This window comes from Tinamus guttatus, unplaced genomic scaffold, assembly GCF_059628265.1.
Source record: "Tinamus guttatus ecotype Peru unplaced genomic scaffold, ASM5962826v1 Tinamus_guttatus_pri_ptg000415l, whole genome shotgun sequence".
Taxonomy (NCBI): Eukaryota; Metazoa; Chordata; class Aves; order Tinamiformes; family Tinamidae; genus Tinamus; species Tinamus guttatus.
Window position 1 is genome coordinate 183,125 of NW_028288949.1, and position 72,089 is coordinate 255,213.

Here is a 72,089-nt window from a genome sequence, read left to right on the forward strand (position 1 = left end):
CTGTAGCCCTGGGAATTAACACCAATGAATCTGTGCCTTACCTGCCCCCCCCCCGACCACTGAATGTGGGTAAGGGTGTCTGATAAAACATGGCACTTGGTAGATCTAGAAGCCTGTATTTTAAAACAAGGGCTGAGGTTCATATGTGAAGATGATGCCCTTAAGGCAATCAATGTTTCCTTTGATACCAAAAAGGGTGTGTGCCATTTTGAGATCAATCTGCAGAGTAATAATAAAAACTGCATTACCTTATGTAGGGAAAGGATGCGTGTGTTTTAGAACAATGTGTAAATATGTGCTAATTAAAGTTATAACCTCCCATATGTGTGCTTGCAATGTAGTTATTATTAGAGGCTGTGATTTTGTGTATGTTACCCAGGTTTAATGAGAATCTGTGTGTGTGTTGCCACAAGTGAGACACTACCTTGATGACCAGCTGACAAGTCTAAGCGCCTTCTACCATGGTGGTCAAGGGCAAGACTGGTTGGCCTCTGTGTTTGCCAGCAAGAAGAACCTCAAGCTCTGCTGTTGGCTGCAACCCATTAGGTGTTGAGCGGTGGGGACACATGCCATGCCTGACCTTGATGTGAGTGATGGCCACCTCTCTCTGAGGGCCGTCTAGGAAGCGAGAGTAGGCCACACGGCCTGCTGTTGACATGAGTAACTTGTGATTAAACATCTCACCCCCAAATCATCATAAGGAGATGCTGCTCTCGTGTGATTTAAGATTCCTTGAGCAGAGCAGAAAGGGCCTAAGAAAAGCCAAGGACCGTGTCTCTGGAAGGAAATAGGAAGGAATTTAACACCATCTTGATGATGAAACCCGAGCAAGAACATGTCCCCACAACGAAATGTTATTAGTGAGAATAACTAGCTGTGTGGGGAAAACACAAACAAAACAAAACACAACACCATACAAAGTACATTATTGAATGCTTAGCCATGGTATTAAGATTTTTGTCTTGCAGATCTACCTGTTTACTGCCACGACTCCTTCAGAAAAGGATATTATCCACTACACCTGGTCTGACAAATCAACTTTTGTGAATGGACTTTATCTTTGTTTTTAGACTGTTGGACCCTCACTTATCCTCCTTATGATTGTTGTTCCTTGTGATATACAATTAATTAAGAGTGCAATACAGGGAATGCAGGTGGCAGTCATGTCTGAAGAAACGGATCAGCCAACAATATATGCCACACTTGTGGAACAGCCGTGATTCACCTGTCAGTCAAAGGAAGAGTTGACTTACAGCTGAATACAGCTCTGCTTTTGTAGCTATTCTTAATCATTTTTGGGATTATGCTTTGCATTCCATACTTATTACAGCTAATGCAATTCGTATTACAGCTAATGCAATTCCTCTAGGACGGCAGTGCAGGTGTTCTTCAGCACACAAGGAGAAGAAGCAACTGTACGGCTGCTGCTCAAGGCTGCTGCTCATAAAAAGCTTGCAAAACTAGGATGTTGGCTTGCTAAACAAACAAACATGACAACACTTGCTTTAGCAGGCTTACTAGTTGATGTAGATTTGGTTCTACATGCCACACTACAAAATAGGGCTGCCATAGACTTTTTGCTGTTAGTGTAAGGACATGGGTGCGAAGACTTTGATGGGATGTGCTGTATGAATCTCAGTGAGCATTCCGTATCTATACATAGGAGGCTTCAGCAAATAAGGGACCGGATGGCTCAACAATTGGCTGGGTAATTGGGGGGTTCCAGGATGGATGATGGCAAGGATTAAAATAGGAATGCCTGTGACGGGAATGGTGTTAGTGCTATTAGCAATGTTGCCTTGTTTGCTATTCTGTCTGCAAAGAGCCCTGCAGCATATGGTAAACGCGGCATTCATCGTAGAAAAAAGGGGGAGATGTGGGGACTGAGAGCTGGTCGGATGGCCTGCAGCTGGTCTGATAGCCGGGATCTTCTCAAGTTACCATGTCCTTGAACAAGATCGGAAAAAACCCAGACTGCAACAAGTAAACAACTTAAGGAAGTGAAGATGTGGAAGTTGCCAATGAAGAGGAACTAAGTGGAATGGTCAATCATGAACCAACATGCAGCCATGATCAGGATGAAGAGTATAAAAGAAGGACTCGGGGGGGGGAGGGGGGCGGGGGGAAAGCACGTGAGAGAATCAGGTCTGAAGTACTGTACCTGCTTGATCAATAAAAGCTTACGTATAGCATGCATCCCTGGCCGTCTGGGTACATGCTCTGGATACATGCTCTGAGATGCTGTTACTGTTCTGGAACATTGATGTACTGGCTAAACAGCATATCAGCCTCCTCTCTTGCTCAGCTGCATCATCATGCAAATGGTTACCAGTACTAGGTGCATCCATCAATTTAACTGATGCTCTACCTTCAAAATGCCCTCTAAGACATATCTATTCAATGTAACTAATGCCTGAAGGTGGGATTTAAGGACCAATTCTAGTACAGGAAGGAAAGCTACAGAGTGTTTAAATGTCAGCAGCTAAAAACATAAAAGTAAAGTTATTTTGTCTCCTTATTTCTGTAGAATTGTCTCTCAAATCTCCAGGAGGAGTAATTATTGAAGGCTCAGTCTATTAGAGATACAAGCTCCTGGAGAAGTAGAAAAGAAAAAACAAACAAACAAATGCACCAATTTAAATCATTCTTACTTAAGTACCAAATCTGCACCTGCAAGAGAGTTATCAACAAATTAATATGACAGCTTAGGTACTTCATTAGGATAAAGCCAAAGAATGTATTTTATGGCAAGGGAAGAACAAAGCTCACAGTTTCCTTTTAATCAGTGTAAATATAGTGACTTCATTAGGCAAATGCAGTCCTGCTCACAAATTATAAATAACAAAGCAGAACAAAATATTCTGAAGTGCTTTCTCCTCTAAAGGCCCTCTGTTAGAAGCAGAAATACAGACTGGCACTGGAACTATTCATTGTGCCTCTCCTGTTACCCACTGCCTAGCCCACAGCATACAGAGAGGTATGGAAACTTCACAAGCTCCATGGGTTACCGAGACACCTCACACTTGCAGAAGAGGTTGGAAATAAAACACAGCTCTCCTAAATAAAACAGTAGTGATGCAATCACTACAATAATTTTTGATTCTCACTTGAATGGACATTGTTTATATCCCATAGATCCATTGCTCAAAAATTTCCAGACAGAAATGTAAATAAAAATGGATGCAAACAAAGATTACAACTACATTTCTAATAAGATATGGCTAGTATTGTTACATGGTTTACTAGCTTTGAATAGATCCCTCAAAAACACCAACAGCAATCACAAACTTCACTTTCTCAACTCTGTGGGTGTGTGGGTGTGGGCCGAGCACCTGCAGGAAGGGCCCCTTTCCGGAGCCTTGGCCAAGGCCCACTGAGGTCCAAGGGCCACAGCAAGGAGAGGGGACTTGGCCCTTGAACCTCAGTTTTAATCTTGCATGAGGAACCCTACACCTGTGACTATGATGAAGACAAATAATTAGAACGATAGAAAGATTTTGAAATTTTCTCCTTTTCTACATTCAAATTCATAGCACAGATACCTGCTGATTTAAGAACAAACTGAATAGTAAAACACTTGCTACTTAGCTTGACACAAATTGTCTGAATTATTCCAACCAAACCACTTAATGAAAGTTTGCAACTAAATGGCTAGGAGTGTGATAGTTAATTCATAGCCCCTGAAATATGGTTAAGTTTAACACTCATAATAAAAATCTTGAAGTGTTTTGCAAGTATCAATCTAAACTTCATGCAAACAATACAGAACATAATACACAGGATACTACTTGGCTCATTAGCACGAAGCAAGTAGATGATAATGATGGAAACATATGTCTTGATTTCCGTCTATCAACTTCTAAAGGGATATTGTGAAAGTTGACACTCTCCAGAAGACCTATAGAATGCGTATATGCACAGGGGAATCTACAAATAAAGAGCATGCTGGATGTCATTTTAAAGTTTTTACTGTGTGTCACGTTCAATTAAAACCATCCCTTTAAGCTGTCAAAGATGGATGCTTAAGTAACTCCATATAAATGTTTAAACATTTATATGTTATATATTAATTAATGAATATATAAGGCCATTTAATTTTGAAGCACTATGTGCAACTGCCACAAATCTAGATATTAAGCTATTTTATAGAGGGGTTATATCTACATTAGAGAAAAATAAAGTTTTAGCATCTGCTTTGAGTGTAAGTAATCCACCTTATGTCAAGTACACTTCTATCACCCTAAGAATGAAAACTGTAATTGAAAATATTTTGAGTTCATTGGGAAGCAGTAAATATGCAAAATTTTCAGTCAATTGCATTAAGGTTCTGACATGTCTGACTTGCATATCATCTTGTTCCTTCTATTCATTTATGAAAAAAGGACAATGAAATGGACTTCTGATATCTAAAACATGCAAGGAAATAAATGATATCACTTTGTCGTCCCTCCTCCCTTTTTTTTTTTTTGAATAAATGATACATAAACCATCACCTATTTTTTTTTTCCTTTGGAGAACACTGCATTTCTAAGAAACTCAGAAACTCTGTATTTAAGAAGCTCTCTTAATTTAACCTAGCAATCACCTAAATCAAAGTAAAAAGTCCCAAACAAGCCAAAAGCACACACCCAAACACATTCAAACACAAACAGCTCACACTTACCGAACTTGCCGATGTCCACCATCGTGAGACGGAATGAACGACACTTCAATGTGAAGCAGGTTCGATTTGCTTTACTATTGTCTGCTACGTAGCTTTATACAATTCCAACATCTGTACACGTGGACACGCGCTAAGCAACAGCACTCCCATTGGTTGGACTATAGTGTCCATGCATAACTACCTTGCAGCTGACTGGTGTTCTTCTCGATGCTCTGTTGCTGGGCCCCCCGGACGCTTATCTGGTTGTGGCTGCCTTAGTTCATTAAAAGTTGCTAACAAGCGTTATCTTCTCCTCCAGGTGACCTTGAATCCTATTACTTCAGTTCCTCATATTCTTGCAAAATCGCCAAGGCCCCAACATTTCCCCCTCTTTTTTCAAAAACAGAATTAGCAATATCATGCATCAAGCGTTGCAAGCATTGGCAAAAGCAAGGCAACATAGTTACAAGCACGAGTATAACCATCCTGATCACGCACAAGTGGTACAAAATTCCTGTAATCCATGGTCCTAAGCCTAGCGATCTGAGCCAATCTTCTAATCCTCAACTTTCTTCTTTTAACCTATGCAGTCCTTCCCTCAAGTTCACAATCTTTTTATGGATGGACTCTGAATGATCGGACAAGTTTAAACAACACATACCCTCAAAATCCTCACACCCATGCCCATGTGCTAATAGCAGAAAATCTATTCCGGCTCTATTCTGCAGAACAGCATGATTAACACTAGCTACATCCTGCGATAGCTGGTCTAAAATGTCTGACGTTAAATTTAACTCATTCCTTGTCCAGCATGCTAGCTGCTTTAAGGAAGTCATTGTTCGGGCGGCGATGCCCCCTGGGAGAAGTAGGGACACAAAGCTAGTTTTAACCCTTGACCAAAACTTTGGATCTCCGACTTCTGTACAATCTAACTCATGTATCGATCATCTTTTCCTTTTGGATATAAAGGTCATCACTTGGGATATATTAGGATGAAACAAGCTCAGTTTCCCCAGGTAGCATGGACCTCCTTGTGGATCGGACAGTACTCCGTTCCACGCCCGATCTCCGCATATTAAAAACACTCCTGGTGGTAGCTGTTTTGCAGAGAAGCTCGTTAAATTACATTGGGTATATGTGTGAAGATAAACATCATTAATTTTCAGTCCCGAGTTGACCGTCGCCCATTGCGATGTACTTTCTTCAAGTGCGCCTTCGCTATGCGGTTCAAAACTAACCCATCCACCGTTTCGGGTGGTATTTGTGGCGTTTAGACTTCCCAACAAGTCTAATTCCTCCGGCGGGGAAGTCAGAGTGTCTTTCAGACTTTTGATGATTTCACACTGCCAACACCCATCTAACCATTCTGCCGTTTGCCCTGGTTGGTAAGGGCACATAGTTTTATTTAACAAAGCATCATTAAGCACAGTAAAGTTAGCTACGTACCCACTGAATTCCTGGGGTTGCCAAACAGGAACACCGATCAAGCAGGTGCGGAAAGGGTCCCCTGGACGTTGCAAGCTAAGACAGAAGGCATCTTGGCCTGTCTGATTAGCTATGGTGACCCAAACGTTCTCCCTCGGCTGAATTTCCGTCCGCCATTTCCCCTGCACTATCCCTGTCACCATTACCAAGATGGTTACCAGCCAGCTGAGCCCGGTCCATTCTGACATCCTGGTCCGTCAACTGTTCATGTCTCTTCCGCAACCACAGCCGTACCCCCTTGGCCGGTACCCAGGTCGCTCCGTCTCCTGTAAGTACACAAGCATAACCCCGTCCCCACGTAACTAACTCAACTGGACCTTCCCAGATCTGTTTCTGCGGCCAGAAAACTTCTACCTGCACCTCTTTTCCTGAAAGATCAGCTGAGCTTTTAGAAAAATGGGTGAAAATAGGTATGTTATCATCATTTCGAGGATTGAGCCAATTCAAGACATAGCATGCTTTGCTGATTAATTCGTAGGGGCCCTTCTCCCCCTCTCTTTTCAAAGCAGCCAATAATCGTTTTAAATTTTGATGGTGACGCTCGATAATGGCCTGACCACCGGAATTATAAGGGATACCCATCTGATGGGTTATTCCCCATTGCTGGAAAAAGGTTTTACAGGTGTTACTCTTATATGCGGGTGCATTGTCTGTCTTTATGAAGTCAGGCTTTCCTAGGACGGCAATCGCCTGAGCCCAATGTTTGCAGGCTGACTTGGCGTTTGTGGAAGTGGCGGGGGTCGCCCAGAGAGCCTTCGAGCAGGTATCCACAGTAACATGTAAATGCTTTAGTCGCCCAAAGGACGCAAATTCTGTAACATCCGACTGCCATATCTGCCTTGGTTGTAACCCTCTCGGGTTGGTACCCATTTGCTGTAAAGGGGTCAATCTTGCACAATCAGGACAGGCAGCAATAATAGCGCGAGCTGCCGCTCCTGATACAAAAGGAGACGTAAAGAAAGCCTCCCACCAATTCCATAGTTTTACGGTGTCGTCGTACTATTCTGTCAATACTGCACTACCTGCTTCTCGTCGGGTCCTCACCCGCTGTGTTGCATTTGGGTGAACCCAAGGCATAGCCATACTGACCTGTCCAACTGTACATGGCCCTCCAATTGTTTTGGTGGGGACCCCATTCCAAGCTCGGTTACCACAGATGAGGAAATAGCCCAGACATTCTGTTGTTGCACATAGTGACGGTTGTACAGTCTTGGATCTTTTCAGGACCCTCCGTCAGTCATCTTGATCATTATTAGAAGGAAGGTTATCATCACTCCAGCGCGCACCTGCACCTTTGGCAGTGGTCTTTTATCTTTTTCTCCTTGTCCGAAATGAGCGCTTATAGGTGTTACTGATTCTTCCCCACGGCAATGGTGATTTATCACATAAAGGGCTCGACTTAAGCTGTTCTTTCTGAGGTATGCCACCTGTATATCCTTCCCCCTCCCCAAGCCGAGTTAACTGCTGTTTAAGAGTGCGATGCGCGCGTTCAACAATAGCCTGTCCCTGACTATTGTAAGGGATTCCGTGTTTCAATCGGATGCCCCATTTTTCCGCCCATGCTTGTGTTTGTCTAGTTCGAAAGCAAGGGCCGTTATCTGTTTTAATGTGCTCGGGCGAGCCCATGATCGCAAAACATGTGGTTAGATGCCTGCAGACATGTAGGGCTCTTTCGCCGGTCTGCGCTGTGGCCCACACAAACTTGGAGTAGGTGTCTATGGACACGTGGACATACTTGAGGCGTCCAAATTCAGGTACATGTGTGATGTCCATTTGCCACATATCTAATGCCTTTTTGATTGCTTCACCGAGCGCTTCCATTCGAGTTTGAACACTCTTTTTTGGTTGCATTGCTAAAAATACCCATTCCAGAATGATAAAGCGATGAGTGTAATGATAATTGTCTTCTCCCCCTTTTTTCTTTTGCCACTGCATGATGAGGGCAAACACAGAGATTGGGTTGGAGACAACCATGAGGCGTATCGGAAGCTCAGAGCATCGCCATCCTGCCCACCGGGTGGAGATGAGCTGTCTTAGGTGATGGATGCATTGTTCCTGGATATCGGGGCACATGTTTACATGATTGGCCCGCACACAGTCGCTATCCTGCACTGATAAGCTTGTTTACAGGTTCTTCCTCTCCTACTTCTGTGTTCTTGCAGCTGGTGACTTTCCCACAATCTTTTCGCCTTGGTCTTAGTCCGGCTCATTGCATCCATCTTCTATCGGGAAGTCTCCGTTACTTAGATATGCTCCCACAATTTCCCTTTTTTTCACTGATATGATGTATTGAGTAGGCTATATGGCTTCAGGTCTGGCCAGTTGCTTAGAGGAATACCTAATACCAGTGCATCAAATTGATCTGCTGTCCCACAAAGCCAACAACTCTTAATTTGGGTATAATTAACAATATGTCGAAGAAGCATGACATATCCATTAAAAGCAGCATCAGCTCCTATAAGAGCAATAAAAGCAACATTACCTCCTAAAAGCCACAATATACAGCTAATAATAACAGTAACATTTCTTCCTCCCATGTTGTTGTTCTGCAGGCTCACACTTTCCACAGTTAGGGTACCAGCTGCTTGCCTGCTACATCTGATGTCTGCTTCCAGCCAAGGTCTCACCCATTTTGCTGGCACCCATCTGGTTCCAGTATCTGTAACAACACAGGCATACCCTTTTCCCCAGGTTATCAAGTCCAAAGGTCCCGTCCATTTTCCCGTGTTCCAGTCTCTCAGCATCACCTTACACGGACCTGACTTTACTTCTGTCAGGGCTCCCCTTAGCCCAGCCCTGTGTTTGACCATCAGAGGGACTAGACCGTCCTGGGGTAATCTCAAAAATTTAAAACATATACTGCTCTTGCCGATTTTTTGTTTTTTGTAGCTGGCATTTCAGCGTTTGGTTCATATGTTCCACTATGTCATGGTCCTCAGGATGCAATGGTATGGTGAAAAAACAATTTTTTAAATCACTTATTAAGATGTCCCAATCATTTTGGAAGGTTCTCTATTTCCATTTCTATTTATGTTTGCATAGCTTCAATTTGGTTTCCTCTCTGTCCAAGGATACAAGCCAGAGTACGGCTCCCAGTCCTCCACTGGTGGACCCGGGGGGGGGTGGGGGGTGGACGGGGGAGGTACTCCGAGTTATTCCTGGCTTTCCTGCTTTCGAATTCTGCAATTACTTGTTGTGCTTAGTCAGCCCTTTCTGCTGATACATATTACACAATAAAGATCTAAAGACCACACACACAAACAGCACAAACACAATTTCCATCCAGTGGCACGACCTCACGTAGCTGTGCACTCCACTAGTGAGTTCCACTGGTTGTCGGCAGGACACTGAGACTGAACATTCTCTCGAGTTGGCAGATTAGAGGGTTGCTGACAGGCTCCTAACTCGGCGGGCGTCCCCGCAGAGACAACGTAGGCCTCAGTGTTAGGAGTCTTGCCCCCCCTCTCTCTCTGCACTGTCTGTTTATGCCCGGTGCATCCTGCCACGTAGGGCCAGTACGTGCCAGCAGGCAGACCCGGGGGGCGGACAAACTCCACCTTCAGTCACATAACCTTCCCTCCTGGGTGCGCAGGTGCGCATACCAGTAAGTGGTCCCAGCCGTCAGTCTGAGGGTCCTGCCTTTCTCATCTCCCTCCCTCTCGAGTGCTTGACCTTCAAATTAATTTAGAGGATGTTTGCAGTTAAGTTGGCTACAAGCCCGGTCGAGCAGCCGCCTTCAACTGCTTTTGGGGGGGCAGTCCGGAAGCGGGGGCACAGACGGTGTAGGCGCCGCAGGTGCCAGCACAGAGGCAGGCACGGGCGGGGGGGTTGGCGATGGATCTCCAAACACCAGCAGTTTTCAGTGGCGTGGTGGTCCTGGTCCTGAAGTGCTCGCAAGGGCGGACGTGGCTCCAACAGCCACTTTCCTTTTGGCTTTCACATCGGATTTGAATACTAGGTGGGCCTCGGCTTTGAACCCATTCTCTCTGCACCAGATGAAAAGCTTGCAGAGGGTCTGTTCATCAGTAGCTTGCTCCAGGGATTGCACGAGCCTATTCACCAAATTTCCATAGGACTCCCGCAATCCCTGCTTCACCATCGTAAATGATGGGGTCTTTCGTTCTGATGGCACTAAAAACAGCGTCTGCTTCGCAGCATCCACGGCTGCGTTACGCTCACTGCCGCTATTCTCCAACTTCCCCGAACTTTTTGCCGACTTTCTCACCACTCCGGCCCTTTCCTCAGCCCCTGCCGGTGGTCCTGTCTCCTCCCCTTTCCCTCCGTGGATTGCTTCCCGCAGAGCAGCAGCGACTTGGGCCTCCCCATGCAATTGTTCAAGCATTAGCCGCACGGGACGATATATTTTCGCAAGTCGCCGAGCTTCCTTTGAACTTACTTGCATACCATCCCACAGTTCCTTTCCTACTCGCTCCCATGACTCGAGCTTGTATACCTGAGGAGCTTCCGCCATGAGCCCTCTCCTTCTACAGAACAGCAGTAAGTCAATTAAATCGGCCTTTGAGATCACAGTCTCAGTCTTTTGAGCGAGCTTTAACAAACTTTCTATAGTTGCACGCTCCGTTGCTGATGCAGCAATTCCCACCCTGCTTCCTGACTCACCGTTCAGCCATGGCACAATCCGCCTTTCTTCGGGCGCCCAGCTACTTCTCCGTTGGCTTCAGGATCCTTGCGTTTTCGGCTCCCATCTACCCAGTATCACGTCAGGGTCACCAGATGCCGATGTCCACCATCGTGAGACGGAATGAACGACACTTCAATGTGAAGCAGGTTCGATTTGCTTTACTATTGTCTGCTACGTAGCTTTATACAATTCCAACATCTGTACACGTGGACACGCGCTAAGCAACAGCACTCCCATTGGTTGGACTATAGTATCCATGCATAACTAGCTTGCAGCTGACTGGTGTTCTTCTCGATGCTCTGTTGCTGGGCCTCCCGGACGCTTATCTGGTTGTGGCTGGCTTAGTTCATTAAAAGTTGCTAACAAGCGTTATCTTCTCCTCCGGGTGACCTTGAATCCTATTACTTCAGTTCCTCATATTCTTGCAAAATCGCCAAGGCCCCAACAAGAACTTTCTGAAGTACATCTTTTCTCCCATCTGTGTAACTTACTGCACAAACTAAGCTGAAAGAAAAAGATTTTAAAATATTTTTTGAACTAGATTGCATATCTCTATCAAAGTAGAAACAGTTTAGCATTCATATGCTGCAGCTTAATTTAAGCTTGATTGTATGTAATGATCTAAAAAATTCATAGAAAAATACAAGTTAGAAGATTTAAAGATATTACATGTGTGTTCCTATTTCCTTTACTTCATGATGAATCATATTATCAATACAACAGTCTGGTTTGAGTTCTGCCACTGCTGCACTAGAAGCTGAAAGATTCAAGCACTGAGAACGTGTCTGAAGATCAGCCTGGGAATAGAAAAACAAAGCACTGGTTATAAACACAGCTCCATAAAGTACTCTAAAGAAAAACAACTTGGTTTTGAAAAGTACCAGATTTCATGGACTGATGTGTACCCTGTATGCTTTCACACATGTAAAGCAACTTAGATGTGTAATTTGACAATGCTAAAGAAAAAATTTAAAATATATATAAAGAATTCAATCCCTCTTAACATGCAGCTAACAAAACCTCCACTTACTTTTGAGTTCCACAGTGTGAAACATTTGTAGAATTTCTAATCTCAATGTATTATTTGACAAAACAAACAAACAAAAAAAAAACTATTCGAACTAATTTGAAATACAAGTAAAATATAAATCAATATGTGTTTTAGAGAGACTTGCTCTGATGATACCATTGAAAGTGCAACCAGTATAGAACACAGCTTTGACAATTTTCTTTGGCTATGGAAGTTATGCCACGCTTATTCTTTAGAGAAGCTTTACAGCCTATTCATTTTTTGATACAATCTCAATTTCTTATTTTAATGGCTGAAGATTTTTATAGTCCTTTATTTTTATGTCTTTTTGTTACCAGCAGTATTTTCTGGATTGGAAAAAATGTGGCAGATATTTCCTCAACTCTATGCATCAGTGCTAATTGCACCAGATTCTGTCAGAAAACATGCCCAATACATTTTTTATAATCTAGGAAGTAGATGTATTTTCACATACCTTTACTAATATGTCCCTGACAATTTGATTACTATCATTATGTACACTAATGTAACTGGAAAACATCTCTCCCAGACATATATTTCTGTTAAAAAAGAGTATATTTAGGTATATTTAGCAATTATTATTAAAAAACAAACAAACAACAACAAAAAACAGAACATTCCACTAAAACCTCTTTAAGTTCAATTTCAGGAACTTTGTCTATACCAATTACCCACTCCAGTTCTTAAAATGCCACATAGAGGTAGCCTATAAAGTCCACAAAAGAGAATTGCATAGAAGCCACAGTAAACCCTACTGCATTGAGAGCACACGTAGTCAAAATACCGCTTGAATCACAGGTGAGGGGTTTAGGGTTTTTTTTTTGCTCTTTTTTTCTTTTTCCAGTATCCACAAGGCAACAGATTTCCTCTTAAGAGTTAAACATGAGAATAGCTTAAGAGATTGCTCTCAAGTCCTAAGTTATACTGGCAGTTTCACATTTGTACTGCTACACTTCAAACTTCCAAGAGAAACAATTTCAAAGGAGAACCAACATATCAGAAAGCTTTGCTAAACCAACCTGAACAGAATAAGATGGCTTTCAGTAGCCGCTAAAATCACTGGAGTACATCTTGTTAGTTAGAACTGCAGTTATGGCACTGTAAAAATAGCACTGTAAAAATTCACCCACAGTCACAAATTTCTCTCAACTTTCAGTTCCCATTACAGACACAGTCAAGCTAGAGACAACTAACACTATCCAGCATAGGTTTATATCTTATTTAATGCACAAAGTTAAGAAACAGAAGTTTAAAAGTCTTAAAAAAAATAAAATAAACACTGAGCACTTCACTATATTACTCTATACTGTATTACTTCAGTATATGTTCATAAAAAGTAAAAAGCAAACCTGGTATGTCATATGTTGCAGTTATATTAAGTTGTTCTTACTCAAAATTTTGAGGCAAAGTAAGCATTTCTCCTAGCATCAAAGTTTCTGCTCCATTTACAGTAGAAGGATGATCTTTCATGATCTGGTTAAATAGATTACCTGTAGAAAAATGAAATTGTTAAAATCAAAATATTTTCAAGTCTAGCACCATGTCTACATGCAAGTTGTAACATTTAACTACTTATTTAGATGCAATCTATTTTAGACATATTTTAATCTATGCCCAAATAAATTGATTAAAAAAAAAAAGGCAGCTCTATATGACTGCTTATAAATTATAATTTACTTCGAGGCATCTCTGCCCAATAAAGCACTCTGTATACATGTTGAAAACCCCATCCCAAAGGTGCTGTTGAAATTAACATTGAGCTTTTAAGGGAAATTCTGCTTGTAAAAAGTGCAACTCAATAGAATTAGCCATTCCCACTTAAGTTTTTTCCTTGCTTGCTTTGTACTTCAACAGAATTCTCTTTTCTTGTTTCATGCCTTGCCTCTTTCTTATACTTGACTTCTAGACTGCATCTGAGAAACAACCCATGAACTCCCGATTTAACAGCTCTCTATACACCAAGCATAAAGTAATGCTTTAGCAATAATTCTTGCAAAATCATTTTCCATAGTCTGAGCATTAATATATTGGTTCTACCTAGCAAGGCTGTTTTCTCCAAATGAAGATGACCAAGCCCAAACTCTTGTCTGTGCATTTGTCCATCTTAGAGCCGCTATCCGCACTAAATCACATATATGCTCCCCACCGTGCCCGTATTTTACGGGAATATTATGTCTTATCACTCAAATTTTGAGGTTGTATGTTTACAGTATACCCACTGAGTTTTAAAAGTTGCAGGTGAGGGGTTTTAGAGGAGCACCTATAGCTACTACTAAAGGAATATTTATTTCATATAATATACTATCATTTCAGATTACAAACTATGGGAGATTTATAAACTATGGGAGATGAGTTCTTGTTGGCATCTAAACCACAGATGCTCACATGGCACAAATCTGCTAATATGCAGATAACAACCAGTAGAGAAGACATACCTGGCAAATCTCTTTCTTCACAAGTCACCAGCATATTAGTGAATAAAGTAGGCTTGGTTAGCCTCATCATTGTGAATCAGAAAACAAACCAAGGGTCAATGAAATGAGTATCCATCTTGGGATTTTAAAAATTGCTCTCCTTTCACAAGAGTGAGAGACAAAAGGACCAAACCTCAGTGTGAAAGAGGGTAAAACCTCTTTGGCTCAGGTTATTTTCAACCTAACAAAATTCTCTGCTATTGTGAGATCCAACAGCCTATTGCTCTTTTTGCTTCATTTCCTTGACACACCAGTTTATACGGCTTTCAAATTAGTACGTTAAAGGTCTTGTATGTGTTACAGGACAGTGTTAACAGTTTTGTGGCCTTCTGTAGAAACATGGTTTCATTTCACACTGTTTTTTTTTTTTTTTTTTTTTTGTGGACTCTTCCAGGTTAATTATCAATGAGGACCCTTTCAGTCATGCACTCCATTATACATGAAATTCCGTTTACCATCTAATCTCCAAAACATATGCAAAAGAGTGAAAGGTTCAAGATCCCAGATCAGACACCTGTTTTTACTTTTAGGCACAATTTTAAAATTAAACAAGCAAAGCAATAACAACAGACTTGGCAACCCTCTTACAAAAACTATCAATACTGGCAGTATAAAATTGAGATTTTTATCCATTATTAAAAAGTCACTATTCCAAGAAAGTAGAATTTGCAAGGCTATTTTAACCCATGATACTCAAAATTACATGATTTAAATGTATACTGTACCTAAGAAATGTTACTTCTTAAAAGAATTCCTCCCTATTCGTACAAATCAGAGGTCCTGATCTTGCATATACCTTCAGATGAAAGCACTCGCATGAAAGTTGAGCATTTCTGACCTTACGTGTTGATCTGAATAATCACTGATTATTTTTTCTTTGAACTTTGAAAATATAAAAACATAAATTTTCTGAAAATAAATGAACCTTGGGATTTCTCTTGAGCACAAGTTAATGAACAGACTAGTTCCAAACCACATACTGCACTTTTATCTTTATTGTACTTTTGTGCCATCTTGCACACTATGTCTTCATTCACTATTTCCAGTTGAGTAAAATAATCAGTTGCTCTGATAGGCTAATGTCGCTGATAGCAAACTTGTATAGGTTTCTCTAGGGTAGCGTAAGTTATGGTGAAATACTGCTGCCCATTGCTTCGCACAAAAACCTATCTCAGCTTTCAAGTAGAAGGAAATACATTATCTTTGTAATGGAGAAATGTTGAAAAACTTGGCCTAAAGGCTTAGAACGAAGGTAATTAAAAGCCTCCAAATAAACAAAAAACAGAATAAATAGAGAATCAGATTCAACACTGAAACTTGAAAAAGAAATATAATTATATATGCAAATGAGCTAAGCCTTCCTGAAACATGTCAAGATGAAGCCGTGTTTCAGCTTGTACATTGGCACTACCTAATACTGTAATAATTTTATTAAGAAAATAATGTGATCACTTCTTACTGCTCTGCAGTGCATGGACTGTTATTCAGATACAAGCAAACCTAATGGCAGAAAGCTGAAGGCCACCACTGGGAAAGGGGACATCAATAACTGCTGGTATTTGGCAAAATGTATTTTTTTTAACCTCTGTTCCGGGTGCTTTAAGCAAACAGAAGGGGGCTACATTACTGACAGCTACCTGATTGTATTCAATTCCACAGCAAACTCATAAATTAGTACTTGCTAACTCTTTCTAAAGAAAGAAATGCTGCTCAGGTTTAATAACATGCCTAAAACAAGGATACGAGCAATAAACAGCAATAAATAAAAATATCTCTACATTAAATCAAAACACATAAATTAAGTAGGTAGAACATCATTTTATCATTACTGAATTAATATTAGGAAATACAGTATCCTTGCAGGACTACCTGTTCTTGCTTAACAAATCTTGCTTTTCTTTTAAGAACATAAATAGAAAATAAAACACTAACTAAAAAACATGCTGCATTATTTATTCTTTTTAAAATCTGACTGTAAAAGGTAACTTTGTAACTTTGTTCTCTAATCTTTAAGATTCGACAAAAAATTCAGTGAAATAACTTAATAACAACCCTGAGTTACTTTAGCCAGCATTTCACTTCCATTTTGCTAACAGCTCATCTTAAATCTCAAATAAAAGTCTTGAATAACAGTATCAGACTCCTTGAACATTCAAAGTTTAGAAACACATGCCAAGAATCAAACATGGGCAATGCCATAAATTTTGAACTGTGAAGCAGTAAGTAATCTCTACAACAAAATATTGTTATTCCAACATAAGGACAGCAAACAGAAACTGCTATTAAAGCCTAAGCGGGGGGGGGGGGGTATTTAGTTTTCACGTGGGGTCTTTAGAGGTTATACTTATGTGCACTTCAGTTTGATGAAACCAACTTTGACAATTCAATGATCTTCATTCACTATTTTCATTTTCCTAGATGACCTAGACCATTTTTCTTACCATTTTTCTAGACAGACCTTTATCTCCAGCTACAAAAGAATTATATGGAGGGAAATCTAATCTAATAGGATTCTCTATGGGAAACACAGACCCATGCAATTATATGGCTACCAATTTACTTGCTCCACTGATCTTCCACACATGGCAGTGAGCACAGACTGTGTGACCTTGACAGGTTTATTCTTTCAGATGACAAAAAGTCACACTGAATTCAGCCTTTCACCAAAACATGCATTCAGATCCCCAGAGACCATTACCCTCCATAAAACAACAGAGATTTATAGATAGAAGCCCAAATTTTTAATTTCCTGACATGCTGGTGGAAGTTGCTGCTTTCTTCTTCCCTACAACAACTACAGGCTTCACCACAGGTCACATATCAGCAACCTCAGAAAAAAAATAGTATGAGAAAAGTTGTAAAATAGAAAGCAATAAAGACATCCACTATTCTAAAGCATTCAGCTTGCACTGAAACTTTCATTAATATTTCTGCAAAAATACTAGTATCATCATTAAGACAGTGTTAGAATGGAATGTAAAGTATTATTTAATTCTTGTATTTAACATTTTTATTTAATGTATTTAATTTCAATTCCTTCATAAAATGACGACTTGCAGCAAATGCTCACAATCTTGGTGAAAAAAAAATATATATATATATATATAACCACTATTCTTTAAAGTCATAATAACAATCCATTTCACAGTATTCTTTCCTTCTCTTTCTAATTTCATCCAAAACAGCACAGTGAGGAAGCATTTGGCTTGACTGAAAGAATAACTTCTATTATCTGACACACTTGCTGTAGCAGTCGAAACAATAGACCTTTTCCCTAGACACCTGATGTAGAAAAAAGCTACATAAATGCAGATCTAAAACAAACAGAAACACACCAATCCCAATAGAAGCACTCAAGATTCCTGACTCAATAAAGTTAAATAAAGAAAAATTGTAACAAAATAATATTAAATAGTTTCCTGCTCTTTCATTCATAGGTTATTCCAAAGTATTTTCAAATCTGTTTAAAAACTCTAGTACTTCAAAGAACAATATTATTATGGAACTCTACCTATCTTTGGATTGTTGCATTGCAAAATGGCAATTTATTGTGTTTGATGAGCCTATTCAGTTTTACCCAGATGTCCTCCAAAGTCTGGTTAGTGCAAATAGACCGTTCAATTGTCCACTTTGCTCTATAAAATGCATGCAGCTTCAGTCTTTCCAAATTATTCTGTACCTCTTCAGACAAAGGAAGAATCTTTTCTTTGATCTTAGCACTAGGGAGAGAGACACACCAAAACCTTTTCAATTTTTATTTCCCATTAAGTGGTGGTTGTTCTTGATTCTCCATGTTAATTGGTCTGTGAAGAGCTTGGATTAAAGTCTGCCCATGTCTCATGTTAGACTGAAACTCAAGGAGATTTTTTGTGCAGTCATAATCAGGAGATCCTACCATGTATTCTGAAGCTGTAAAAAGTTGTTTCACTTCTGCTTCCTCACAAGAGATAACAGGTGGCTGCCTTTTTGGTTTGAGGGTAAGTCTGTATAAATCATTTGGAAACCAAGGTGTGAATCTTGGTAACTGATGAGTGGGAAACTCCTTCATTGCTGCTTCTGCAAATGTTTGCAGTTTCCTTAGATCTCTCTGGTGTACTCGATAATGCAAGACCACTTCCTAAAAATAATTGAATCTCTGCAGTGCAAGCATGGAAAAGGAACAGTCTCTCGATTAGGATTCTCAAATCTAGACTGAAAAACATCTTATTTACAAGAATTTCCTTGCTTCGTGCTGCAAAGACCAGTGGAAAACAGGACCTAAAGCAAAAGTATTATAAAGAATAAGATACTACCATACAAAGAAACATATTGATAGGATATTTTGTAAAAAAAGCAACATGTAAAAATAGTGAGACTTATCAGAACATTTCTACTTTACTTGTGCTGTGCCTATATCCCATCATTGCCAGCATAGCTTCAGTACATAATGTGATCCAAACACACATGGTTTGCTTAGTGCTCTCCCTCCCATGAGTATTCCTTTCACTGCCACCATCTCAACCTTGTCACCCACTAAGACCCATCATTATTCCTGTCATATCTTTGCAGTTATATTAAAATGATTTTTTTTTCCAGTTAAGGACATCTCAGAAACTGCCTCAGATCTCAAATTTTCCATGCTGAAGTAATCACAATTCTCTTTTCCCAAAGATTACTATGCAAACATGTGGCACTATATTGCCAACACATATATCAAGGTATGAAACGAAAGTAAAATAATTCATTTAAAATATTACCCCCATTAATAATACACACAATTACCACTACCTATTATATCAGATTTGCCATTCAAATCTATTTAAAGAAATTAAATTTTCCACAGGCTAATCAAGAGAATATAAAGCAACACCTGGTGTTACAACAATGAAAAAGCCCTTAATGAAATAGCACTGACAAGCATAACTGACTGTTAAAGGGGAAGTGCTATGGGCAAACAGCACTTGGGTCTGTTTTTATTAATTTTGTAACAGAACTACTAACTGGGTTTTACTCTTGAAGCTTTCAAGCCATACATGCAGACACTCTTTTCAAATGACTTAAGGATACAATTTATACTTAAGAATATTGACATTACTTTCTTTTGTGGGAAAATTATATTATGTTTTCCTTCTCCTAAGCCCTACAAACATGACTATGAAATATAACATAAAGCACATGCACTTCTTTGGTCTGCACTTTTTATCAGAGAATCATAGAATGCTTAAGGTTGGAAGGGACCTCTAGAGGTCATCTAGTCCAGCCCCCCTGCACACACAGGGTCACTTAGAGCAGGTGGCACAGGACTGCGTCCAAGCGGGTTTTGGAAATCTCCAGAGAAGGAGACTCCACAGCCTCTCTGGGCAGCCTGTTCCAGTGCTCTGTCACCCTCACTGGTAAGAAATTTTTCCTTAAGTTCCTGTGGAACTTTTGATGCTTTAGTTTCAGGCCATTTCCTTTAGTTCTGTCGGTAGCCACCAGTGAAAAGAGGCCAGCACCATCCTCCTCACTGCCTCCCTTGAGGTTCGCCATGACACCCAGGTCCTTATCTGCAGAGCTGCTCTCCAGGAGGTCGGTCCCCAGCCTGTACTGGTGTCTGGGGTTATTCCTCCCCAGGTGCAGGACCTTGCACTTGGCCTTGTTGAAATGCATGAGGTTTTTCACCGCCCAGTTGTCCAGTCTGTCCAGGTCCCTCTGGATGGCAGCGCAGCCCTCTGGGGTATCAGCTACTCTTCCCAGTTTGGTATCATCAGCAAACTTGCTGAGGAAGCACTCTGTGCCTTCATCCAGGTCATTGATGAATAAATCGAACAGGGCTGGGCCGAGGACTGACCCCTGGGGGACACCGCTAGCTACAGACCTCCAACTAGACTCTGCACCGCTGATCACCACCCTCTGAGCTCTGCCATCCAGCCAATTCCTAATCCACCTCACTGTGCACTCATCTATCCCATACTTCTGGAGCTTGCCCAGGAGGCAATTTATTCCCCCTTGCAGTCCTGGCAAGGCTCCCCAGCAGACACCAACAATGGCTAATAATATTTAAAGCAATAAAATCTGGTATTGCTTAATCATTGTACCATCGAGTTTCTGCTTAAGATGCACACAATGCAAAGAAATTCAGATACCTTTTAACTTCTATTTGCAAAATCTATAGTCTGGACCCTGCACTAAGTTCAATGCAAGACCAAAGATTTTCTTGGTTTTTCACAATAGCAAAGCAATGAGTTTTAGCTTTGAATTATCAGCATGCACCTGCAGTGGTGGCTGAAGCTGCTCCATGTTCTGGGGTGTTGTTTTTGAGTGCATGTGCGTACACACATATATGAAAAAGAAAAGGCTTATTATTATATTTGAATTATGATTAACAAGTTTAACAGACAGCACAAAAACTCTGGGAGCATTATAAAACTACTATATTGACAGAAATAGATTCAGAAGTCACCTACACATGTGCACTGAATAGTCTCACTGATTCGTTTCCAAAAAAAGCACTGTTAGAAAGAGAGAAATATATAAGCATATTTGACTGAAATAAGATTAAAGAAGGTTCATGCTTCTCAGTGCTTTCATTGCTAACTCATTTGAACAGAACTGCCAGCACAGATATCAATGCCTTATGGAAATAGCACTTCCCCTCCTATTTCTTGCCTGGATTTCTGCATTAATTTCTGCAAGGTACCTGACAGGCACCTACATTTTCAGTTTTACCGCTGTGACACTTGAATGGATTCAGCAGCCACGCACTGGACAGAGGGTTAGCGGCACCAGCAGTTCTCTGCACCAGAGAGGAAACCTAATAACAAAGATTCCCACCGCAACCATGGAACTGCTCTGTGAGAAACACAAATACCCCGAACCCACTAGCGCCGCAGCAGGCCGGGGCCCAGCCCGGCCCGGCCCAGTCCAGTGCGGGGCCTCGCCGCCTCCCAAGCCGGTTCCCCCTGAGCCGGTTCTTCCGCCCTCCCTGAGCGGTCCCGGCCCCACGTAATGCGGGGCGATTCCTCATTACCTTTCAGAGCCAGAAAGTGCTCCTGCTTGGGCTGGTTGATATCCATAGCATCAACCCCCACCACCACCTACAACAGAGCAGTCAGACCAAAATACCCCTGTCAGGGGCAAATCACGTGCGGCTACCAGACACAAAGTAGCGACGCTCGGGAGCCTAGCACAGCTGTTCCAGGGTGCATTTCACCAGCGAGAGGAACTTGCAGCACCCAGAATGCATTATGCTGCCTTCTACGCCCCGCAGCAGGTGCGCAGCGGAGCCTCCAAGGGAACCGTTGCAGCGCATGCTGGGATGCGCAATCTTCGCGAGGCCCCAGGCAGGGCAGCATCGGACGGCACCACAGGAACAGCTGTTCTCTGGAGTGGGCCGCAGATGCAGAGAGAGAATGCATGCACAGCTCCCTTAGCTGGGATGATATGTGCTCTCGCCTGCCCCTTCTTGCCAGCCGGTGCAGGGCTCCGCCCTCCCAAAGATGGCAGCGCTAGGTGTAAACAGCACCGAGGCCAGTGTTGGGCTGGATGCCACTTGGGGGTCTGATGGCAGTGGCTGGGGGTTGGTGGGTGCTGTCGTGAAGGTGAGGTGTGCCGCGCTTCTCGCCCCGTATGCGGCGACGGGAAAGAGGAACAGCCGCTCTGAGGCGGTCCTGAGTCCACGGCAGGAGCGTCGTGAGGGGGCACGAGTTTCGGTTTCAGTGGGGGCCTGGGAGAGTTTTGGGGCGGCTCTGGGAGGGCTACAGGAAATATTCTAAAATACGTTGCTAGTAAATTACTTCACCTAGGAAGCTTGATTTTTCTATCAACTTGGAAGCAAATACAGTCTCTTTTTGAATTACAGGTTCTTGAGTGTAGAGTCTGCGAAGATGTGTTTTTGTTTCAAGGTGACAACGTTCCCCAGTTGCTTTTGTGGGGCCACATAGTCTGCCATGATTGTCTGACCCGGCTCCCCCTTCATGGTAGAGCAGTTCACTGTCCTTTTGATTGACAAGTTACTGAACTAGGTAAGAAAATGTAGTTCTAAAACTTAAGGGGGGGGGGGGGGGGACAACTGAGTTACAGGAAAAAATGCACAGAAGTTTATTTAGCTTTGTGGGCTAGCAGGCCGTGTTTTATGCACTCTCAGCCTTTGTAATTCATGCCTTTGATTTTGCCCTAAACCTGTGAAAAGGGGGAGATAGAGGAAAAAGGGGCAGGAATGAATGATGAATGGTATAGGCGAATAGGTGGTATAGTTTTAGGAGCCAATCATATAGGTGTGTTGAGTGGATTGTTCTTGTGCAATAGTCCTTAATGTTATTTCATTAATAACGAATATTTCAAGTAGTGAATTCATTTGTTCCAAAGAAGTTCTTAACACTGTGAAGCATTAGTAAAATAGGTATCTTCAAAAAAAGTATAAGACTAGTCTATTTTAAATTAATGTTTAAGTCGGTGAATGGCTATTGGGTTCCTGTTGATTTGAATGCTAAACAAACTATGCAATCAGTTTCTTTATTGAAGCATATTTGTCTGCATTAATGATGAATTGTTCGAAAGGGAGGGGCTAATGGTAGCAAACCTGTTTTTAAATTGTATAATACTTCTTTATATGGAATAACTGTCTGATAGTGGCAAGCTATCAACAGGAATTTCATTACAGTAGAAGTGTCTCCAGAGAATATTTGAAAGACTAAGACACAGCTTTTATCCATGAGTGGGAGTTTGTTCTAGGTGACAGATGCTTATAGTTCCTTCAGAAAAGAAAGTGCTGATTCAACATATGGTTACAGAGAAAACACTTATCAGAAGAATTTGTACCAAGGAGAACTTGTTAACAGAAGTGGTTGCACTAGCTCTGCATAGCACAGGAGAAAAAAAGTTGGAAAAGTTCTTCAAGAGGGAACCTTCTAGTGCAGAAATCCATGAAAGACAAGTTCAAATACCAGGTTAGGTTGAATAAGCATTTCCTTTGTGCAGAAAGGAGAATCTGTTAGAGCATAGACCAAACTGAGAATATTAGTACAGTTGCAGGCAGGCTTTCATGGAAACTGAAGTTAGAAAAAGAAATATTGGTCTCGTATGAAAAGAGCGTTGGCAGAGGGAGGAGATAGTGTGAGTGTTGAATGATTGCTGTTCTAAAAATGTGGCCAGAGCAGTAACAGTTGCTTTACCTTTTAGTCATGATTGCATAGCTGTGAGAGATTTCTTGAAATGCCCTTTCAGAAGGGGCTCAACCCTGTTGCTCTTGTGCAACTCTTCTGTGTAGGACCATTGCTTAAGCCTTGCTAACTTAAAGCTGACTTGTACTATATAGTAAGAAACTTGTTTGTTTTTGTGTGTGTGTGTTGGTTTTTCGTTTGTTTGTTTGTTTTAAAAAAAAGTGCCTTTCCTTTTATTTGTGCGTTCTTTTACACTAGCTGTCTGAAAGTATGCTATAGTCACCTTTTGGGTCGTTTAGCAAGACTTAACAAGATCAAAGCTTTATCAAAACATCCAATATATCTTCAACTTAGGCTGAGGTACTTCTGATGGAAGAAAAAGTGGAATGTTGCTAAACTAGGCTAAAGCCTGAGAAGGTTTGGAGGAGAAAAGACAGCTTTTGTGTCTTAAAACTAGCTTGTAGGTCTAGGATCTAGAACTAGTTGCTCAAGCCGTTAAGTGGTAAAATAGCAAAATAGCTTGAAGGTAAAACTGTGTCTGTGAATAAAAATGTTCTGCTTGATCCTTTGGGCCAAGGGGTCATAGCCACTGTAAATCTCAGCAGGTACATTTAAAAAGTATTGTATGCAGCATATAGAGATGGGATGTTCTGTGAATACATCTTGTTATGGCCCCTCCTTTATGTCTGTGTGTCTTGTTATCACCTAATACTTGATGTTATTTAAGTCCATGGAGATTGCAGCTCTGTTTGGGTGAGGAATAGAGCTGGGTGAAAAGTAGGGCAACTCTAGGCCTTTTTATTAAGGATTTTCCCTCACCCCACTTGAATGGCACCCTGTGAGGAAACCAGCTCCATTTTCCTGATTCCTGTAATTGAGGTGGTCTCAGGCAGCTACTTAAAATTTCTATCTAGATTATAGGATTAGTGTGAGGAGACTTTTTGTTGAAAGAAAAGCTGTGTAATCATGGTATAAAGCTACCTGGATTGAACAAAAATGCTTAAGCAATAATAAGAGATTCTCTTGTAGGCTGCTCCTAGTTGATAACCTTTTCAACTCAGCAGGTTAGCTTGCTACTTTTCCTTTGGTCTTATCATAAAATCACTTAATGCTATACACATCAAGTTTTAAGAAGGGATGTTGGAAACTTTCCAAAATTTGAGGGTGTGTGTGGAAGCACTTCCTTTAACTTTGCTGGCCTATTTCTTCTATGCGTATATAACTGGGAAGGCAGGAAAAAGAAATAATCCATCAATCGGGACTCCTAGGAATATAGGACCCACAGGTCAAAACTGACAATGCTTTGCTAACTTGTTTAGCAACAAATCTATTTTTTGATAAAATATTGCTTTCAGAGAAAATATTTCATAATGGATAAGTAGGGCTAAAGTCTGCCCAAACAATTTTACTTTGCAGAGTAGACTAAACATAACTTTTGGAGTGTTCTTTAATGAAGTTGCATTATGACTAATTTTCTGATGGAAATTTTTAAATGATTCTAAATGGATATGTAAATGTTGAAGGTATGTCAACTATCTAATGGTTATTGTCAACTGGATTGGGATTCTTCAGTGGCAAAAAAAAGTTGTAATGGCAAAGCTTTTCTTTAATTGGGGTATTCTCAAACTTTGAAAGTCATAAACTCTATATGATGTTGTCTTAAGTAGTATTTTTCAGTAAAAAAAATCTCAATAGCGGAGATTAATCTTGTAAATCTTTACTTGAAGTATTCCAGTTAGGGAGAAGTGGATGAATCATCTCTTGTTACCAGGTTTCCCTTTTCCCCTTTCTGCAGGGTAGGTCAGTTTCTCTTGGAATGCTTGGAGCAGGGAGCACATAAAAAAGGATATTGCTACATGTAGCAGCTTTGGAAACTCAGGGTTTTCACTTCAGCAGAGCAGCTCTTCTAAGGCAGCCTTGAACAGTGGTTTGTTTTTTTGTTTTTTTCTCACTCCCTGCCAGCAAAAATGTTATAAAGCTGAAACTATTCTCTACTAGGTATTATCATTAGAACATGTTCTGCTGGCATCTGCAAGCTTTGACAGCCTTTGTGGAACACAAAAGATATTAATGGGATATCTCATTTGTTTTGCTTGATAGTGCTAAGGTAAAATGTTAAAACATCGTGCAAAATGACATGCCTTTTACTTTCTTCTCTCTGTTCAGTTGTTTAGACACAAGTCGTGCTTTTCATACCTTATTTCATGTAACTTGTTTTTTCCCAGACAAGTGAAGCGCTTTTGAAAATGACATTGCTGGCTGCAGTTGGCCTTAATATCATGACACAGTTCTGTTGCCCTCACGTTTCTGGCTGATGTGCTTCCTGCTTTTCGTGTTGGCCTCATTTGAGAAGAGACACAGTCAGATTGTGTAGTGGTTTTGTAATGGGCACAAACATTCCCTCTGGGTGCAAGGATGAGCTCACTAGGCTCTTCTGTACTTGTGACTTAAGCAGAATTTGAACTGAAGTCTACAGAGATTAAACAAATCAATTTGCACGACTCTTCAGTATTTTTTTAGTGTAAAATATACTCGGTCAGCTGTTTGACAGTATGCATTTTGAGGATGCCATTTTAGAATGCTTTTGGTGTGAAAAGTGACTTTCTCAAATACATAAACTTAATGGTAGTTACTAGTGAAATGAGACATGACCCTCTATATGACAGTGCATGTATAGTAGGGTGCTTACTGATTTATAATTTATAATTTAGCAGGTTAATAAGTGAGAAGCATATATGTAAGCCTTGACTGTTCTTTAATCTTTGCCTGAAATTAAGTGTGCAGATGATCTGTAGTATGTATTACCAAATCTCTGCATATATAATAAAAAGAAAGCTGTCGGGAGAGACAGTACCAGTAGGCATTATTTTGGTGTATATCTTGTGTACTGTAGTAACTGAAGCTTGTGCACACATACTGCTGTGGTGTGCCCACAGACATTCTGCTGTGGGCTGGTGCTGCTCAGAAAGCTGTAAAAGGGAGCTGCCTAGTCTGGTTTCTGTACTTTCCTTCCTGGGAGTTAGTGTCAGTCATCTAGATGCAGAGTTGGCCAAATTCAAGTTTCATGTACAAACTTCTAACAATTAAATTCCAAAAATGGATATTGTATCCTGCATTCAACTTGTAAAGCAAGATGATTTCCTTTCTCCGTGACATGAGAAATGTTGATCCTGAGAGGAAGGCTAAAGCTCTTTTTTTTTTTTTTTAAATAAATAAAATCCATGAAACACTAAGCTCTGAAGTCAGAATATACACAGGGAGAAGACTGTGCAGCACTATGAAATCATGGAAGACCAGAACATAATTTCTGGAAACTTAAGGATCTGTGTTAAAGCCATGCTTGGATTTGGGCACATACTGGGTGCAGTCCCTAGCAAATAAAGCTTCCACTGTGCAACTGAGAGCTGAAAAGAGCATGGTAAATTATGCAGGAGGAGTATCTATGTAATTATAGAGACTCTTCTTAGCAGGATACATCTGTGTGCTGCAAATCCAGACTCTTGTGAAGAGCTATTTCCTTAGAACCATGAAAATGCTGATGATCATCTTGCTGTATATACTGTGCTTAGGATTAGTGAAACATGAATATTTGGGATAAAAGAAGTGGATACTTTTGTTTTTTTCTGGTTCTCATAACTATCTGCTGCTCGCAGTAAATGGAAGTGCCAGGCACCTTTGGGACCACACTTTCACTCTTGCAATGCATCGAAATGTATGGTGAGTATGACAGAGCATGGCACTGAAGAAAGGCTTAAGATCTGTACAGGATCAGTGAGATTGCATCTGAATTTCAGGAAGATGCAGAGGACCTATTGCTTTCAGGCTGCCACAGAGCAACATGATGCAAGAGATATAATACAACTCTCAGGAGAATCAACAAGGGAGAATACATATTATAACCTGGTCTTTCCTTTGGGGAAAATGTGTGGGATATAATTTCTGCAAGTTCATATCTGATTCTGACTCCTGTCAGACAGCAGATACAGTCTGAAAAAGTCAAGGGTTTTCAGAGATCCTTTGGAGCCTGTCCCTGGTTTCAGCTTTTATTCTGCTAGTCTCTCCTGCCTAAAGTGTGAGAGGCAGCTCAATCTTTTACTGGGTCTAGCATTGTGTTCTAAAATCGTGTCTTCCCCTTAATGCTTGAAGGAAAGCATAAATTGAATAAAGCAGTCACTTGAGTTTAATAACTCTATACTGTGTATTTTTTTCTACCTTGACTTTACTAAATAGCAGAAGTGTACTGAAAAAAGTGGCTTGGCTCTTGTTCTTAGATTGATGTGTTCACACAAAGCATGAAACAGCTGAATTGCAGGGGCAGTACACAAATGCAGTTTTATCCAGATAGTGCTGTACTAAACACTAACAGGTAACTGCAGCTCCCTTGCATTAAACAAGTCAAGAATTCAATAGTAAAATATATTCAACAATTTCAAAATTAATCAATACAATTTGTTTAAATATGAAAAGATACTTCTGGGTAGCTTCTCATGTTCATAGGCCAATACCCCAGGTACTACTAGTAATATTGTTAGTGTTGGGCCCTTCGACATTGACATTCAACACCTTATTTTCCTTCCTGAAGTTCATAGCTTAATGTATACTTCAGTAAGTATCTTACAAAGAGGCAAATGAAATGCAAAACTGGGGTCCTTTGTGGAGGATGGCCTTAGGGCTTTTTTTTTTGTGCACAAAAGAAATGCTTAATTCAAGCATTTAGATAAAGCTTAGAATAATAATTTCTGTTGGGATAAACTGGAATATACTAGTAATTTTGCATATAATTAATTTATTGAGCTTGCTCTCCTGAATGAGGTTTCAAGAGTCATGTAAAATTTGTTACGAAAACTCATAGACGTTTATAGGTTAACTGATAATTTATAGAAAGATGGAATGTTTGGAGATGTATTGTGGACTGATTCATGAATTTTGGTGAACTGGTCATAATGGAATCCCTATGGAGACAGCAAAGAAGTCCTTTGAGCTGCTCATAGTGTTGAGACTGGAGGAAGAGCTTATGCGTTTTGTTATAAGTCCCTTGCAAATTAGGAGTCACAAATGGCTAATTGCAATCTGTAGCTGGGTTAGCATGTGTTGATGCTGTTTGTGAATGATGTTGTTGCTATTACTTATGACTTAAACTCGCTCCAAAATATACAGAGGTAGGGATATTGTTTGGACAACTTCAAAAGCTGACCTGCTCCTGAATTAAGTGACACTCATTCTAGAAACTCCTGGTCACTTCAACGCTAAGATCCATAAAAACACATCCTCCATATTCTCAGATTGTCAAGCTATAATTAATCCTTCTTTATTTTCAAAACTTAATTGTCATTTAGCAATAGTAGTTGTCCTGTTGCAGTTGATCAAATATAACTCAGCCTTGTAAATTCAGGAAGACATCAGGTTCTGTATGCTCTGTCCTTGAAGATGGCAGACTTGCCCCTTTTGAGGAAATACTTGGTCAGCATTCTAATTATATAGAGAGCCACTTTTTATATAGCATGCACCCTGAGAGAAAGGGCCTAGATGTTTTCTGTATAGAGGCTAAGAGAATGATTGAAAACTGAGCCAGTACTCAAATACAATTATTTTACCCTGTAAAAGTGTGGGTTTTTTTATTGTTGTGTTGTCGTCATTGTGTGGTATAGTTTTTTTGTTTGCTTGTTTGTTTGTTTTTTTTTAACATAACCATAAATTTAAAGACAAGGAAAAACTATCATTTGAGTGTTAGGGTTCTTGTACATATGCTAAACAACCTGTTTTTTTTTTTTTTTTTTTTTTTTTTTTTAATTCTCATCAAGTAGCTTCATGTGCCTGGAAGGTAAGCTCTGCAAAATGAAGATGAAGTAGATGGGGACTACTGCTTTCTTCTAAGGAGTATGAGATTTCTTTTCACTATATGTATTCTGTGAGTCTTCCTTTCTGAATATTTTTTTTTAGCTTTTATTCTGTTTTTTACTAGGCTGAGATCTGTTATAGGCGTTGCATTCCCTAATCGCAAGATGCAAAGTTTGTCAGTGTGAGTTCTCCGTAGCTACTGTTGGTACAGTAGAAACGTTCACAGTATATAGGTTCCTAAAATATATTAAATATATATAGTTTACATATTTACGTTGACATATATATTTTAACGTATTCCTTACAGTCTCTAGTAGGATGTTGTTATTGCAGATTATTTTAAAGTGGCTTTTTTGTGAACTTATGAATAATCATGGTAGCCTTTTAGTAGGGAAAACCTGTGTAAATGTTAAATAGTTCCATGGTGGAAAGAAGAAAAGGTAAAGAATGGAAAGGTAGTGTGAACAGTACCTATAGCTTGCTCTGGTTTTCTGTCTTTGGTATTAGATTGTCAGAATCTTACCTGTGGCTTGTGGAGCCTTTCATGACAGTATTTGCTTGGAATTTTTTATTTTTTTCCCACTTAATCTACTACTGGTGTCTGGGGCTTGAAAAAGAACTTTGCTTTGTTGGAACTGTTGGAACGACTGCAGAATGGACCTGCTGGGCAATGTGGGACAACAGAAGAAGCTATTGGCCTATCTGGAGAGGTACTAATTGAAAGAAAAGTTAATTGCTCTGCTTGAAATGTACATTTAGATGTGAAGATTCTGTTCTTAGTGTAACAAAAATGAAGTCGAATTCCATATCAAATGTGAAGTTCTTCCTAAACATTTGAAAGCAAGTCTTTTCCAAGTGTCGCTTTTCTTCAGTCATTTAATATGACTACATTGTGTGATAGGAAATATTTAATTATTAAAACAGACTTTTAGTCATCTTGGTATTAGCAACTACTGTGAAAAAAGTATTGCGGACTGCCATTCTAGGAGCAGATTTTTGTCTTAAGGGCCTATTTGTCTATGAATGTTTTCTGTCTGTAACCTTATGATTTCTTTCTATAATGTGTATATATGAAAGGTAGTGTCTAGAGCTTGCATGCTTTACCCTCAAAACTTCTACTGAAGTTTGGATCTGTGGAATCTCTGGACCCTTCTGGAAGTCTTTGGAGTTTACTGTAAAGCAAACAATTTTTTTTTTGTAATTGATGAAAAATTAAAAGCAAGCTTTGGAAGTGTTCAAAATACTTATTAGCATTCAGCTTTTAAGAAAAGTCCACTTGTTAGGTTTATGTTGGTGATAACTTTTATGACTTTTCCCCAGTTACTGGAATTGGAGAACAATTTCAATTTTTTCCTTTTTTCCTGCTGTTACTGTATCGTCCGTTGCGACGAAGACGAAGCCCACGTGGCATCTGTGTACTGCACTGTGTGTGCCACTCACCTGTGTGCAGACTGCTCCCAGCTTACGCACTCGACCAAGACACTGGTGAAGCACAGACGGTTGCCCCTTGCTGACAAGCCTCATGAGCAGACCATGTGCTCCCAGCACCAAGTGCACGCGATTGAGTTTGTTTGCTTGGAAGAGGGTTGCCAGGCTAGTCCCCTTATGTGCTGTGTCTGCAAAGAATATGGGAAGCATCGAGGTCATAAGGTACTGCTTAAGAAATGTTTTTTGTCATGTCATCTGTTAGCTTCCATAAATAATACTTACAAATTTAAGTGCAGAAAATTGCGAAAGAGGGTAGATGTTTGATACATCTTTTTTTGGAAGTGACTTCATATTGTTCATTCCTTTATCATTCATTTCAGATAACTGCTATGGTAAAAATACAGGGAGGAAAAATTGTTCCTGAGACCACAGTATGGTTATTTGTACCTTTAAGATGGAAAGGGCCTATATCTGAGGCAGTTATGAACGTCACTGTGCTATGTCAGCAGTTCTGATGATTGTTATTTACCAAGCAAATATTAAATTTACCCAACCTAGTACAGTTCAACTATATGTTTTTAGATGTGATTATGGAAAATAGCAATCTAGCAGTGACACTAGTGAACATGCTATCTTTAATTGTGATGTAATGTAGTTAAAACAATTTGAAAATTAAAATTTTTACTTACTTTTCCTTTAAATATATAGCTACACATTTTTTTTTCTTTCCCCTTCCTAAACATGTTGTAAAATGGGATGCTTAAGGAAGATATTTGTTTTGAACTTTGATATGTTTCTTTAAATTAATAGCATTCCATCTTGGAGCCAGAAGCAAACCAGATTCGTGCAACCATTTTAGACATGGCCCACTGTATAAGAACTTTCACAGAATAAATCTCAGATTACTCCAGGAAATTAGTTGGAATCGTTCAGCAAATAGAAGGAGGAGAACAAATAGTTGAAGATGGAGTTGGAATGGCCCATGCTGAACATGTATGCTTTTTCTCTTTCCTGCAAGTGTTGTATATTTCTTTTAGTAGCTTGTCTCTTTTTTTTTTTTTTAAAAGCTTGCCACAAATGTAGACTTTTCAGAGCAGTAAATTTTGACTACTGTGTATGTCATTTAAGGAAGTTCTTTGTGAGTTTTATATGAGGAAAAAAAACTTACATTATCTTTCTGAAGTAAGTGGGATTTGAACATACTCAACACATTTTAATATCGAGGCTTAAGACCATAAATGGAAGAGGAACTTGTATTCCAGCACAGTATCTTTTGTCTGTGTGAAAAGAGAGATGCACTAGGGTATGATATAACTGCAAATTATCTCCATCTTGGGGCTATTAAGATGGCCATTAAAGGTACGGGTGCACAGGTAGTGTTCTCCTCTATTCTGTCAATGAGGGGAATGGATTCAAGGAGGAGAAGGTGGATATGGCAGATTAAAAACTGGCTGCGCCACTGGGCTTGGCAACAGAGTTTTGGCTTCTATGACCATGGGACCCTGTTTGATGACCACCAGCTAGTGGGCAATGATGGGACCCATCTCAGCAAGAGGGGCACACATCTCTTTGCAAAAAGGCTGGCCAACCTGGTTAGGAGGGCTTTAAACTAGGCAAGAAGGGGGAAGGGGAGTGTCACACAGACACGGCAAGCAGTACCGCACAGCCCAGGTCAGATGGCGTCCAGTGGGAGTATGCTAGTGGGGAAGTGAGGATAGGAAATGATCACGGAGGGTCCTCTTTCACCCCTCCTGGGAAACCTGTGGCCTCTGTTGCTTCCCTGAAATGCCTGTACACCAATGCGCGAAGCATGGGGAATAAGCAGGATGAACTGGAGATGTGTGTGCAGTCCCAGCATCATGATCTTATTGGTATCACAGAGACGTGGTGGGATAGCTCGCATGACTGGAGCGCTGCCATGAAAGGCTATGTGCTCTTTAGGAAGGACAGGCTGGGAAGGCGAGGTGGAGGAGTCACTCTTTATGTGAGATAGCAACTGGAATGCATGGAGCTCAACCTGGGGGTGGAGGATGAGCGAGTTGAGAGCTTGTGGGTAAGGATTAGAGGGCAGGCTAATGTGGGAGACACTGTGGTGGGTGTCTGCTACAGGCCACCTGACCAAGACGAGGAGGTTGATGAAGCCTTCTATAGGCAGCTGGATATTGCCTCCTGGTCACAGGCCCTGGTTCTCATGGGGGACTTCAACTACCCCGACATCAACTGGGAGGACAACACAGCCAGGCACAAGCAGTCCTGGAGGTTCCCGCAGAGCGTCGATGATAACTTTTTGACGCAGGTTGTGGAGGAGCCGACGAGGAGAGGTGGGCTACTGGACCTCGTGCTATCAAATAGGGAGGGCCTAGTAGGAGATGTTAAAGTGGGGGTAGCCTCGGCTGCAGTGACCATGAGTTGGTGGAGTTCAGGATACAATGAGGAGATGGCAGGCCTGTAAGTAGCCTTGCAACCATGGACTTCAGGAGGGCCAACTTTAGCCTCTTCAGAGACTTCCTCGGAAGAATCCCATGGGCTAGAGCTCTAGAAGGCAGGGGGGCCCAAGAGAGCTGGTTAGTTTACAAGCGGCACTTCCTCCACGCCCAGCAACAGTGCATCCCTGTGTGTAAGAAGGCAGGCAGAGGGGGCAGGAGACCTGTGTGGATGAGCAGGGAGCTTGTGGCAATGCTCAAGCAGAAGGCAGCGGTATACAGAATGTGGAAAAAAGGACAGGTCCCCTGGGAGAAATACAGGAACGTAGTCAGGAAATGCAGAGATGCGGCAAGGAAAGCTAAGGCGCAGTTGGAACTCAATCTGGCAAGGGACGTTAAAAATAACAAGAAAAATGTATTTAAATACATTAACAGCAAAAGGAAAATCAGGGAAAACGTGGGTCCGCTGGCGGACGGGATGGGCACCCTGGTTGCAAATAACACAGAAAAAGTAGAGTTGCTCAATGCCTTCTTTGCTTCGGTGTTTACCAAGGGCAGCCCATTAGAGCCCCAGGACCTAGGGACAAGAGAAGAAGCTGGTGGAGAGGAAGACTTACCCTGGGTAGAGGAAGATTGGGTCAGAGAGCACCTAAGGAACCTCGATACCCACAAATCCATGGGCCCTGATGGGATGCACCCCAGAGTGCTGCGGGAGCTGACGGATGTCATAGCTAAGCCGCTCTCCATCATCTTTGAAAGATCCTGGAGAACGGGGGAGGTGCCGGAAGACTGGAAGAAGGCCAATGTCACGCCAGTCTTCAAAAAAGGCAAGAAGGAGGACCCAGGCAACTACAGGCCAGTGAGCCTCACCTCCGTCCCTGGAAAAATGATGGAACGGCTCATACTGGCCGTTGTCTCTGGGCACATGGAGGACAAGAAGGTGCTCAAGAGTAGTCAGCATGGATTTACCAAGGGGAAATCTTGCTTGACTAACCTGATAGCCTTCTATGATGAAATGACCGGCTGGATAGATGAGGGGAGAGCGGTTGATGTCGTCTATCTGGACTTCACCAAGGCTTTTGACACCGTCCCTCACAACATCCTCCTGGGCAAGCTCCGGAAGTGTGGGATAGATGAGTGGACAGTGAGGTGGATTAGGAACTGGCTGGATAGCAGTGCCCAGAGAGTGGTGATCAGCGGTGCAGAGTCGAGTTGGAGGCCTGTAGCTAGCGGTGTCCCCCAGGGGCCAGTCCTTGGTCCAGTCCTGTTCAATTTATTCATCAATGACCTGGATGAAGGCACAGAGTTTGCTGATGACACGAAACTGGGAGGAGTAGCCGATACCCCAGAGGGCTGCGCTGCCATCCAGAGGGACCTGGACAGACTGGACCCCTGGATGGTGAAAAACCTCATGCAATTCAACAAGACCAAGTGCAAGGTTCTGCACCTGGGGAGGAATAACCCCAGATACCAGTACAGGCTGGGGACTGACCTTCTGGAGAGCAGCTCTGCGGAGAAAGACCTGGGTGTCATGGTGGATGACAAGTTGACCATGAGGCAGCAGTGTGCTCTTGTGGCCAAGAAGGCCAATGGGATCCTGGGGTGCATTAAGAAGAGCATCTCCAGCAGGTCGAGGGAGGTGATCCTGCCCCTCTACTCAGCCCTGGTGAGGCCGCATCTGGAGTATTGTGTCCAGTTCTGGGCTCCACAGTATGAGAGGGATGTGGAGCTGCTGGAGAGAGTCCAGCGCAGGGCCACAAGGATGATCAGGGGCCTGGAACATCTGCCCTACGAGGAGAGGCTGAGGGAGCTGGGCCTGTTCAGCCTGGAGAAGAGAAGGCTGAGAGGGGATCTAATCAGTGTATATAAATACCTCAAGGGAGGGAGTGCAGAGGATGGTGCTGGTCTCTTTTCAGTGGTGGCCACTGATAGGACTAGAGGAAATGGCCGGAAACTGAAGCACCAAAAGTTCCACAGGAACTTAAGGAAAAATTTCTTACCAGTGAGGGTGACAGAGCACTGGAACAGGCTGCCCAGAGAGGTTGTGGAGTCTCCTTCTCTGGAGATCTTCCAAACCCGCTTGGATGCAGTCCTGTGCCACGTGCTTTAGGTGACCCTGCGTATTCAGGGGGGTTGGACTAGATGATCTCTAGAGGTCCCTTCCAACCCTAAGCATTCTATGATTCTATGATTCTATGCTCTGTGCAACTGAAACTTGAAATTCACGCTAGCCAGCCAGATATGAATGCGAGTTAGAGATTGGAGTAACATGCAAGATATTGAATTTCTGGGATCAGCTGTCATCCTTTATCAAATTTTGTGGAGGCATAGTACCTTGTCAGTAGATAATAGATGCCTTAATAGTTAATCACAAGAATGCCTTAGTAGTGCACGGCTGATGGGCTGACCCGCAAGGACTAATGTCTTATCAGCAAAGAGCAAAGCAGGAAAAGGAGGAGGACTACAATCGCATGCGGAATGTCTTGTCAGCAGATGAGGAGCAAAGCAAGGAGAAGAAGATAACCACAACTGCACGGCTGGCAAGATGCTGATTGGTTGTAATCTTTGCAACACTTGTGTTAAAAGGGTATAAAAGAAGTTGGTTTGAGAATAAAGTTGTCTCACTCTGCATCCCAGACTGAGTCCGTTCTTTCGCAAGGTGCAACAAATGGCGCCCAACGTGGGGCTCGAAGACTAGCTGTCTCTCCGGTTGCACCGCCCAGCTGAACTCCCGGGATTCACGTTGAAAGGAAGCGTAAGGATCACGCTGAAAGGAAGCGTCCTTTGTGCGCACACCAACACCTCTTGAAAGGAAAGAGGTAAACAGCTGGGGACTATGGGGTTACACTTAACGAAGGAACAAAAAGATGTTTTAGAAGTCTTTCTTAAGATCTTAAAACAACAGGGCAAGAAATTAGATGAAGAAGACCTACAAAAGGTTCTTGCATGGGCCTCTAAAAACGATCCCTCCGTGAACAGTAAGAACATATTTGATACGGAGAAGTGGGACCAAATTGGGGTCCGATTATGGGACTGTGCCACTTGCGGTGATAAGGCTGCTGCTGGCCTGTTGCCACAATGGCGAGTTGTATTCAAAACACTGAAATCTCACAGTGGGTCGCAGTTGAACACAAATGACGGAGTCAGGGCTCCTGCCATCCCCTCCGCGCCTCCATTACCTCAATCATGTCCTGATGAGAATCAGGAAACAAAATGTGCTGCAAAAGCCTTCACGGTACAGCCACCTGATGACCGGGACGATGATCCTTTTGACCCGGGTCCTATTAACCCTGAGAAGGAGCCAGACCTATACTCCCTGGATCTGCATGATAAATGGGCTTCAGTAAAACAAGGAGCAAAACAGGCGGGGGATGTGGGCATGCTGAAAGCCTTCCCCGTTTTCTATGCGCCAGACCAGAATCCGCGCTGGGAACGATTGTCATACAATCTTATTAAGGATGTGCGGCGCACGGTGACAGATCATGGCCTTGGCGCACCATATACCACCCACCTTATACAATCTCTTTGTGATTCTTCGTTTTTTACTCCTCACGATTTTAAAACTCTGTTTCGCCTGATTATGACTGATATGCAATATACGATGTGGGAGTCAAAAATGAGACAGCTTGCTCGAGTACAGGGGGAGGAAAACCAGCGCCAGTCAAAAAGAGGTCCTTTACGGACTGTTACTGTGGACATGCTAATGGGGGAGGGTGACCACAGTGCCACAACAGCACAAGCAGGAATTCCCCCTGAGGGCCTGCAGCAAGTTAAGGCACTTGCTCTCCGCGCCCTTAAGGCCGTTCCGGAGAGTGGTAAACAACGACAGCCTTTTGCTACCATAAGACAAGATGCGAATGAGCCTTACATGAAGTTTTTAGATAGGCTTAATGAGGCTCTGGAGAAGCAAATTGATAATGAACAAGCAGGAAGCTACATTTTTAAACAACTAGCAATTGAGAATGCTAACCCTGATTGCCAGAGAGTTTTGCGAACGCTAAAGGGTCCTACTATTGATGACATGCTGAAGGTGTGCATTAACGTCGGCTCTAAACTGTATGAATACTCTCTGATGGCCGAGGCATTTACAACAATGTCTATGAAAAATCCATGCTTTGCTTGTGGCCAATTTGGTCATATCCGTAAATACTGTCCAAAAACGCAGGCAAACAGAGGAGCGCCTGGAATATGTCCGCGCTGTCACAAAGGACGACACTATGTCAATCAGTGTCGATCAAAATTTGATAAGGAAGGTCGACCGCTAGCCCCTTCGGGAAACTTCAAGCGCAGCGCGGCAAGGGGTCGCGCCATGACAGCAAATCACCCCTCAGAGCGGCCTCACCGGGAAGCAGCGGCGCCAGCACAGGCGGCAGCGCCGGTGTGGACCTGGCCACCACAATAGAAGTGCTAATTACTGATACATCAGTTGTGCTAATTCCAACTGGTGTCCATGGCCCCCTGGGGCGAGGAATGGCAGCACTATTGATTGGGCGGTCTTCAACAACGAGACAAGGGCTGTTTGTGTTACCTGCAGTTATCAATGCAGATTTCAAAGGAGAAATAAAGATAATGGTATGGACTCCGATACCACCCTGTACTGTGCCAGCGGGGAGCCGAATAGCACAACTAGTATACTTTTTACCACAGACACCAAATGCTGCAAAAACTAAACGCGGCATAGGCTCTTTTGGGTCCACGGGACAACCAGAGATTTTCTGGACTCAACAGATAACTATGACTCGCCCACAAATATCCTGTACACTACAATCAGGAGTGATAAAGTTTAATGCACAAGGAATTTTAGATAGCGGAGCGGACGTTACAGTCATCGCTGCCTCGCAATGGCCAAACAGTTTACCCCTAGTGAATGCGCATACATTGCTTTCGGGAATTGGTGGGCAGAGTACCTCAATGCAAAGCGAAAGCCTGATAAATATTATTGGTCCGGAAGGGAGAACCGCAACCATTAGACCATTTATATTGCCTGGATCCGTTACCCTGTGGGGGAGAGACTGTTTGAGTCAATGGGGCATGCAGTTAAGTATGGATTTTTCTTAGGGGCTACTATCCAGCAGCAGGTCCAACCCTTGATCTGGAAAACAGACAAGCCGGTATGGGTGGATCAGTGGCCCCTTCCACGAAATAAACTGCTGCAGTTACACAAGTTAGTAGAGGAACAATTGCAAGCTGGACATATAGTTCCTACTACAAGCCCCTGGAATACACCAGTTTTTGTAATTCAAAAGAAAAATAATGCCTGGAGATTGTTACATGACCTTAGAAAAATCAATGAGGTCATTGAAGATATGGGAGCCTTACAGCCTGGACTCACTTCTCCAGCGATGTTACCTCAAACATGGACTTTGATCGTAATAGATTTGAAAGACTGTTTCTTTACCATTCCACTTGCACCGCAAGATGCACCTCGGTTTGCATTTTCTGTACCTTCCATCAATGCTATGGAACCCCATAACAGATATCATTGGAAAGTTTTGCCACAAGGCATGAAAAATAGTCCTACATTATGTCAACAATTTGTGGCAGCAGTCTTAAGTCCAGTATGGAAGTATTTCGACAACGTCCTCATCTATCACTATGTGGATGACATATTGATTGCTGCAGAACAAAAGGAAACGGCACAAGAGGCTCTGCGTCAGATTACACGAGCAGCATCGGCTGCAGGATTAAAAATTGCAGAGGATAAAGTGCAGGAAACTCCGCCTTGGCGATATTTAGGATGGAGAATTTCTGATCATCAAATTCGACCACAATCATTGACTCTAAAGACAGACATAAAGACTTTAAATGGTCTTCAAAAACTTTTGGGAACTATTAACTGGATCCGTCCCTCCCTAGGGATTTCCACAGAGGAATTACATCCTCTATTTAAGCTTTTAGAAGGAGACACGAGTTTGACATCCCCAAGGAAGCTTACCCCTCCCGCGCAAGCTGCACTTGACAAAGTTGTGAACAAATTAACCACTCAGACTGTTCACAGACGAAAGCAGAACTATCCTGTCAGCCTTTTTGTCTTTTATTCTAGCTTCCAACCTTATGGCCTATTAGCACAATGGATACCACAGGACGCATGTCCGTTAATAATCTTAGAATGGGTGTTTCTGCCTCATAATTTTGGCAACACTGTCACCACTGCTATTGATATGATTGCAATGGTTTTTCAAAAAGGAAGAGAGCGTTTGATGTTTCTAGATGGCACAGAGCCTGATATTATTTATTTACCGCTCAGTACAAAACAATTAACCTTTCTGACTCACCAGTCTTTTGTTTTTCAGTGTGCCTTGGCAGATTATCCAGGACAAATAAGTATCCACTTTCCAGGACATAAAATCATACAGTCTTTTAACTCTCTTTCTCTATTACCTGTTTCCCATTTGAGCCTTACGCCAATACCTGATGCTCTTACAGTATTTACTGACGGCTCAGGTAGGACAGGGCGTGCAGTTGTATTGTGGAAAAATGATGAAGGGCACTGGGAGAGCGACGTACATGTTGTCACAGGCTCACCACAGATAGTGGAATTATCAGTGGTCGTCCGCGTTTTTACGCGATGGCCCTCTGCAGTTAACATTATAACAGACTCTGCCTATGTCGCAGGGTTAGTCTCTAGATTAGAACACTCCTTTTTAAAAGAGGTTTCAAACGAGACCCTCTTTGCGCTTCTCTGGAAGCTCAGATGGCTATTAAACAGAAGGATTTATCCGTACTTTATCCAACATGTACGCTCGCACACCTCACTGCCTGGACCTATTAGCGAAGGTAATGCTCAAGCAGATAGCCTTGCAGGAGCTGTAGTTCTGCCAGATCACTTTGCACAAGCACGTTTGTCGCATGACTTTTATCATCAAAATGCAAAAGCGTTACGGAAGTCGTTTCAATTGACTCAGGAACAAGCTAGACAAATCATACAGTCCTGCCCAGACTGCCAGCGCATTTTACCAGTACCATCCATCGGAGTAAACCCTCGCGGTCTTTCTGCGCTTGAAATTTGGCAATCAGATGTAACGCATATCTCTGAATTTGGCAGATTCAAATATGTGCATGTTTCTGTTGATACCTTCTCATCCTGTATCTATGCTTCTGTACATACAGGTGAGAAGGCCAAAGATGTATGTCGACACTTTATGATGGCCTTTGCAATGTTGGGAGTGCCTAAAACTATAAAAACTGACAATGGTCAAGCTTATATAGCACAAAAAACGCAAATATTCTTTCAACAATGGGGAATCCAACACATTACTGGTATCCCCCATTCACCCACAGGCCAAGCGATTATTGAGCGTACACATGGTACCCTTAAGAATATGCTACAAAAACAAAAAAAGGGGAGCGTAGGGTTATCCCCACAGGAACGCATAGCAAAAGCTTGCTATGTGTTGAATTTTTTAAATCACTGGACAGAAGAGGGACCCCCTATATACCGACATTTTGATTCACACAAACAACACAAAGTTCAGGAAAAAGCCCAGGTTGTAGCCAAAAACCCACAGACGAATCAGTGGGAAGGGCCTTTTCCTTTAATAACCTGGGGTAGAGGATATGCTTGTGTTTCTACAGGCACAGGGCCAAGATGGGTACCTGCTCGATGGATCAAGCCTTTCTTATCACAGTCATCATCATCATCTGCACCGTGACATCACCCACACCGCAGTGGATGCCACCCCAGCCTAAAACTAACATATGGGTAACTCTGGCCAATCAAACGGGACAAGATACGTTATGTTTGTCATTATCTAGTCCAGGAAATCCTTTTGCAACCTGTCTGGTAGGACAACCTGTTGATGATTGGCAGGTTCCCCTCGAAAGGCGTTCATACATAAGTGATAAACCAGCTGACATAGTTGATAAGTGGAATAATTGGATCCCATGGTTTCCAAAAATGAATATAGAGCCACAAGAGCTAGATTTGTTAGGATCAGTAAAAATGGATTATTGTGTGTATCTTAACTATACAGATGGATGGGCTAACTGGAAAGAAGTGTCCCCTCCTCTCCCAGGATACAAAAGACGAGATCCAAAGGATCCGGAGCCACATAAAATACAATGGCTGAATGCTACCCTACCAGAGTATAGAAATGCCACTGCATGGTGCAACTATACTGCCGCAAAATTAACCTTATCTGGTAGATACCCACTCAAATTACCAAAGGGCCTATTTCTAATTTGCGGAGATCGTGCCTGGCCTGGTATTCCCTCTCGCGCATGCGGAGGACCATGCAGCATTGGAAGGCTGACTCTATTGACATCCAACATTTCAATGATTAATAACCATAGAAAACGCCCCAAGCGCGCCATACACGCTTTTCAATCTGAGTGTGATGACCAAGTAACATTTTGGAACACTGCAGAAATCGTATCAGCATCTATATTTACACCCGGGGTGGCATCAGGGAAAGCGCTAGTAACCTTAAATAGGCTTGGTTGCTGGCTGGCAAAACAGACTAATGCTACTACCCTGGCACTGAGTGGGCTATTGCTAGATGTTAATTCTGTTAGGCATGCTTCACTTCAAAATAGAGCTGCTATAGACTTTTTGTTATTAGCACAAGGCCATGGGTGTCAGGATTTCGATGGACTTTGTTGCATGAATTTATCTGACCATTCAGAATCCATCCATAAAAGCATTGAAAATTTACAAAAAGGAGTGCAGAAGTTACCTCAAGATGATGGTTTCAATATTTTTGGGAATCTTTTGGGGAATTTAGGATTAGCTGCGTGGATTAAGGGATCATTGCAAGTAGGTTTGATGTGCTTGATAATCTTTGTTTGCCTTTTAATTTGTATCCCATGTTTGTTAAAAACAATTCAGTGTTTAATAGACCGTGCCTTGAAACAAGCATTCTTCATAAATAAAGAAGGGGGAGATCGGGGGATCTCAAGGACAGGCTCGAGAGTGTTGGTGGAGAGACCTTGGGAAAAGGACACTGATATGCTTGTTGGAATCAAACCATGGGAGTAAATGCAACAAACTAAACAATCTTTTGCTTAGCTATGTTAATGCAAAGTTTCTAATTGTTGTACTGCCTGTATTTTGTACTAACTGTATTTTGCTTATTGTTAGTGTATCTATCTGCTTTGATTCTTATTATGTGTTCAGTGATTGATTGATTGATCATTTAACTAAGTCATGGCTGAAACTAAAAACAAATGGCTTAACTAAACATGGGTTAACTAAAAACAAATAAAGAAGGGGGAGATGTGGAGGCATAGTACCTTGTCAGTAGATAATAGATGCCTTGTTAATAGTTAATCACAAGAATGCCTTAGTAGTGCACGGCTGATGGGCTGACCCGCAAGGACTAATGTCTTATCAGCAAAGAGCAAAGCAGGAAAAGAAGGAGGACTACAATCGCATGCGGAATGTCTTGTCAGCAGATGAGGAACAAAGCAAGGAGAAGAAGATAACCACAACTGCACGGCTGGCAAGATGCTGATTGGTTGTAATCTTTGCAACACTTGTATTAAAAGGGTATAAAAGAAGTTGGTTTGAGAATAAAGTTGTCTCACTCTGCATCCCAGACTGAGTCCGTTCTTTCGCAAGGTGCAACAAAATTTCCTGTTGATCTCATGACTATAATGTTGTAGGTGTCGGGGACTGCGGAGAATGCTTGCTCGTGTGTCCGAGCCTATTTTTCTGATCTTCACAAAACCCTTTGTTGGCAGGAGGAAATGGCTCTCAGTGTTGTTGACGCTCATGTGAGGGAGAAGTTGATTTGGTTTAGACAGCAGCAAGAAGACATGACCATCCTGTTGTCGCAGGTTTGAACAGCTTACCTTCATTGAGAAAAGACTTTACAGCAGGTAGGCTGGCAAGCCATAACATGGGGCAGGAGAGGGAGAACAGTAAAATAAGTTTAGGCTATAAAATTGAAAAAAAAAAAGATGGTTTTCCACATTCTTGTTTCTTTCATAATGTTAAAACAATAATCATACACCATGGAGTATTTGGTATACATGAATGACATAACCAGTACAACAGTATCAAGTTCTCCTGTTCCTGGAAATACTGTGGCTGCAGCATTATTATGTACCCTGGAGTACTCCGGAGTAACATCTAGTCACTCATGGGGTGAGTTGGAAGAAAGAGATAAATTGAAGCAAAAAACCCTACAATACTTATGGGAGGCATTTTACAGTTGTTATGACCAGTATAATATTTGAAAATAGCTTTTGTGTGACACTGATAAAGAAGAATGTGTTCATATTAAATAGCTCTCTGTAAGCCTTGCTGCCTGGATAGTTAATATTTTATTAAATGTGAAAAAGTGGCTATTTGATAGTACCAGGTTGATCCGTTATTCTCTTTGATGATGGCAAAAAGTAAACAGTATGCGCAGCAAGCAGTAAATTGAATTTGACAAATGTACTTTCTAAAAATTGATTTAGTACTAGTGTTTGGTTACTTAGTGAAATAGACATTTAACTGGCACTATTTTACATTCCCATCATTAGTGCTGGATGTTAATCTTCCTTCTTTATTAAATATGTTGTTGTATGCTGCAAAGTGCTGTTTTATTTTAACTGCTGGAGTGAATGATATAAATGATAAAAGTATTATTTATGTATTTCATTGCTCTGTAGTGTAACTTATATTTTTATTCCTAGAGAACTAAGACAGGTCAAAGCATAATTTTTAAAAATGGCAGAACTTTTTAGAATTTGCTAGTATTAAGGAAGAATTACATTTGTGATTTAAATAGCATATTTTGTAAAGGTTAATTTTCCTTAAGAATATTTGAAATGTTTTATTTCCAGACACCATGATTATTTTGGTTTTGATCATATAAAGTAAGTTACTGATGGGAGGGAATCCTTTTTTTTTTGTCTGTTTAGGATGACTGCAGAGTAGTGTTGGCCAAACAGGAAATTACAAGACTTCTGGAGACATTACAAAAACAGCAGCAGCAATTTACAGAACTGGCAGATCACATCCAGCTGGATGCTAACATACCTCTCACCTTTACAAAGGTATTCTTAATCTTGTGCAAACATACCTGTAATTTTATGAAGTTCCAAATGTCATTTAAACATACAAAGTTCACCATCAGTTACAGCCACAGTGTCTTAACATTTGTTGAGGATCTATTGTTACTGTGGTGAAACTGAGGATGTAAGTACCTCTATTGATGTTTTTCTTATAGGAAATTGATGCTCTCGTGTGGATTTGGTTCCGGTATTATTAGCATTGCTTTCAACATCTGAAGCCTACATGGCTTTCTGTTACAAGTTTCCATGCCATGTCCTTTTGGGGGGCGGGGGGGAAGGCTTTTTTAGGATTCTGTTGCTTTTGCAGCAAAACAATTCAGAATTAATATGTATGACTTCCATTGTGCAGCTCTTCTCCAGCTTCATCATTAATTGCTGTTCTTAATTACCTGTTCTGAGATTGATTAATTAATAACTAGTATTCTTAAGTACCTACATCTTGTCTTTCAGTCTACTTTAGGAATGTGTATGTTTCAGCAGTGTGGTATGAGAAACTTAATTTCTGCCAAATACTTTACTTTGTAACTTCAGTATGTTTTAATTACTTCTTTATCTGCCTCAGGTAAAAGGTGAAGCTTTCAGTCAAGAGATCTATAAATGCAATATTTTCACCTCTGTTCCTCCTTCCCCCATTTAGCAGAGGCAAGAGATACCTGGGTGGAGGAGACATCTGTCTGCAACCCTTGCTTAAATCTAAGTGTTGGTGCATAGCGAAGCAGCAGGTGCAGCTTTTGCAGAGGATGAATTACATCTTGCATATTCAAGGAGCTGACTGGTGCTATCTCACAGGACTGAGACTTGCATGATGGAGTGCCCCTCTCTTGCTCCTTCTCTCCCTAGAAGCTGTTAATCTAAATCAGAGAACCTCTATCAGGAATTTGTGAGCATTTGGAAAGAGAAAGTTGCAGCCAGCTTGGCTACAGTAGGAGATCTGAAATAGGTCTTGGCTCAGGGTACTCAGAAGTCTTCAAATGTCTTTCCTTGTTTCAGTGTTCCTGGGAAAGAAATGGGGCATCTATTGCTCTGTCCTGTGACAGACTGGGATTCTCACCAAGTCACGTGAGGCCCAGATTTGATGTTTCAAAGGTGCCAAAGCAAATGTCACTTTTTCACAAAAATAGCAGTAGTCATGGAAAAAAGAAAAGGTGAAAACAATTGCTTCAGTCTCTCTTTCCCTTTTGTGTTCCCTTCTGATATGAAACTAAAAGCTCTCCTTCTACACAAAGGTCTTTCTACATTGCCATATTTGCTTTTTTTTTTTTTTTTCCTCCCCCCATTTCTTGTCATTTCTCAAGGTCTTTTTATAAGAAATGCCTATGGATATTGCAGTAGCCTAAGGACATTGATTTAAGCTATACTGAGTGTTCTAGCAGTTTCCTGCTTGCCCTGTTGCAGAGGGGAGAACCTCTAGGGCTCAGATGAGGATCACGATGGCCTACGGCTGGCTGTATAAGTGGATCTTATATGTGTGTCACAGGATGTGAATGTTTAGTTGAACATCACACTGATGCACAGTGGTTTTGGACCAAGATAGTTTGCAGTATTTTGCACTCAAGAAATAGTATTTCTAACACGAAAAGAAATAAAAAGCTGGATGAGGTAAACACAGGCTTCTTACATTGTTGCCCAGCACGATGATGCCCAAAACCTCCAGATCTTGCAGGAAAAACAAATGTAATGTGGCAGGGGTCTGGTTTCAACTCTTGTATTATGAAGATATTTCTAAGTACTTGAAAGACACATTTCTGGGATACACATATGTTTGTCTTATGGTTTATTTTCTGGTGCTTTTTGTTAGTAATGCCACCTGACCATTTTGGCCTCATCATATTCAGCACTTCAAGTAGCTTAATGAATAATAATTCATTGACTACAAATATGAAATTCATTCTCTTCTTGCCACTGAAACAGGTTACTTTTTTAAAAAAACACTAAGTTACTGCTTGGTGCTGATCATGTTGCTCTAATGTGCTGAAGGATTGCAAGTGGCTTGAGGTGAAGAGACAGCTAGGAGCTTCCTGTTAAAAATAATTCTGTGGGGGTGAGTGTTAATGCTGCAACAGAACTTGGTGTAAAAGCTCCAAAATCAGTAGGGAATTTTCTGGTCAGAGTCCTCGCTAATTGCTGTGAACAGCTTGTGGGATTTGGGCCAAGAATGTACAAGAATTTGAAATTTTGTAAAGTAAAGATATACTAGCCTGAGAGTGGATGGATTTAAAAAAATGCAGAAGTTATAGATGCGCTATAGAAATAATTGGATAGTGTGGCTTTATATTGTTGCTGGTGATGATTGTGAGGTGGTGGTGACCTCTACCTTTGGAATTGAGGTATTTCATCACTTTACAAATAGTGTTACGTTCTGCGTCCTAAAATGTATTCGATTTTCTAACCTTGCTCTCACTTTGTGTATCCTGATTCTCCCAGGACAACAGGGTGTGTTGGAACCAGGCGCAGGACAACTGCACAGGCCTTTACGGGAGCCGAGCCGGATTACAAGACACGATCCCAATATGAGTTTAGATCTTGCTCCGTTTATTAGCGGAAGTGCACATATATTTATACCTACAAGCATCTGAGGGATATCCAGGTTAGCTACGATTGGTTGCTAGGGAGGTTGCTATGTCCCGGCGGCATAGGCTCTTTCCCAGCTCTGCAAAGTTGTTTACCAGAGACAGCTAACTACTCTTTCCCACATAGCTCCCCATTCCCAGCCGGCCAAGGACAACTCACTAACACTCCCCAGTACATTATCAGCAAGGCGCAGGTGGTGCAGATTCTCAGCACAGTGCAGATTCCCAGCACAGTGCAGATTCTCAGCACAGCATTTCTCTACAATTCCCTCTTTTTTCTTTTGCACTAATAAAGCCTTGCTGGTAAGTGAGAATACCTTATGTCTAAAACATGCAAAAACAGAATACCTTATGTCTAATACATGCAAAAACGCAGCCAAAAACTACAAGGCATAAACAATAGAACAACTAGTAACATTAGCCGCGATTTACTAATACATACACCCATCCCCAAGTCCGTGTTGGTCTGCAAGGTTTTTCCAGTCAAGAGTCCGACGTCCTGCTGAGCAGCGTCTGTTGTCTATTGATCTGCTGATGGGCAGTTCAAGGACTCTCGATCATTTCAACGCCGAGGTTTTACCAACCGCCTGGAGCCGTAAGGTGTCCTCGATCTCCAAGCCATTCCTCTATAAGTCCTCCTTTTTTCTTTTGCATTAACCAGGCGTTATGAGTAAGGGAGGATAGCATTCGCCTTAAGCATGCAAAGGCGCAGCTGACTAAACCTAGGATTAAAAGTATAATAATCAAAAGCATTAAACCTGTTTTAAGCAAGGATTTCAGCCACCCACCAATACCCAATAAATTAGTTAACCCATCCAGTCCAAAGAAGCCCACATCCTTCTGTATCTTCTGGGTGTGTTCTATCAGCTGTTGGATTTGCTGGTGGATTGCCTTAGAGTGGTCTTGCAGATCCATACAGCACATTCCTTCAAAGTCTTCACATCCGTGTCCATGGGCTAGCAGCAGGAAGTCGATGGCTGCTCTGTTTTGTAGCACCGCGTGTTGCACCTGTGATAAATCTAGCGCAAGATTAGAGAGGACATGACTGGTGACATTTGCTTGTTTAACCACCCAGCAGGATAGGGTGTCTAGGACTTTGTGAGCTCGCGCCGCTGCCGCCCCCGGTACAAAGAAGGATGCCAAAATTACCTCCCACTTGGACCAGAGACGGATGTTGTCATTACAGTCCTCCGTCTGGGTTATGCTACACGCCATTCGCCGAGTTCTTCTTTTGACCCTGGTGCTGTTAGGATGGACCCAGGGCAAAGCCATACTTACTTGGCCTACTGTACATGGACCCCCTATGGGCTTTGATGGAATTCCGGACCAAACCCGGTTGCCGCATATGAGAAAATATCCTGCAGGCAACGTCCGAGGGGTTACAGGGCTGGATCCTGGATGTGAGGAATTGTGGGACATCTTACCACACCATTTATTCCAACGACTCCCGTTGCCGATTGAGTACAACCAGGTGGGCGCCTGAGAGCTACTGCGACAATTATTACTATAACCCGAAGTGCAACCCTTATGTGATGCATTAATATAAAGGCAAATAGAAGCATTAAGAGAATCTATTAACTCTATCTCCTGTGGTTCAGGCCCTGCAGGCAGATTGTGGCTCCAAAGATCGAAACGGTTGATTCCCGTTGCCAAGTTCTCGAGTGCTGTCAATCTTTTCAAAGTTTGGGGATTCCCCAACGATGGCATTGCCATTACTGCATTCCAGAAATACTTCCACGTGGTCTCGTTTACAGGTACCCCAACTAGACATGTTACAAAGGGGGTACTAGGGGTGGCCAGACTAGCGCAGAAGCGCGTAGTATTTAGCTCTCGAGCTAAGGTCACCCAGATGTTTTGTCGAGGATCAAACAACCGTGGATGGTACCCTGGAGCCCCTTCCGTCCCAGAGCCCAGCACCCAGAACATCAGCAACGCTGCTGCCCACCACTGTCCTGCATGTCCCTTTCGACAGGACGCTCCCTTGTATCCGTGGGTCCTTTCGCAGGGCGAGTCCATCTGCTGGGAACCCATAGTGGACCTGTGGGTGTAGAAACACACATATGCCCTCGACCATTGAATACAACTTCTGCTGGACCCTCCCATAACCCGGTCCGAGGGTGCCAGTAGTGCACGCTCATAGATGATTCTTGTATCTTTTGACTACGGACCCGCTGCGCGTGCACCCACATGGGGGGTTCCGTGTCATCTCCAAACACACAAAGATGGTTTAATACAAACAGTGTATAGGACAACCGTTCTTTTGGGTCTGTCATTTCCTTAAATTTCATCAGGTAATCTTTTAAGGTGCGATTAGCCCGTTCTACCATGGCTTGGCCAGTGGGTGAATTTGGAATTCCCCTGACATGCTTAATACCCCATTTTTCGCAAAACTGATGAACACTGTCACTGGCATATGCCGGACCGTTGTCTGTCTTAATCACTTCTGGGACTCCTAATACTGCAAAGCAAGCGGTTAGATGTTTTTTCACATGAAGGGCTCTTTCCCCAGGCTAAGCGGTTGCCCATATTACATGCGAGTAAGTATCGATAGACACATGCACATACTTAAGTCGAGCAAACTCCGGAACATGTGTTACATCCATTTGCCATATGTCTAATGCCTTCAGGCCCCTGGGATTCACACCAATGCCCAGACCTGGCCCATGATGACTACTTTGGGGACAGGCCTGCACAATTCCGCGGGCATCGGACATAGTTATACCATACATCCGGATCAGGCCTTTGGCATTAGTGTGGAACTGTTCATGAGCAATACGGGCGATTTCAAAACAACTCAGTGGCCCATGCTCGCGCACCAAGCTCACTAACCGGTTAGCCCGATCGTTACCCTCCAAACCTAGTGTCCATTGATGGCTCCAGACGTGGATGACACAGAACACCGTCAAGCGCCACCTCACCGCTCTTTTGATTTTGATTTGTAGAAACAGCTGGAACAATCGTTGGTTAGAAGTTTCTTTCAAAAGAGCATCCTCAATTCGCTGTACTACTCCGACGACGTACAGGGAGTCCGATACAATATTCAACGGGGTGTCCTTCCAGTGCATCAGCGCCCATGCGACAGCTGTCAATTCTAAAGTCTGCAACGAGTCACCTTCTACCGCTTGTAGGGTGTGGGCTTTCCATAGGTCTTTCTCCTTCCAGGTGATGGCCGCCCTTCTGGAAGATTTCCCTGCATCCGTGAATACCGTGAGGCCATCACGCAGAGGTCTTTCTACACACTTTGGTCTTTCTACCCACGAATAGCTGGTAAGGAAGTGGCCAAGCTTTCCTGCAGGCCTTTCCGAAGTCACCTCCCCAGGGAACTCCAAGAGCGCTAGCTGCAGCACAGTGGAGTGCCACAGGGCCCATTCCAAAACTGCCGCCTGCAGGGGAAGGTGGATCGCCGCCGGCTCACCCCCTGAGATTGCCAGCACCCGAATTCTCCCACAGCGGACCATGTGAGCCACCGCTTCCAACCGAGGGGTCACACTCTTGCACGGTTGAACTGAGGAGAAAATCCATTCTAAAACTGCAAGGTAGTCTTCTCCCCCTTTTTTCTTTTGCCACTGCATGACTACCGCCGTGAGGGAATTCTCCCGTGAAAGAATGAGAAGGCGCAAAGGCAATCCTGGAAGATACCGCGGGCATAAGCGCGTAGCTACTAACTTCCCTAATCGTTCGACACAGGCTTGCTGCGCTGGCGTGAGCGAAATCGGCTTCCAGCATCTGTACCTTTGAGCAAAGGACGTAGTGGCTCAAGGTCCTCATTAGAAATACCCAGCAATGAACGCACCCATTGTAGATCTCCCATTAGGGTCTGCACATCAGTTAGTGTACGTAGATTCACATGTAAGGTAACCTTTTGAGGAGCGACTGTGGATTCTGTAATAACCCAGCCAAGGTATTTCCATGGGCTAGTATGCTGTACCTTTTCCGGAGTGATGACCAGACTGGAGCTGCTGAGTGTGTTGGCAATTGCTTCCTCATCCTCTGTCGTGAATCAAGTTTTTCGGGCAAACAGGATGTCGTCCATATAGTGGTAGATGATGGTATCAGGCCATCATTGTCGGAGAGGCTGTAAGGTAGCAGCGACAAACATCTGACACATTTCGCATACCTTGAGGCAGGATGACCCACTGGAAACGCTGTGCCGGTTCTGCACGGTTCACCGAAGGTAGCGTGAAGGTGAACCTCGAGGAATCCTCCGGATGTAAGGGAATGGTATAGAAACAGTCTTTTAAATCCACAATCAATAGATCCCACCCCTGAGGTAACATGGCAGGGGATGGAATCCCTGGCTGTAGCGCACCCATAGGTTCCAGTATCCGTAATGACACAAGCATACCCTTTCCCCCAGGTAATCAAGTCCAAGGCTCCCGTCCATTTTCCCGTGTTCCAGGCTCTCAGCATCACCTTACACGGACCCGTTTTTACTTCTGTCAGGGCCCCCTTTAGCCCAGCCCTATGCTTGACCATCCGAGAGACCAGGCTACCCTGGTGCAACCTCAAAAATTTAAAACATATACTGCTCTTGCCAATTTTTCGTTTTTCGTAGCTGGCATTTCAGCGTTTGGTTCATATGTTCCACTATGTCATGGTCCTCAGGATGCAATGGTATGGTGAAAAAACAATCTTTTAAATCAATTAGTAAGTATTCCCCTAAGCTCTGTCCAAGGATACAAGTCAGAGTACGGCTCCCAGTCCTCCATCGGTGGGGGGGGGGTGGGCGGGGGAGGTGGGGGGGAACGCCGTAGTCTGAGTTATTCCTGGCTTTCCCGTTTTCAAATTCTGCACTTTCTTGTTGTGCTTATTTAGCCCTCTCTGCTGATATATATTACACAATAAAGATCTAAAGACCACAGACACAAACAGCACAAACACAATTTCTGTCCAGTGGCACGACCTCACGTAGCTGTGCACTCCACTAGTGAGTTCCACTGGTTATTGGCAGGACACTGAGACTGAACATTCTCTCGATTTGGCAGATTAGAGGGTTGCTGACAGGCTCCTAACTCGGCGGGCGTCCCCGCAGAGACAACGTGGGTCTCAGTGTTAGGAGTCTCACCCCCCCTCTCTCTGCACTGTCTGTTTATGCCCGGTGCATCCTGCCACGTAGGGCCAGTACGTGCCAGCAGGCAGACCAGGGGGCGGACAAACTCCGCCTTCAGTCACATAACCTTCCCTCCTGGGCGCGCAAGTGCGCATGCCAGTAAGTGGTCCCAGCTGTCAGTCTGAGGGTCCTGCCTTTCTCATCTCCCTCCCTCTCAGGTGTTTGACCTTCAAATTAATTTAGAGGATGTTTGCAGTTAAGTTGGCTACAAGCCCGGTCGAGCAGCCACCTTCAACTGCTTTTCTGAGGAGGTCGGCTGTGAACCTGGCTGAGCAGCCGCCTCCATGCTCCTTATCTCTCAGCCTGGGCAGGCAAGCATCTTCTTTCTTAAGATCTTGGATTCTATTTCGCACAACAGTTTTATGACTCTACGGATCATACAAATTTCCAGCTTTCAACCATACCTCGTGTCAGCATCAATATACAAAGGACACAACACATAATAGAGATGAACATAGCAAATAGAAACAATAGCCCTAATAACGGTTTCCGTCCTCACTTAAAGCATTACAGTTCTACAACCCCCACTTTTAAAAGATGAATCAAATTCCTCTGCACCTCCCTCCTGGCTTTCATCAAGCCTTCAGCAACATAAGTCTCCTTGATCTCATTCGCACTTTATTCGCCCCTTTTTTTTTTTTTTTTTTTTTTTTTTTTGAGTTTATCTAACAAGTCCTGGACCCAGCCAGGCCGTTCTTCAGGCGCGACGGGGGGGCGGGTCCGGAAGCGGGGGCACAGACGGTGTAGGCACCGCAGGTGCAGGCACCGGGGCAGGCACGGGCGGGGGGTTTGGCGATGGATCTCCAAACACCAGCCGTTGTCGGTGGCGTGGCGGTCCCGGTCCTGAAGTGCTCGCAAAGGCGGACATGACTCCGGCGGCCACTTTGCTTTTGGCTTTCACATCGGATTCGAATACTAGGTGGGCCTCGGCTTTGAACCCATTCTCTCTGCACCAGATCAAAAGCTTGCAGAGGGTCTGTTCTTCAGTAGCTTGCTCCAGGGATTGGACGAGCCTATTCACCAAATTTCCGTAGGACTCCCGCAATCCCTGCTTCACCATCGTAAATGATGGGGCCTTTCGTTCTGACGGCACTAAAAACAGCGCCTGCTTCCGTGAAGCATTATACATGGGCATCGAGTAGGTTAGCTGAGTCGCGGGGTCACCATAGAGATCCCGTCCCATAAGCATCTGTCCAGTCACACCACACAACGGATCTCCCGAGATGTTACGTGCGTTCACCACCTCTTGGATTTGTTTCTCCCACTCCCGTTCCCATAACAGATATTGCGCGGGAGTGAGGAGGACCTTCGCTATCATTACTTCTTGCCACGTACAACCCAAGTCCTTAGCCGTTTTACTACCCCCAATGGTGGCATCGCAGAGAGAGTCCCCTATCTCCTGCCACTCAGTGGCACTATGCATAAGTTCCAGAGTTTGCAGATGTCCCATCTCTTGTGCCCATCGTAACAACTCATAGAGTTTCTTTGTACTCACAGCTGCCTCTTGCTTGGCGAGAATATACAATAGCAGCTGTGTTGCCGCCCCCCAGTCCATGCTTAAGGCGGTCTTCGCGGAGGGGCCCCGACGGCTCAACCGCCCCCGCCCCTAGACCCTGTGCCCAGCACTGTCCCGGCGGTGTGGGTACCTCACACCGGACGCCGCTTCCCAGCTCCTCAATCCTCCGTCACGCTGTGGTGACCCTGGATTTTCCGCGATCCTCCGTCAAGCCGCGGTGACCCCGGATCTTCCGCCCGCGGATCTTCCCCCGTCAGCCGTGGCTATCCAGGATCTCCGACCTGCCACAGCACCTTCCTGCTGCCAGGTCCCGACGACCCTGCCGTTGGGTCCCTGTTCGGGCGCCAGATGTTGGAACCAGGCGCAGGACAACTGCACAGGCCTTTACGGGAGCCGAGCCGGATTACAAGACACGATCCCAATATGAGTTTAGATCTTGCTCCGTTTATTAGCGGAAGTGCACATATATTTATACCTACAAGCATCTGAGGGATATCCAGGTTAGCTACGATTGGTTGCTAGGGAGGTTGCTATGTCCCGGCGGCATAGGCTCTTTCCCAGCTCTGCAAAGTTGTTTACCAGAGACAGCTAACTACTCTTTCCCACATAGCTCCCCATTCCCAGCCGGCCAAGGACAACTCACTAACACTCCCCAGGACATTATCAGCAAGGCGCAGGTGGTGCAGATTCTCAGCACAGTGCAGATTCCCAGCACAGTGCAGATTCTCAGCACAGCATTTCTCTACAAGGGTGCATATTGGACCAAAAATGGAGATTTGGGTTGTCACTTTAGAATTGGATGGAGCTGGCAAAACAACTATTTTGTTTAAGTTAAAGCAAGACAAATTCATGCAGCCAATTCCAACAATAGGTTAGTAGCAATGACTTAAATGTAATGATTTTCTGAGCATTTGATTATTTCATGTTCATAGAGAATAAAACTAAAATTTGGATTTTTTATCTTAGGTTTTAATGTTGAAACGTAGAATATAAGAATTTGAAGTTTACTATTTGGTATGTAGGAGGAAAGCACAAAATGAGGCCGTTGTGGAACCATTATTATCTCAATACACAAGGTAAGATTAATGCAGCTTTAAATTTTTGAGTCATCTTAAAATACAAGCTAAAAAAACAATATACAGCTTATTGCTAACTTATTTAAATCCATTATTATTAGAAATAATTTATAACTGTAGGAAGTCATTGCTATAAAGCACCATACAACTGTTAGATTCATGATTTGAGATATCTTAATCCATTTAGTTGTAGTGACTGCTGAATTCTTTATAAATCCATCAGACAGTTCATGGAGCCAAACAGAAATAGAATCTGTTAAACTGATTTTAGCTGACAACAGACAAGGTGCAGCATTCCAGAAGTTCCTGTAGCAATAAGTAATACTTGCCAGGTATTGCCAGGTACAACTTTAAATAGCACTTGAAATGAAAATACTCTAGTGTCTAGTTGGCAACTTAAAACTTCTAAAGAATTCTGACTTGGTATTGTTGTGTAAATTTTACTAGTAAAATTATTTTATTATGGAAACAGTTCTGAATTATACTGACTTGGAAATGTGTGCTGTGCTCCTGTAAACGCTCCACAGTAGTTTTCCAGTTTAGGAAGGGGTCCTTCCAGTTTAGGAAGGAGTTACTTGGAATACTTCAGAATGACAAATGTTAGTTGAAGGATTCCATTTTGTTTGCTGTTTCTGCCTTCTCTGCAAACTTCTAACATTTTAAATCTTTCTAGCTTTATATATATGTATATATAATTGCATCTGGTGTTTCTGTTGTCCTCTTAAAACTCCCCTATAAACATTAGTAACATGGAATCGTGTCTGCCTTAAGGAGAATTGTCCGCAAAACTGAGGCAAAGTCTAAACCGCTAGCTTGGTAGATCCCTGGTAGCAGTTTTCCTCCCTGCCCCCGACACATGCACACTGTAGAAGCTGATGACCTTAAATTCTGCGTTCTAGTTCTGCTTTGCAAACTCTGCAGTCTCTCTGGTGTCTCAGTCGCCTACTATAATGGACAGTAAAATGTTCTGCTGCTCTCACAAGCACTTGGTTAGTAGGAGTCTACAATCTTCCTGGCTTGCATAGTTCTCCCGCAAGTGTGTCTGAGACCAGCAGGGAAACTGGGCTGGCTTGGCTGACATGGCAGGCTTTACAGCCAATTCAGTGAAATTGGAAGAGTCATATGGGAGTCTGAGCATAAATGCATCAGGAAGTGGTTTTTAATTAAGATATTAACTTATACAAGGTAAATCTGTTTTTTGACCTAACTAGTTATATTAGATGAGGCCAAAAACTTGAGATTTTTTTCCTTTTTAGGGTGAAGTGTGTGGTTGTTTTTTTTTTTTTTTTTTTTTTTCTTTCTTTCTCTTTCCCCCCCCCCCCCGAAAATGATGGGCACATAAGGTATTTCAATACCCCTAAATTGAAACTGTGCTGTCAAGGACCTACATTTAGACTATGGTAGCTTTCAACTAACAGTTTTTTTTTTATTATTATTTCTAACACAATCCAGCGTTTGTATTTGAGTGTCTAAAACTTCATTTATTTTCTTTCTTAGCAGTGGTATTTGTTATTCATAGCAGTCATAGAGATAGAGTCAGCGAAGCACACAGCGAGCTTGCAAAATTATTAACGGAAAAGGAATTGTGGGATGCCTTGCTTTTGATTTTTGCCAATAAACAGGTACTTCTCTGTATTTTTTCCTTCTCCCAATTTCTTTTTGTCTTCAGCTTATACAACAAATTCCAACTTTCTGAATGCTTTGTCACAGGTAAGGTACAGGAATGTGAAAAGGATATAATGTAAATATTTTTCTTTATGTTTAAAGCTGTTAAAGATTCAACAACCAATTTCTGTTTTATGATTAAAAAAATAAATTCTTAAATGTTTGATTTGGTTTTCCAGTTTGAAAAGCATGTATGTGACTTGCAGCCATTCTCAAATTGAGCTATTGGTTATAAACAAAACATCTCAAACCTACTACAGAAGAATAACTTGAGTTTGTATCTGGTTCTGCTGCAGGATGTAGCAGGTGTACTCTCAGTGGAAGAAGTTACAGAACTGCTGAGTCTCCACAAACTCTGCTGTGGCCAGAGCTGGTACATTCAGGGTTGTGATACCAGGAGTGGTACGGGACTCTATGAAGGATTGGACAGGCTTTCAAGGCAACTTGTGGCTGCTGGTATCTTGGATGTGGCTTAGTTTCACAGCAGTTGCAATCTAAGGTTGTAGTTAACTTGTTTTTGTTTGCATGATTTAGGTTGTAGATGGGCCTGCTGTCTGAAGAGGGAACTTGACTTTATTTGGTGGTTACAGGAAAATACAAGCATTTCATCCTAGATCTGATTCAGTAAATTTGTGCAGTTATTACAGTGTTTTTGAAATTTGATATGTTCATATGTAATGTGATGGGCTGGTTACAAGGGTGCCTTGAAATTCTTTTTGGGGAAATTAGATTGCTCCAATTCTTCCCTGATAAATATGTCCTTAGGAATTCCATCTGTTAATCATGACATGGTCACAGTAGCTAATTGATAGCCGAGAATTTGAGCAATTTGGAAATATTTTTTTCCAAGGAAACATCCTAAAAATTAATCTCAAGCTATTTAGGATAGTCAAATGGTGCTACTCTTACTGTCTAAAAAATGAGTTGGCATTGAATATTACATGTGAATATGCTGCAAGAGGATATCTTTTTCTTCTCTTTATTTATTAGCTTTCCTGTCCCTTATAAGAAAGGAAGGGAGCATCATTTTTTTTTGAGGAAGAATTGAGAATGGGGAACAGTTTCCTGGTGCTAGTGGGCTGTGACATTGGCTAGTGCATATGTTTGGTGTGGTGGGGAAGGGTCGTGCACATGCTAAATTATTTATGGACAGAATATAGTGGTACTGAGGTGTAAATGTTTTGTTTGCTTAAGGATATAATCTGTTTTTGGAGATTAAATTACAGATTTAAATTTTGACTCAGGAAGTCCAATGAAGACTTAGAAGATATTCCTAAAGCAGCAGCAGCATGGTATAACATCAGTCCAGCTATGCTCTATCAGTCCACTTTTATGTAGAGGTCATGCTTCCAGAAAAAGGTAGTTGCCTTAAAATATTAAATAACCTATTGTAAAAGCAGTGCGCAACTTAGCCCAGAACAGCAGATGGTAAAATGTGATGTAAACTTTCTGTATTTAAAAGATGTAGTAAGAATGAACAGAATCTACATGAGCTGTCACCCATGCCTGTACTTTTAAAGGTAGCTCATTCACAAGCCTGTGAAATATGGATGTAGCACTCTCTAAAGAAGGCTGGAGTGACGTACTGCTGTCTCCTGCTGCCTGTGGTTAGTTTATCTGTCTAGTATGCACACCTAGTGTAGAGTCTTCTGGCACAGCCCCTGCCAAGTGAAGAACCTCTGAGCCATGTGCTGCTGCATGGCAGGATAGGGGACAGGACCAGCAAACATTGGGCAAAGCTAAGAATGTATGAACAAGTCATTGAGTGTGTTTGTACTTCTCTTCAAGATGAAGCACCTGTAGTAACTACTCCCTGCTAATGGCAGTTGCTTATAGCTTTCGCTTGCTAAATTTCCTGAAAATGGTGTTTAAATGCAGTTTCAGACTTAGAAAATCTAATGACTTGAACAGCCAAAAAACATACTAAGCTTTCAAGTAGGTCTTTGAAATAGGCTTCTGTGTCTACAGATGCATAGAGATACTGCGAGGCAGTAGTTTCTCTTCCTTTGGGAAACACCTGATAACTTTTGTATGTAGTTTACAGTGGCTGAAGGGGGTTCTGTTGCCCCACGCCAACTCAAAACTGTTCATCCTTCCCAGGCTGCAGCTTTGTTCACAGTAGACAGTTGGCTGCTCTGCCCTGAGTATTTGCTTGCTCTGTTCTGCAGAGCTGTTCCAGATCTAGTTAGTGCTGGCTGTCCTTTTAGAGCTCTATTTTAAAAATAAGAACAAGCTCTGCTAACTGTGGTAGAGGCTTTTCTGGAATACTTTTAACAGAAAAGACTTGCCTTCTTTAGAAGATCCTGAATCTGAATTTTTGTTGTAGTTGGCTCAAGCTTTGGTTACATCAGCCTTTCCACTTAGCTATAGTTCTAATTAGAACCTTATGCTCAAGGTGACCAGTTTGCTTTTTTGTAACAGTACAGTTGGGGGCAGAGAAAGATACTTGCCTGTGCATATTTTTGAGTACAAACAGATTGCTTGTGACATGTGTGGAATGCTACCATTAAAGTGTTTTTAAGTGGAATTTATTTAAGATTATTTCAAGTAATGGTGAAGTTAAGTGTTGGAGTTTGTCCGTGAACTTACGTGTTGACAGGTACACTAAGGAGTTGATTTGTATTTTAAGTTAATACTATATGTAAACTGCTTCAGTTGTAAATTTAAGCTTGTTTCACCATTTTTATTGAACTTCTATTTTTTTAGTGTACTGACTTATGCAATGTGTAACTGGAATATTACCACGACTACATTTTACTCGCATATTGCTAACAACATGAATTATTTGAAACACTGAACAACTCTTTGTAGTATTTTGACTTAAATGTGAACCTAAGTACAGCATTCAGTGGTGATGTGGCTTTATTTAATGCATTTTGATGCAAAAAGGGTAAGTCTAACCTAACAAACAGAGCCCTGTCAAGTGATAAAGCATTACTTATGTAACCTGCAAGTTTATTGGGGCCAGAGTGGTACTTGAGGGTTTTGTTTCTATTTGTTGAGATAGGCGTGGGTGGTATGTAGTGATTTTTTGGAAAGAAATGACACTTTCAGTGGAAACAGCTGAGCTGCTGCAGTTTAGTTGCCCAGAAAAAATATTTTTTTCAATAAAATATCTAAAACCCTTGAAGGATAATTTTATTACATTTCTTCCCTTTTTGATGAGAAGTCATGTAAGAGTAATGTTCAACTTCAAACATTCTTTTCTTATTCCTGAATGCATCCCTTATTTCACTGAACTTTCTTAACAATTACAGCTTTTGACAGAATTAATTTGATAAGTATCTCCTTTCAGGAAAGGGAATGAGGGGAAAAAATACCCCTACCTGCTGTAAGGGTTTGGCAAGATTCCTTTCCCTTCCTCAGCTGTAAACCCACATAGCTTCCCCCTTCATAATGCACAGGGGGAAAATCTGAAATTTGATCTACTTCTGTTCTTATTTCAGAAATGAGTTATAAGTACTACACAGTTATTCCACACCAAGCCTGAGTTCTACCTGGGGCATAAGGCCATTATTACAGGGGTACAATAAGTGGTTATGAGCTGAAAATCTTAGGGTTTGGGCATTCACAATTTTAGGAGAAATACATATGTTAAATAATGAGGAAGAATGTCTGTCCCTTTTACAGCTTCAGCATTATGATTAATAGTCTGAAAATAAGGGCACAGTAAGAAGAAAATGCATATTGGATTCTACTATCCTAAAATAGTACAATTTAAGCCTCCTAATGCTATTTTACTAGTCTTGATTTGCATTTGGAAAGCAACAATCAGTGCTAACAAATACTTCTCTGATGTGAACAAACTCTTAGTATAAAGAGTATAAAGAAATACACCTTAAAACCACTTACATGTTTCTGTCCAGCTTATTTGCAAGTTGAATGTGCTGTAGCTGTATATTCAGCTGCCTTTGAGGAACGATGGGATGTCTTGAATTTGAGTATCATTAAGTTTTCAACCATCTTTTTCTGTTTATCAAACAAGCAAACTATCTTTCTAAATTAATTAGAATCTCCTTTTATGATGTTTAAGTACTTTAAAAAAATAAGCTTTATTTTTACTGTTACATTTTATTATTTATGACTCTAGGGCTATTTCCCCTAGCCAGGTACTGTCATGATTTTTAGTTATATGTGCAGACTTGTAGCAGGCAGTAGAAACCACTGCAAAATAAAGTGGAAAATAGACTGCAATCTTAGCATCTTCTATGAGGGTGGTTTGCTGATTGGAACGCTTGGTTTCATAAATCAAGTCATCACAAATCTGAATTCATTGGAGTCTTGTACTATAGCCCTAGTCAAATTTACAATTACTGTATTTGGAGTAGATTTAATTACCCAACATAGGCCGGGGCTATATTTAGTCACAGGTTCAGCTGGCTGTGCTTTCCTTGAAGCCTGTCTCAGAACACCCCCCCAAGCTCAGTTTAAAATGATGATTTCAACTGAATTGATATTTTAATAGAAGTAATGTTCAGGTAAAGAGTTGGAAACAGGCTCCTGGGGTTGAAATAATGAGGAAACAATCTTTAAAATATAAGTAATAGTTTTATATTTTGTACTAATTGAGAGCTTGTGCACTGTCAGTCCAGGAGCATCCACATTCATAGCAAGTTTGCAAGTTTTAAACATACTAGAAACTGGAATCAATATAGATTTTTTGAAACAAACATGTATTTCCAAATGTCTCACTGGAACTTACCTGTTGGTCTCTATATTTATGACCTTTATGCCCATCATTGTTCCATAGAGAACAAAGTGTCCAGTTTCATCAAAAACTATGTTAATCAATCTTACTGCATCCACTTTCTTCAGCTCATTCTGGTGTACTGGAGATGGAAATTTCTGTGATCTGTAGAGTCATAAAAATCTCCTGTGAGAAGAAGAGGCCAGACCTTGGGAAAGAAGATGTTTGCCTGCCTAGGCTGAGTGATAAGGAGCAGGGATGCAGCTGCTCAGCCTGGTTCACAGGCAGCCCCCCCTGGAAACCTGTTGAAGCCGGCCGCTCGGCTGGGCTTGTAACCAACTTAACCGCAGGCGTCCTCCAAACTAGCTTTGGAGGCCAAACACCCGTAAATGAGGAAGAAGAGGAGGAAGGCAGGACCCTTGAATTGAGGGCTGGGACCCCCGACTGGTATGCGGGCCTGCGCACCCGGGGGGGAAGAGTTGTGCAACTAGAGGTGGAGTTTGTCTGCCCCCCCGGCCTGCCTCCTGGGTCGTACTGACCCTACGTGCCAGGATGCACCGGGCATAAAAGTGGACAGTGCGGAGAGAATGCGGGGGGTGGGAGAAGAAACTCCTGACTTTGAGGCCTACACTGTCTCCGTGGGAGCCGGTCAGCAACTCTCTCTCTCTGGTCTGCCAGCTTGAGAGGATCTTCAGGTCCAGATCAGCAGGTATCACCTCGTGAGTAGTTATCCATACTTTGCTTCTTTAATGTGCGTTCACCTGAATAAATGCTCGATGTAGTCGCCTCGTTCTGGCTGATTATTGCTGAATCCCTAGCCCATCCGGAACATAATTGGCGATGAGGATGTATAGAGGAATGGTTAGAGAGCCGCGGACGTGGCTGCCCAGGCGGCCTGCTCAATTCCAGCTTTCAGGTTTCAGTGAAAGAACAAAGGGACTGCTAACTAGGAGATAAGGAAGTAGACCAAGGTCAGAGGGAATAAAAGAGCTGTTGAACTAAAAGGATGAGCTAAACAAGTTAAGGGGGGCTGTAAGGGTCTTAGTTAGATCATTGTCTACCAATTAGGAGCCTGTGTAGTTACATCACTAACTGTTAGAATCAGATAAATGTACTGCATGTAAGCTAATAAACGAAGTCATTTCCAGCTTCTATGAAGTTGCTGTCTGGCATTCCTGACCCACTCCAAGCTGCAACAAGGATGGGATTGGGCAATTAAACAGTGGAACTCACTAGTGGAGTACATAGCTAGGTGAGGTCGTGCCACTGGATAGAAATCGTGTTTGTGCTATTTGTGTTTGTGGTCTTTATTGTGTGTGCGACATGCGGTGGTTCTTTTTCGGGAGAGCTGCAGGCAGCACTGGTGACTGCAAGGAGACTGCGCCTACGAGGGAGTGTCCTGAATGGGGGCCAGAGCCATGGAATACTCTGTGGAACCGATGGGAGGCCTGCACCCGGGTATCTCCAGAACCGTGGACACAGAAGGACCCCATGGCGGTTTTACAGTATTGGGGTCAGTTTGGGGAGACTGACCGTACTAAGAACTCGGTACGACTGGAACATGCTGGTCCAATGGGAGGTGCTCTGCTGTGTGCATATAAGATTTTAGCGGGGCAGTTAAAGGAGGAAGAGGAGAGGAATCAGCTCCTCCAAGAGCAATTACAGGCAGTCCAAGCCACCCAGGTGGTGCAGAGGCAGGCTCTGCTGGAGGTCAGTGATCAGAGGGAGCTCCTGGAGGAGAAATATGCTAAATTGGCGACACATTACGCGATACGAGTGTTAAAAAACAGGAGAGGGATAAAACCGGGGCAGAAGGGGAGCCGGGTGTGGACTATTATCAGCAACCCTGACTGGGACCCCAAAACTTCGGATGGGGATATTTGGGAATCAGAGGAGGAAGTCCCCACACCAGAGGAGAAGGGCCCATCACAGGAGAAAGCAAAAAGGCGAGCCGCCCCAGTAATACGAAGGAAAGCTATGCTGCCAAGGCCAGGACAAGTGGTGTGACAGGATGAACTAACCAATTTCACCCCCGAAGATATTAAGAATCTGCTAGCGAAATATAAACAACAACCCGGGGAGAAACCACAGTCCTGGTTGGTAAGATTAATGGAAGAAGGGGCTGATTCGGTGATAATTGACCATGTCGATACCTCGAGGTTTTTGGGGTTAACTAATGACATGTATGTACAGTCCGCCCTGCAAAGAGTGGACAGAAGTGGCAAGAGTCTTATTGCTGTGGTAGCCGAGGGTCTAGCTTACCGTCACACTAATGACAGTGATTGGCCCCCATCCAGCTCCTCCTGGGTAACTATAACACAAGCATGCCAGATACTTAAGGCAGAGGCCATGAAGATTGCTATAGAATTGGGAAGTCCAGAGCTTTATCTGCAAGAGCTGTTGTTACCTGGTATGCGAAATAAGTTGTTGGAGGGATGCCCAGGAGCGTGGCGCCCCTATCTAATTCCAGTTCTGATGTCAGAACAAGGAAACCCTATTGAGAACGTAATTAAAAAGTTGCAACAGATAGGGGACCTTCCAGGATTGGCGTTAGAGGTGGACAGAAAAGGCGGCAGTGAGAAAAGAGGTCTGAGTGGGAACGCAGGGTCGAAATGCAGGGAGCGAGCTCGGATCTTCCATCTGCTTTTACAGAAGGGTGTTAATAGACAGGAAATTGATGGGAAACCAACAGAAGTATTACGCCAACTAGCATGCCGATATAATGTCCATGTGGTCCAGGCTGCGAAGCAGCGCTCAGGAATAATGTCCAAGGCTGATAGATCACAGGTGTTGCACCCGTGGGAGGATTTAGAGCAGACAGTGTTAAGATTCAGACCGAAGGAGAAGCTGGAGACAGTTTCTCCCACTCGGGAAGGGGCTTGGACGCCCACACAAGAATAGGGGCATGGCCAAGCTCCAGTGTCCGAAGGGTTCCAATGTAACATTGCTCGCCAAGACGATCGTTCATTCGTTACACGTGCCTTTTATTGTTCAGAACAAAATAGACAAACGGTTTGTGCCTTGGTGGACACAGGAGCGGAGGTCACGGTAGTGCACAGGAACCCAGAAAAGTGCAAGGGGGAAGTAATCCCTGTTTGGGGTTTAAGTGACCAGCCTGTCAAGGGAAAACTTGTGACTGACTGCCATCAAGCCATACACCAGGCTCTTGAAGCTACTGGAGTGCTGCGACCAGGGAAGGTCCAGATGATCCAATCAATCAGGGTGCTCAACAACAGAGGGTTGACCAATGAGTGGACACCTCTTACCCTGATTAGAGGGATACCCCGTGTGAATTGTGCAGTAGCCACCTTGACTGTAGCATATGAATCTGGAGCAAACTCTAGTCTCTTCCCTGCTAGGGAATCATAGAATGCTTAGGGTTGGAAGGGACCTCTAGAGATCATCTAGTCCAACCCCCCTGCACATGCAGGGACACCTAGAGCACGTGGCACAGGACTGCATCCAAGCGGGTTTGGAAGATCTCCAGAGAAGGAGACTCCACAACCTCTCTGGGCAGCCTGTTCCAGTGCTCTGTCACCCTCACTGTTAAGAAATTTTTCCTTGAGTTCCTGCGGAACTTTTGGTGCTTCAGTTTCCGGCCATTTCCTCTAGTTCTGTCGGTGGCCACCACTGAAAAGAGACCAGCACCATCCTCTGCACTCCCTCCCTTGAGGTATTTATATACACTGATTAGATCCCCTCTCAGCCTTCTCTTCTCCAGGCTGAACAGGCCCAGTTCCCTCAGCCTCTCCTCACAGGGCAGATGTTCCAGGCCCCTGATCATCCTTGTGGCCCTGCGCTGGACTCTCTCCAGCAGCTCCACATCCCTCTTATACTGTGGGGCCCAGAACTGGACACAATACTCCAGATGCGGCCTCACCAGGGCTGAGTAGAGGGGCAGGATCACCTCCCTCGACCTGCTGGAGACGCTCTTCTTAATGCACCCCAGGATCCCATTGGCCTTCTTGGCCACAAGAGCACACTGCTGCCTCATGGTCAACTTATCATCCACCATGACACCCAGGTCTTTCTCCGCAGAGCTGCTCTCCAGAAGGTCAGTCCCCAGCCTGTACTGGTGTCTAAGGTTATTCCTCCCCAGGTGCAGAACCTTGCACTTGGCCTTGTTGAATTTCATGAGGTTTTTCACCGCCCAGTTGTCCAGCCTGTCCAGGTCCCTCTGGATGGCAGCGCAGCCCTCTGGGGTATCAGCTACTCCTCCCAGTTTTGTGTCATCAGCAAACTTGCTAAGGAAGCACTCTGTACCTTCATCCAGGTCATTGATGAATAAATTGAACAGGACTGGGCCGAGGACTGACCCCTGGGGGACCCCGCTAGCTACAGGCCTCCAACTAGACTCTGCACCGCTGATCACCACTCTCTGGGCCCTGCCATCCAGCCAGTTCCTAATCCACCTCACTGTCCACTCATCTATCCCACACTTCCGGAGCTTGCCCAGGAGGATATTGTGAGGGACGGTGTCAAAAGCCTTGGTGAAGTCGAGATAGACGACATCCACCGCTCTCCCCTCGCCTATCCAGCTGGTCATTTCATCATAGAAGGCTATCAGGTTAGTCAGGCAAGATTTCCCCTTGGTGAATCCATGCTGACTACTCTTGAGCACCTTCTTGTCCTCCATGTGCCCAGAGACAACAGCCAGTATGAGCCGCTCCATCACTTTTCCAGGGACGGAGGTGAGGCTGACTGGCCTCTAGTTGCCTGGGTCCTCCTTCTTGCCTTTTTTGAAGACTGGCGTGACATTGGCCTTCTTCCAGTCTTACGGCACCTCCCCCGTTCTCCAGGATCTTTCAAAGATGATGGAGAGCGGCTTAGATATGACATCTGCCAGCTCACGCAGCACTCTGGGGTGCATCCCATCAGGGCCCATGGATTTGTGGGTATCGAGGTTCCTTAGGTGCTCTCTGACCCAATCTTCCTCTACCCAGGGCAGGTCTTCCTCTCCACCAGCTTCTTCTCTTGTCCCTAGGGTCTGGGGCTCTAATGGGCTGCCCTTGGTAAACACCGAAGCAAAGAAGGCATTGAGCAACTCTGCTTTTTCTGTGTTATTTGTAACCAGGGTGCCCATCCCGCCCGCCATCGGACCCACGTTTTCCCTGATTTTCCTTTTGCTGTTAATGTATTTAAATACATTTTTCTTGTTATTTTTAACGTCCCTTGCCAGATTGAGTTCCAACTGTGCCTTCGCTTTCCTTGTTGCATCTCTGCATTCCCTGACTATGTTCCTGTATTTCTCCCAGGGGACCTGTCCTTTTTTCCATATTCTGTATACCGCTGCCTTCTGCTTGAGCATTGCCACAAGCTCCCTGCTCATCCACACAGGTCTCCTGCCCCCTCTGCCTGCCTTCCTACACACAGGGATGCACTGTTGCTGGGCGTGGAGGAAGTGCCGCTTGTAAACTAACCAGCTCTCTTGGGCCCCCCTGCCTTCTAGAGCTCTAGCCCATGGGATTCTTCCGAGGAAGTCTCTGAAGAGGCTAAAGTTGGCCCTCCTGAAGTCCATGGTTGCAAGGCTACTTACAGCCCTGCCGCCTCCTCGTCCCCCAGGGGTCAGTCCTTGGTCCAGTCCTGTTCAATTTATTCATCAATGACCTGGATGAAGGCACAGAGTGCTCCCTCAGCAAGTTTGCTGATGACACGAAACTGGGAGGAGTAGCCGATACCCCAGAGGGCTGTGCTGCCATCCAGAGGGACCTGGACAGACTCGACAACTGGGCGGTGAAAAACCTCATGCAATTCAACAAGGCCAAGTGCAAGGTCCTGCACCTGGGGAGGAATAACCCCAGACACCAGTACAGGCTGGGGACCGACCTTGTGGAGAGCAGCTCTGCGGAGAAAGACCTGGGTGTCATGGTGGATGATAAGTTGACCATGAGGCAGCAGTGTGCCCTCGTGGCCAAGAAGGCCAATGGGATCCTGGGCTGCATTAAGAAGAGCATCTCTAGCAGGTCGAGGGAGGTGATCCTGCCCCTCTACTCAGCCCTGGTGAGGCCGCATCTGGAGTACTGTGTCCAGTTCTGGGCTCCACAGTACAAGAGGGATGTGGAGCTGCTGGAGAGAGTCCAGCGCAGGGCTACAAGGATGATCAGGGGCCTGGAACATGTGCCCTATGAGGAGAGGCTGAGGGAGCTGGGCCTGTTCAGCCTGGAGAAGAGAAGGCTGAGAGGGGATCTAATCAGTGTCTATAAGTACCTCAAGGGAGGGAGTGCAGAGGACGGTCATGGTCTCTTTTCAGTGGTGGCCACTGATAGGACTAGAGGAAATGGCCGGAAACTGAAACACCAAAAATTCCATAGGAACTTAAGGAAAAATTTCTTAACAGTGAGGGTGACAGAGCACTGGAACAGGCTGCCCAGAGAGGTTGTGGAGTCTCCTTCTCTGGAGATCTTCCAAACCCGCTTGGATGCAGTCCTGTGCCACATGCTCTAGGTGTCCCTGCGTATGCAGGGGGGTTGGACTAGATGATCTCTAGAGGTCCCTTCCAACCCTAAGCATTCTATGATTCTATGATTCTATGAATCCTGAACTCCACCAACTCATTGTCACTGCAGCCGAGGCTAACCCCCACCTTAACATGTCCTACTAGGCCCACCCTATTTGATAGCACGAGGTCCAGTAGCCTGTAGGGTACGGCGCTCGGAAGATCTCGCGATGTACGGGAAGAATAGGGAACTAAGGCATATGCCATATTAGGTAAAGAGCAACGCTTATTGGCTATATAGGCATGCTTCCGCCTTTGCTACCTTTATAAGATCCAGCCTGCGTATATTAAACGCCATTTGCAGCATCCTCATATTGGTGCCTGTGCTCTCTGGCCCGGGCACGGGTTGGACGTGCCTGGCCGCCTCGGCGGACGGAGTCGATTGCCAATGTCAGGCAACAGTAGCCCACCTCTCCTCGTTGGCTCCTCCACAACCGGCATCAAAAAGTTATCGTCAACGCTGTGCAGGAACCTCCAGGACTGTTTGTGCCTGGCTGTGTTGTCCTTCCAGCTGATGTCGGGGTAGTTGAAGTCCCCCATGAGAACCAGGGCCTGTGATCGTGAGGCAATATCCAGCTGCCTATAGAAGGCCTCATCAACCTCCTCGTCTTGGTCAGGTGGCCTGTAGCAGACACCCACCACAGTGTCTCCCACATTAGCCTGCCCTCTAATCCTTTCCCACAAGCTCTCAACTCGCTCATCCTCCACTCCCAGGTTGAGCTCCATGCATTCCAGTTGCTCTCTCACCTAAAGAGCAACTCCACAACCTCACCTTCTGTGATGGATATGCTCCTTCCCCAGCTCATCCTGACTTCTCACAGGTAGCCCTGTTCAGGTGCTAACTACCACATTCCTGGTAGTTGCCTCCCTGATTTCTTCCCCCACCCAGACATTAACCATCAATAACAGTCCTGATGGCCCTATCCTGATGGGGAGATAAGGCTAACTGTGAGTACACCAGCCAACAGTCATTTCTGAATTGAAAGAATGACTATCAGTCAATCATCTTATCCCATAAATACGGAGACAGCCCAAGAGCCCATTGAGCTCTCCTTGCATGGCAGCGGGCTGCACGCTGGGATCTCCCCTTGAGCAGGGACGCCTCTCAAGGATACTCTTCGAGGTTAAGAGATCCTACCCACTACAGTTTCGTGGTAAGTGACTATAGCGCGCCTTTCTCTTTTTGAATTTGTAAACTTTACTTTGTAACTGTGCACAAATCCCTTAGTCATAAACCGTTAACCAGGTCTGGGACTAGGACTGGATTCAGCCGCACCCAGACTCCTCTCAGAAGGAGTTTGGAAAGCAAGGGGGTCCAGTCTGAACCTCGTGACCCAACGGGAGGGTGTCCTTGTTAATTCTGTGTATATCTTGAACCTCCATGCAGTAACTAATAAGTGACCTTGCCATAGAATCTCGTGAAACCATTGTCATTACCAATAAAACCTATTCCTATTTCTTTCCCACGAGTGAAGTGCATTGTGTCACTCACCCCCCACCACCACTCGTTCCGTGACAAAATTGGCGTAGTCGGCAGGATGGCAAGTTGTATCACTAATTATTTACGGAGGCATGGATTGAACCTGAGCGGAATGCTCAAGTTTCTGTATTCATCAATAAGGGGGCTTCTCCACAGTTTGGCTGAAGAGCAGGACAAAGGGAGGGGAGACTGAGTGGAGCCATGAGCCCAGAAGGACAAAAAGAGCCATCTGCAAGGAGATGGGGCCTTTACAAAGGAGGGAAACAGGGCAATTGCCCCACATTCTTCAGCAAGGGGGACAAAGGAGCTGGTGAGCTCAGGTGAGAACAGATGGCGGGAGGCCAGAGTTCGGTGTAGGCGGGCCGGGAAGGCTGTAACTTCTGAGTACCTTGGCCAATGGGGAAAAGGAGAGGGCGTCCCTCGGTCGGGAAATTAGGATAAAAGCGGGGCTGCGTCCCCCAGCATTTTGAGAGACCCCACAGGGATATGCCCGGTGGACTCTCCCTTTATTCGAATAAAGTTTTAGGACTCCTCTGTCTCCTTTTGGACATTCAGTTCTTGACAGCGAGATTTTCCGCACAAATGGGGGCTCGTCCGGGATCCTTCCACCTTCCGGGAACGGCAGACGGCGATTGGAGTCGACGGCGCGCCTCACCATAGCTTTTGGTGATCGACTCCCTTCGACGGCAGCCTGCACCGGACGACTGATTGGGTTCCCGAGACTGTCTGGAGACAGACGAGAAGCGGATCGGGGGATCCGCAGGTAGGACCGGGAGGGGGTCCTCAAGGGGTGTGACGTAAAGGACTAGGTCTGACGGAAAGGACCTCCCGGTAGCGCTAAGCCCGACGGAAAGGGCTAGGTCTGACGGAAAGGACCTCCGGGTAGCGCTAAGCCCGACGGAAAGGGCTAGGTCTGACGGAAAGGACCTCCCGGTAGCGCTAAGCCCGACGGAAAGGGCTAGGTCTGACGGAAAGGACCTCCCGGTAGCGCTAAGCCCGACGGAAAGGGCTAGGTCTGACGGAAAGGACCTCCCGGTAGCGCTAAGCCCGACGGAAAGGGCTAGGTCTGACGGAAAGGACCTCCCGGTAGCGCTAAGCCCGACGGAAAGGGCTAGGTCTGACGGAAAGGACCTCCCGGTAGCGCTAAGCCCGACGGAAAGGGCTAGGTCTGACGGAAAGGACCTCCCGGTAGCGCTAAGCCCGACGGAAAGGGCTAGGTCTGACGGAAAGGACCTCCCGGTAGCGCTAAGCCCGACGGAAAGGGCTAGGTCTGACGGAAAGGACCTCCCGGTAGCGCTAAGCCCGACGGAAAGGGCTAGGTCTGACGGAAAGGACCTCCGGGTAGCGCTAAGCCCGACGGAAAGGGCTAGGTCTGACGGAAAGGACCTCCGGGTAGCGCTAAGCCCGACGGAAAGGGCTAGGTCTGACGGAAAGGACCTCCCGGTAGCGCTAAGCCCGACGGAAAGGGCTAGGTCTGACGGAAAGGACCTCCGGGTAGCGCTAAGCCCGACGGAAAGGGCTAGGTCTGACGGAAAGGACCTCCCGGTAGCGCTATAGTCTGACGGAAAGGACTAGGTCTGAAGGAAAGGACCTCCGGGTAGCGCTAAAGCCCGACGGAAAGGACCAGGTTTGACGGAAAGGACCATTGAAATCTCACTGGTGAGTACTATGGGACAGTGGGGAACAAAAGGGGTGGCGACCCCGACATGGGAGTCCAGGGAGAGCAGCGAAGGGAAGGCAAAAGAGGGTGCTGGGGAAAGGAATGATGACCTTAACTTATCCCCATATAGTCCCTTGGGGAGACTTTTGAGGGTTTGGGATAACTTACGCATTCCCCTAGAAATAATTAAGGAACTAATGATAAAATATTGTTGTTTTGTTTGGCCAGAATATAAGTTACCAGGGGGATTTAGGTGGCCCCCTGTAGGGTCGGACGACGATCCTGGTCTTTGTCAGGTTTTGTGCCAGTATCTCAATGATACCGAGAAGGGTCTCATCGAGAAAGAATGTGCGTCAATATGGTTAAGGGCAACATCTAGAGGAATCTATGTAACAAGAGAGGTGGGGGGGAAAGGGAAGCAGGAATCTGAAGAAGGGAAAAAAAAAACAGATAGGGAGGAGTGGGATGTCCTCCAGTACCTTCCCCCACCTTATCACCAAAATTCATCAGGAGCCACAGCTCTTGTCCCCTCTGCACCTCCTGCTTCTAGTGACAGTGAAGAGGAGGAGGAACAGGACATTTTATCCCCTTCAAAAACAAGAAAAGGAACCCAGTACAAGGTGCCAAAAACTTCTAAAGTTCCGACAAAAATTCGGCAAATGCCCCTACGACAGGTTCCATTGGGAGGTCAGGATGGGGGATTTGGATTTGTAATCGTGCCACTGACCACCCAAGATATAAGGGGATTAAAGAAAGAACTACCTCCTTATTTAGATGATCCCATAGGAGTAGGGGAAAAGATAGATGAATATCTAGGAAATGCAGATTACACTTGGAAGGATTGGGATTTTCTTTTAGGAATCTTATTTGGATTCCAGGAAAAGAAAATGATCTTGCAAAAAGCTCGTCAATTATGGGAGGATGTGAGAAGGGATGAGGAAAAGGCAAAGACAAAGGCAATGATTATGGCTCAGTATATAAGACAATCACAAGGATCTGTGAGGCCCCCTGAGGGACTCCCAAGGGCCAGAGGAAGGGGTCGATCTCAAGGGCGTAATCAAAGGCAGAGCAGGGGAATGGTCTCTTCAACAGAAGATATCCAACTAAAACAAAAATTGGGAAGAAATCAGTGTGCATTGTGTAAAGAGGAAGGACATTGGAGAAGGGAATGCCCACAGAGGCTAAGAGATCCTCAGGAAGAGGAAATTCACCGACTAATGGAAAGGGATTGCTAGGGGTGTCAGGGGCTCCCATTATACCAGGGATCCACCACACGGGAGCCCTTGATAACATGTAGGGTGGGTCCAGACCGAGAGGAAGTGTGTTTCTTGATAGATACAGGAGCCTCTCGATCCACCTTGAATTTTATGCCAAAAGGAGGGCGATTGTCAAAAGGCTCCTTGGTTATCCAAGGGGTAAGTGGGAAAGACGAACGAGTGCGTATTATCCAGCCACTGGTAGTGGATGTGGGAAATAAATTTGAGATGCATGATTTTCTCTTTGTCCCAAATTGTGATTGCAATCTGCTGGGGAGGGATTTGATGGCTAAATTGGGAATGCAAATCAGTATTGTAAGAGATGATAAAGAAGCTTGCACTACTGTAACTTTGTGCAAAATGTCTGACAAAGCTTATGCTGAAGTGAACCCAGAAGTGTGGGCAGTTCCAGGAAAATATGGAAAACTAGACATGGAACCTCTCCAAATTACTTTAAAGCAACCAGG

The 72,089-nt window shown here is 43.6% G+C and overlaps 1 protein-coding gene, 2 long non-coding RNA genes and 2 pseudogenes across 4 annotated transcripts; 3 read left to right on the forward strand and 2 right to left on the reverse strand.

Moving 5' to 3' along the window:
- Positions 1 to 11,221: 11,221 nt before the first annotated feature.
- Positions 11,222 to 13,313, reverse strand: LOC104571523 (uncharacterized). Its single transcript, XR_015913745.1, has 4 exons — positions 13,211 to 13,313; positions 12,275 to 12,359; positions 11,439 to 11,566; positions 11,222 to 11,273 (listed from the first exon to the last, which is right to left on the reverse strand). It is a non-coding gene; the product is annotated as an uncharacterized LOC104571523 (long non-coding RNA).
- Positions 13,314 to 17,805: 4,492 nt separating this feature from the next.
- On the reverse strand, positions 17,806 to 20,579 carry LOC148593343 (shieldin complex subunit 3-like; annotated as a pseudogene).
- A 1,555-nt stretch (positions 20,580 to 22,134) lies between these two features.
- LOC148593344 (uncharacterized) lies at positions 22,135 to 27,600 on the forward strand. The gene is made up of 2 exons (XR_015913746.1): positions 22,135 to 22,276; positions 27,387 to 27,600. It is a non-coding gene; the product is annotated as an uncharacterized LOC148593344 (long non-coding RNA).
- A 13,444-nt stretch (positions 27,601 to 41,044) lies between these two features.
- LOC148593345 (syncytin-2-like) lies at positions 41,045 to 42,885 on the forward strand. The gene is made up of 2 exons (XM_088531391.1): positions 41,045 to 41,857; positions 42,784 to 42,885. The coding sequence occupies exons 1-2, from the start codon at positions 41,045 to 41,047 to the stop codon at positions 42,883 to 42,885; spliced, it is 915 nt and encodes a 304-aa protein (XP_088387517.1).
- A 171-nt stretch (positions 42,886 to 43,056) lies between these two features.
- LOC104572770 (E3 ubiquitin-protein ligase TRIM23-like) lies at positions 43,057 to 56,869 on the forward strand (annotated as a pseudogene). The gene is made up of 6 exons (XR_015913741.1): positions 43,057 to 43,167; positions 43,954 to 44,093; positions 54,049 to 54,173; positions 54,269 to 54,378; positions 55,876 to 56,000; positions 56,340 to 56,869. The product of XR_015913741.1 is annotated as an E3 ubiquitin-protein ligase TRIM23-like (transcript).
- The last annotated feature ends 15,220 nt before the right edge of the window (positions 56,870 to 72,089 follow it).

Bases quoted from the DNA above. Each gene is read 5' to 3' on its own strand.
- LOC148593345 (XM_088531391.1), top strand. From the start codon at position 41,045: ATGGATTATTGTGTGTATCTTAACTATACAGATGGATGGGCTAACTGG. The intron at 41,858-42,783 runs GTAGGTTTGATG...CTTTGTTGGCAG, and splicing joins GGATTAAGGGATCATTGCAA to GAGGAAATGGCTCTCAGTGT.